A 70,910-nucleotide genomic window follows, 5' to 3' on the forward strand; every position below is an offset into this window, starting at 1 on the left:
TGGAAGAAAGGTGACAGAGTTGGGCTGCCAAGGAAAGCAAGGAGGCTGTGACCCCCGCCTTTCAATGTGAGGATGGGGGTGTGCTGTGCTGGAGGGAGGGATGGATGGATGGCCACGTCCCTGCCCCTTCCTGGCCCCCCTTCTCCCTTCCAATGCTTAACAAGGATCTCCTCTCAGTACCAAGCTGGGTGGGGAGTGTTTCTCAGGCCCCAAGGCAGAGGAAATGAAGTGATTCTCCCTCTCAGTGGACTTTGCCTTCAGTGGCTGAAGATATTTTTTTCCCAAAACTTCCCCAGCAAAACCGGAGGGCTTTGTAAATTCATTATGTCACTATGGAATCTGTTTAATCAGCTGCCTTTCCCTGGAGGCACTTTACACTTAATGAGAGACATGATGGATGGAATCAAAACTGGTTTACAAGAGTTTAGCCTCAAACCCCTCAGATGATGTGTTACTGACTGTGCTGTAATTTCGAGGAGCAAATGAAGATACTCAGTATCTCTCACCCTGTCTGAGAGGGATGGTGGCAGACGCAACACATGAAATCCTCAAACTCTGTATTACATCATTCCTTTCCTAGGTGTCATCACAATGAATAGCCAAAGTCTCCATGTTGCCAGGAGCCTGATCCATGCTCCTGGTACTACTTGGCAAGCATGCTTATTCCCCAGTTCACTGTGCCAGCTACATGATAAGGCATATCCTAATTTAGCTTATTTATATATGAAGATACTAATTCAAAATGCAGCCAAATGAGGAACATTGCAAATATATGAGAAGGAGCTTTGTAAACTAGACAATCAGTGGGACCACAGAGATGGAATATGGAATAATTTCAACTTCAGGTTCAAAACTCATTTTTCATGTAATCTTAACATGGAAACAAGAGGTACTTATTTGTTTTCTCTGCTTGTTTGCTTTCCCCAGTTGCAGAAGCTGTGTCTTGTCCTTTTAATTAACTTGTACCCTGCCTTCTTATTGTGATGGGATACAATGATGGACCGGCATCTTTCCCACTATAAAGTTATGTGAACACAGGTCCTCAGGAATTTTTGCTGTGAAGGACTCTCTGTGGACTTGCATATGGTGTTGTGCCCTTAGAAAAATGCCAAGTATTTTTTTCCTGTAAAATAATTCCCATACCAGTATTTCATTGGCCTTTACCTTCTAGCTTTTTAATTTTTTCTTCTGAGTAAAAACTAAAAAAAGACTAAATTATTTGGAACAGGATTTTCCTGCAGTGTAATTGTTCTAGCAGCAGCCGAGCATATTCCATAGATGAAGGGAGCAACACTCTCTGCCAGGAGGGAACAGTGATTTCATAGGATCATAGAATGGTTTGGGTTGCAAGGGACCTTTAAAGATAATCCAGTTCTAACCTCCTGCTGTGTGCAGGGCCACCTTTCACTAGACCAGGTTGCTCAGAGCCCCATCCAGCCTGGGATGGGGTGTCCACAATTTCTCTGGACAACATGTTCCAGTACTTCACCACCCTCATAGTAAAGAGTTTCTTCTTAATATCTGATCTAAACCTACCCTAAGCTATTCTCATTGTCTTGTTACTACATGTCCTTGCAAAAAGTCCCTCTCCAGCTGTTATGTAGCTCCCTTTAGATACTGGAAAGCTGCTGTAAGGTCTCCCCACAGCCTTCTCTTTCATCTCTAGGCTGAACTATCTCAGCTTTCTCACTCTGTTTTCACAGGAGAGATGCCCAGCTCTCTGATGACTGTCCTCTTGTGACCCTCCTCTGGACTTGCTCCAACAGGTCTCATGTCCTTCTTATCCTGGGGAGGCCCAGGTGACATCTCACCAGAGCAGAAGGGCAGAATTCCCTCCCTCACCCTGCTGGCCACACTGCTTTTGGTGCAGCCCAGGTCAAGATTGGCTTTCTGGGCTGCAAGTTCACTCTGCTGGGTCATATTGAACATCTCTGCCAACACCCCCAAGTCCTTCTCCTCCTGCTCTCAATCCATTCCCTGCCCAGTCTGTATCTGTTGGGATTGCCCTGACCCTGGTGCCTTCCACTTAGGCCTTGTTGAACTTCATGAGGTTCACACAGTCCCACCTCTCAAGCCTGCCCAGGTCCCTGTGGGTGCCATCCCTTCCCTCCCTGTGTCAACTGCACTGCACAGTTTGTGTCATCAGCAAACTCGCTGGGGGTGCACTTGACCCCACTGTCCATGTCACCCACAAAGTGTCACTCACACAGATGTTTGCTCAGTTCCATCAAGCAGGGGCTGCCAGAGCCAGTGCTCACTGCAGAGATGGGCTCCTCGTGATACCACCCTGGGAGCTGGGAAGGACCAGCACCCTTTGGCCCTCATGTACTTATTCAAAAGAGAGCCAAAAGTGAGAACTTTTGAACTGATTGGTTTTTTTCCCACTCTGGGTTCCAGTGGTCTTAATGTTGAGCTGCCCTAGATTGTAAACCTACCACCCAAAATCACACCCCAGAGACTCATCTTTATTGAAAGATGTGAAATTTATTGTGTATGAATCTATTTCCTTACCTGCCAAAACATGATAAATAGAATTACACTGAGAAAAGGCCTAAAACGAATGGGTTTTACTAATTTATATATAGTTTATAATACACTTTTTTGTAATTGTGCTTGTTTTGGATGTAAGTATTTAGATTTTGATATTGCTGAAGTGTAGAGTTTGTTTGTGATAACTTTATGAGGTATAGAGCTTGGAATAACAATACCATTTTCTCAAGATGAGATGTAATGCAGAGTAAAGTAGATGTACAGTCATGACATTTATTTTACTTTGAGCTGTTATAATTGATAGTCTATATAATGTACACATATGAGGTTTTTTAATATAAACATGGGTTTGTGAGAGTGCCACTTACCATCAGTCTGTAATAAATTATTTAGAGATTGTCTATGGGCTGTTGGTATCTTTCCCACTTTTTAAAATTTTTGTTTAAGTTTAAAAGTACTGAAGGTGTTGGTATCTTCCCCAGCTTTGTTTTGTTTTTCTAAATTAGTTTAAAAGGATCAAAGAAGAAAACAAAATTTAGCATGGAACTGATTTTTGCATCAGCTGGTTTTGCATCAAATAATAATACAGTATTAAAAATTTGCATTGTCATCTCCTCCTGTGAAGATGCATTATGTTCTGTACCCTTGGCTCACTTATTAATCCTTCACTAGCACGCACTTAATTGTTCAGCAAATGACACAACATGTGAAGAAATAATACCAACAATGTGATTTATATCTCTCCAGGCAAAACCACTGAGGACTGGATCATCTGCCTTCACTTATTATACTGCAATACAGGAACAGCTGATCTGAAAACTGTGGCCAGGTAGGACACACTGAAAATATGAACTCTGGAAACAAAAGGTATGTCTGCTATATGAGTCAAGCACAAGTCTGAACTGCTCTTTAAACACATGTGTGGTGGTCAGCACCTTTGAGGCTCTGAGCCAGTGTGTGCAGAGCAGAACAAGCACAGTGGGACCACCAAAGCCCAGCCTGGCTGCTGGACACTCACTGGAGGGAGCTGGGGGATGCAGCCAAAGAAATATGTCTGACTCCAGTGGGATATAGATACATCAAGCCAGCAGGACCTAGGGGGAGAGAGAAGGCTGGGTAGAGAAAAGATTATTATAGCTGGTGAGGTTTGCCACTGTGAGTCCACCTGGAGTAGTGAAGCCACTTTGCCAATACAGGCATCAGCTCACCAGTTTCTAGACAGTGACTGGAAATGGTGGAGAGCTGAAGTAGTGGAGAGCTAGTTTTGAGCAGCTAGCTTTGCCACAGCAGAAAGATTGCCTTCAGTCTAACCCCAAGCTTTGGCATGCCAGGCTTCAAATCTTCCAAACGCAGCATGTTTTAAAGATCAAGTAAAAACTCTGGCATGTGTAGATTGTGTGGTTCATTATGTTTACATCTCCTTGTGTCTTGCTCTGTACTTTGGAGGGTAAAGAGTGCAGATCTTCCAATGCAACCAGCTATGGATGAAGAACCAGTTCGGCCCATTTCTTCTCCTTCAGCCTACAGAAATATCCGAAGAGCAGAAACCTGGTGTCCACCATATTCTGTAAGTGCACAGTTCATTTTTTCCAGCTGGAATTAGCTTTTCCTCCAAATCCACTGCTCCCATTTCTCTTGCCTTTTCCCAACATAATTAATTTAAAAACAAATATGTTTTTGGCAAAAGGAAGTTAGAAAATCAATGTATAGAAAATAGAACTGTTTTCTTTCCTTATGAGTAAAGCAGGCTCCCATGTATGTCCTACACATTTCACAGGATCAAGGCTTCAGTGATATTGCATATTAGGATTTTGCATTGTGGCACTCTAACTTGCCCCATCTCTTGCATTTATTTGAATTTTTCCATGCTGTCATTTTTTCCTATTCACTTCTATTTCTGATCTTTTTGTTTTGTCAGACAGAAGACAAACACACTCTACAGGCCAAAAAGAAGCATCACTTAGATATTTCGTGGGTTGCATGAAACTGAAGAGCAGTAACTGAAAAGAGTTAAGGCAGTGGTAGCCCAGTTCAGGCACGTTGCTGAGGCAGAGTCCTCACACAGGTGTCTGTAGGGTCTCGAGTTGATTCCTGTTCAAACTCCGTGTGCCACCTGCACAGCTCAGGGCAGCTGCCCTGCGCAGCTGCAGGCAGTGCCCTGGAGATCTCTGAAGGGAGATCTGAAGGGAGCAGCCCAGGCACAGCTGCCAGCTCAGCGTGTGTCTGGGATTGTCTGGATCAGCCAGGCAGGGTCAGAACATATCTCAGAAGAACATTTCCCCCCCCCACCAGGAGAGGCAGCAAGGTCTGCTCTTCATCTGTTGAGTGTGGATGGCCCAAAGTACGCAGAAGATGCAGAGTGGAGTTGGAAGATGGTGGTATAGAAGGAAGGTAGGAGGGTGGGTCACAGAACTTGCTGTGCTTTTCACCTCATGGTGCTTTTGGATTTAATAGCACTTAAAAACTTTTCCAGGTTTCTTATTTAGTTTGAGAGAGTCTCCGAACCCTACTGAGAATCCCTTTTACTGCTGATTTTTTTTTTTTAATGGTTTTTTTTGGGGGGTTTTGTTTTGTTTTGTTTAATCTGCTCAGGTTCTAAATGTTTCCGTTCTAAATTTTCAAGCTACAAGGTTATGAAGAAGCAGTATAGTGAGGGTCTCTTGCTTATTGGGGCTCAGATCATAATTGCAGTTCTATAGGAATTAAAAGTGGAGAATCCTTTGCTTAGAAAATAGTGGAAGAACAGAAAATAAGAGCCATGAGGAAAGGTCTGTGAACTGTTGGCCATACAGTTCAGGAAGGAAAGCAAGCACAGGGTGTTATATGGTTGCTGTGATGGTCATCTGTTCTGCAAGCTACAAACACTGTGGACCATAAAGACATCTCTCTTGAGTTCTAAAACGCCTTAACTAGTCTGAGTCATTTGTACAGCTGAACAGACTCTAGGTCTCTGAAGTAAATTGGAAATACCTGTAATTCTGCAGAAAATTAGGGAAGAGTTATGTAGTCCCAAAGCAGAGGAAGAAATAAAAAAGAGTCATAAAACCTCTGGTCTCTGGGAAAGCTCTGGGTGAAGAGGACTTTCTAACAGAATTTTCTGAACTCTCCCAGTCTCACTTGGCTTCTGACATATGGAAAAATTTTTGAAAGGCCAAAGCAAAAGGGTTCCATTTCAGCATTAATTGCAGTGTTGGGTTTTCTTAACTCTCTCTCCTAGGAAATAACTCACCAATGCACCATTTGCAATAATTAAATAACAGGCCAATTCTTCCGACTAATGTGACCCAGAAGACATAGGTTAAAACAGCATCTAGAAAATGTCTGAGCAGCACACCTTATGGACAAGAACTCAACATACAACTTGAGGTTGACATTAATCAGAAAGCTGCTAGAGAGTCTTACAGGCCTGTTATTATAATTTGCTATTTTTAAAATTCTCTGAAGTAATCAGAAAATCAACCAGCTCAACACCCCTAAAGAGAGCTGCTTCCCACCCACCAGCAGTGACTGACTTCACTGTTGACACAAAAACCATGAAGATCTCAGTCTAGTATTCTGCCATGTAATTGTATCCTTAATTTTGGCCTTGTTGAAAGTCTGCTGGAAAACTGATCTTGTGTGTCCTCATTAGAAGCAATTCATATGTAAATCATTTAAGATTTTTTTTTTAACCTAAAGAAAGAAAACATTCCTGTGACTCAAACATTCTGCAGGCTCTGGCTCCTCTTGTGGCTCCTGTGGCTGTGACTCCTGGGAAATCTGTGCAAATCAGAGTGAGAAGGTTGCTGGCTAGGCTCTCACCTTCTCTTGCCTTAGCTGCTGGAGAAAGCACCTGTCAAGAGACTTTACCTTTTCCCAGCCTTGGGTCAGTCATGGAAGGGACGTGAGGTGAAGCTCTGCTATCTTCTACACTTCTGCCTGGCATACACCCACAGAAGGTGCTTCACTCCCTTCAGCCAATAGTAGCCATCTAATTACCAGCTTTTCTGCATACTGGAAGGCTTAATTTTTTGCTCTTTTATATGCAAAAATAAGTTGAAGTGGTAGTAGTGGAATGACATCCTAGTGTTAAAATGGAATGACATTGAAAAGACATTAAATAAACAAGTCAGATGAATTCTCTAGGCCTTTATCAATAAAACTGATGAAGCAGCATATGAGGTAACAGCCAAGTTCTTGTCTAAAAGTACAACTTTGATAAAGTTTGGGCACCTATTTCTTCTGAGTATTTCTGGAGTTGGAAATGGAAGTCATCATGAAAGTGTTGACAGCAATTTGAAGGTGTAAAGGAATACTGCATCTTTATCATGATTTCTATGTTTTTGAATTGGATGAGCTGAGTCCTTCACACTCTTAACTGTTCCTAAAATATAATGTCTGAGGTATTTGTCTCTAAGAAAGCTGAGTTTTTGTTGCTTAAGAATAAATTTTGAACTACTGCTGAAGGTGTTTGGAACTTCTCTTTGGCACCTTGTTATATTATAGGCACATAAAAATGTAGACGAGTGGGACTAGGTAGCAGATGATGAAATTTTAGTTGATTAAAATCTGTTTGTCAAAACCCTGTTTTTTCCCCTTGTATAAGGAATTCTACATTAAAAGGTAGGAAGGGAAAAATAAAGGTAGAGTTTGAGGTAGTTTGGGGTATCTTGTTCATGAATTGTCCAGTTCAATGCAAAAAAATCTTACAGCTGCTAGGAATCTGACCTGGTGCCCAGAAATGTGTAAAAGCACAGCTGGCCCTGTCTGGGCTGCAAATCAGCTTTAACACTAATGGCAACGACTTTATTTCAAGAGAGTATTTAGCTTCAAAAAATGAATAGGGGCTGCATGTTCCAAATGTCATCTGTCAATTTAACAAATGGCAACTATATACACATCTTAATGCCAGATTGCTGTTTCATTAGGCTCCTTGTGGGTTATTCCTTCTTGGTAGCTGGCATTGTTCTAGCTGGAGCAGCAGAAAGGCAGGAGGGAAGAAGCTCCTCACCACTGTGATGCAGAGCAGCTCCTGGCTGCTTTTTGGGGGGCAGCAGGAGAGAGACCAAGGCACAAAATTAAAATTTGCCAGAGGAGAACAACAGGGGCACCTTTTCTGTGGTTACAGCTGAGTTAAGCTCATTACAGGACCAGACACAGATATATCTTGGAGTTAGGTCCGGAATTGCAGCCTTGACACACAGGCAAGTGCTGATGGCTGCTGAGCAGCACTGCCTGAGGGTGGTCTGAGGGCTGAAATGAGCAGGCAGGTGGTTCCAAATGGGAGCACTCTGTAGCTCTGTCACAGAGTATAAAGGCAGATCAAAGGCTCACAGGAGCGAGCAGATAAACTCCCAGTTCAATGTGCTGAAGTGAGTGAGTGCTGAGGAAACAGCCATGGCACAGGGTGAAGGTAAAGATGGGTAAGAGTCTGAGCTGTCTCATTTTGCCCAGCTCCATCCAACCCACTGCAATGTAATTTCCTACCTGTCCTCTGTGGCACAGCAGCACTGCAAGGACTCTGCATCTATAGGTCAGTCCATAGGTTGACTCACCCCGAGCTGCAGTTGCCCACACCAAAGTTGTCAAATTCCCCGTGCAGTGGAAATGCTTCTGAAGTGTCCTACTTTGTAAGTAATGAAGGTTTTGTGGCTACCATGGCTGAGAGCCTTCAGCCCTCCCCCTTTTCACTGGTAGCTCAAGCATCCTTATGGACTACCCTGACAGGATAAACACATTAAAATACTTAAAAGTGCACTAAACAGGTACAGTTTTGAATGATTCATTCAAGCTGCTGCCAGTGCAAGCGCTGCACAGCATGACTGGAAAGAGGTTGCAGAGGGCAAGAAAATTAGTTTCTTTAGAAAGGACTTATTTTTTGTCTGCAGGGCCAGGTAATAACAGGCTGGTCAATACAAGAATACTGGGCTCCCTTGCTGAGCAGCTCTGAATGCACAGGTGAAGCAGACCACAGAAGGGCAGCCAGGTAACTTTGTTCAGAGGATAAACAGACTTCATTTGCTTGTACCACAGCATCCAGGGCAGTTAATGCTGGGATTCATAAACCACAGGTAATGTGAACGACTCTCCCCCTGTCCCACAGCATTCCTGCTAGGAACCTGCTTCTCCTCAGAAGCGTCTCACTTGCTCAAGGGTGAGGGGCTCAGTGAATGAGCTGCTGCAATCAGCACCTTGCTGAATGGGAAGGGAAAATTTGAGAAGGGAAAATTGCGTTGGATCCTCACAGAGCGCTGGCACAAGTGCTGACACATCTGTGCAGAGGCAGTGGAGGGTTCTGCTGGAGTGTTGGAAACGGAGTTTACCGTGAATCCAGTCTCCTAACAAACCTTTCCTGCTCAAAGTACCTGATAATCAAATTGTCCTATTTTTTTCTTTCAAGAAAAGCAGGTTTTACAGGGAGATGGAACACAGTTACTTGTCTTCATTTAACTCACTTTAAGTGTGTGGAAAAAGCTGGCAAGCTTTTGAACTCTGTGCCCCTATGGCTGGATGTTGAAAATCTTGGCTGTTTTCTTCTGACTGTCATTTGGCTTAATAAAAGATGTTGCCCCTCCCTACAAACCTTGTTTCTCTTGCGTAATGTGGCTGCACAGATAATGGCTGTTTATATCCTCCCAAACTAATGTGGCTGTGGATGGCTACCTCTAAGGCTCGAAAGGAGAAACTAGGAATCCAAGTCATGGGAGGTGTTAATTTTTATTGCACTGCCTCCTTGCATGCAGATAAAGAGAAATGGTTAGAAAAGTGCCATGGCAAACCTTCCCCCACAGGTAAATGTGAAATCCTGACACCAGACAAATCAGTGTCCCTCCAGAACACTACAATCTCAGTCATAATTTCAGAAGCTGTCCCTGCTTTATCCAGCAGGACAGCACACACAAGCACCACAGCAACTGAGGCTTGTGTGTGCCACTGTAGCTGAGGACAGTGTATCACTGCTCAGGCACAGATCAGAGATGTGCCTAAGTCTCTGTCCCTGGCACAGCCCTTCATTTTATTTTATCCCCCATCCCCCTCTACCCCCATGTTCCCTGTTTCTTTTTTTAAAATCACTTAGATTTTTAAAAGACAAAAGGAAGGCACCATGTGAAAACATCACTATGGAAACATCACAGGCTCACTTGTACTTGCCTGCCAAGCAACTACCTAACTGAAGTTTTACATCCTATTGGATCACTGTTGGCCATCTGCTCTCCTTCAAACTTCTCTGAATTCCATATTTTCCTGAAAAGTTCATTTTTAGAAAGGAGAGAGGAGGAGGAAAAGGGAGAATCCAGTATTCTTGGCTAGTGCAGAGCTATTGTGAAAAAGGAAGATAAACTCACTTAGGAACAGCCTCTTAAAAAGACAAAGATCCATGTTTTGTGAAGTAATTTCATAGAAAATACCTTGTTTCTCGATGCACTTTAATGATAAGAGTATCTATTGGCAGCCACAAGGCAAGACACACAAACAGCTGCTTCTAGTACTCTTGCACTAATTGTCATCCTCTCCTTTTCTCTCATTTAGCCTCAAATATATTTTCTTCTAAAATGTAACAGTTACTGCCTACACTGGAGTTGTTGGCTGCAGGCTCCACAGCCTTGCTCCAAATAAAACACAGAAATAGATTTCCTGCCAAGCACCGAGGAAGTTTGAAGACTTTAGTTTTTAAAAATACAATCTTTTTATCAGTGCCCTAAGCCTGCCAAAGGAAATTATGGGCCATGGCGCATTTACATTAATGCATAGGACCTACAGACATTTCAAAAGCTTAATGGAGAAACTCCATAAATGCATGTATCGAAAAACAAATTAATTAAATTAAACTGTCATGTAAAGATATCACTTAATTTTGCAGAGCGGAAGGCACTCTTAATGGGAATGGAATGGATCAGTGAGCATTTCAAAACCCAAAGCTATAATTTAAATTCAGGCTCTCCTCTAGTGTGCAAGTCACAAGACATATTTATTATAGCCTTGGATTGTCAATTGTAATCGGTTTAGCAGAGACAAAGCTGTGTTGTTTTGCTTCCTGCCCTCCTTGCTGGTTCAATATATTTTGATGTCAGACTATTGACAAGCAAACCAAAGGCTGAAATAAAATCATGTTTACCTGTGATGAACTGGCAAAAATGCAGTCCAAGGTAAATGTAACCCTGAAGCCCAAACGTTTATTTATCAAGCAGCAAGAGGAAAATGGTGAAGCATTTAAACTTCTTTAAATAAACCAGCTGAATATATTTACTGCTGCCCTTGAGGCCTGCTATGTGGCAACCTAGAAATAAATAGATAAAAATAAGTAAAGGCACTGTGAAAATGAAAAGCACCATTTATAAGCTGCTGCTCTTGAGTTTTCCAGATGTCAGTAACAATTAAAGTTGCTGCTCTTGACACTCCTCTAAAGCTAGAGCCAAAGCCTGAGACCAGGTCCCAGCAAACAGACAGCAATACTTCTTCCAGGATGTGCAGTTTGCTGCAGGATTTCACCTGGTAGCAGCAGTTACAAACCAGACCTATGCTTCTGTAGCCATAAGCAAGCATCTTCTCATTGAATAAGCTTCCAAGAATGCTTCAATCCTTTTCAAAACATTCTTTCTGTACTCTCCAATTCTCTTTCTTGCTAAGCTCATTTTCTGATGTAGAGCACTCAAACCAGACAGCTCATCAGGTTATAATTGTCATGGCTTCCTCTTGCCTTTTTCCAGTCCCTGCGCTGAGCTTAGTCATGGAGAGGTTTCTCTGAGTCTGAACCAGGAACCTTCTACCCAGGATCTCTGTAAATTCTTGTGGATCTCTCAAGTTTGCAAATCTGACTCTAAAACATGCTGACAAGCTCAGAACTCGTGGTTAGGAAGAGCTGTGGCACAGCAGACTGGGAAACCTGCTTGAGGCCCACCTCTGAGGACAATGGCACAGGACCAGCCTCCCAGGCTCCTGTTATTTGCTGGGATGGCCATTTGCAGGGAGGGAGGAGAGCACTGCCTGGGGGGAACCAGGAGGAGCCAGCTGCATGGCACTGAGGAGTGGCTTGTGTTCACACAGGAGTTGATTTGTTTTATAAAAATACCTGCATATCTGCATTTGTTCTTATTCGGGTACGTAGCAGGATTTTCAGATGAATGAGTTGCATTTTTGCTTCCAGTAAAATCTTTCAGCAGTTTGTTCCCCAAGGCAATTATTATGCTAAAAACCCCCAACCTCAACCAACCAACCAAAAGAGCCAAAACAAATCCCTCCCCCATCCAAATTTGCCTCAATGCTAGACCACTGTTCTTTTGGTTATATGTTACAGTAAACAGAAATAACTTTTATAACTTTCTGTAAAATGACAGTTTTTATCTTGCTACACTATTTTTCTTTCCATGCCTCTGTTCCAAGATGCACATTATTAGCCTTGATCACTCTCAACATAAATTTTTATTTTTCTCACCCTCTTCAGTCTCTTTTGGCTTTGCACAAGACTTGAACTGTTTATTAAGTGACAGGTCGCCACTGACAAAAAAATTCTGTTCCAATTTAAGGGTTGAAAAACTGGACAAAACTTTTAAAATGTGTTTTATCCTTCTACCAGTAATCTTTTTACTTATTTACATGGCTCCTTCCATCACACGTGTTCCAATAACAACATCCTTCTTTGAAAGAAGGCAATGGGAAAGTGTTCATAGCCCCTCTGAAGAAGGAAAGATGTTGAGAGATTTAGGTCCTGGTTCAAAATACTATGAAGGCTCTGATTCCTACTGTCACTGATTTCAGTGATAAGCCAGATGTCTGATGTTTTTAATTTGGACTTCAGTGATCTCTTCGAGGTATAAGAAAATTATGGTCCAGCTGAGATGTGAATGTATCTGTAGCAATAAATTGCCATCTTCTATCACCAGCCAAATACCATAACCACAGGCATGCCTGTTTCTTTCCAATAAAGCCATCCCTGTCATTAAAAATGGTCTTTTCCTAAACAGCTTTTCCAGCTTAGCTGACTGGTTCACAAGCCCTTGGAGCTCTGAAGCAGATTAAATCTACAAACAGAGTCATAACTTTTGTTTATGGAATTGGAAAGACTTAGAGAGGGTTCCAAGTAATGGTCAGGAGAATAGGATAGGCTACTGACATCAGTTAAAGGGCTTAAGTCAAAGAAATATAATTTCTGAACTCTGAAAATAGCTATTATGGTAAAAAAGCTTCTTTCCCATGTCACTTTGTAAACATTAAGTAAATGCATAAAATACAAATTCTAAGTTATTAAGAGCAATGATGACAAAATAATGCTTTTTATATTCTTTTTAAAAAGACTTTTGAAAGTATGTTTTTGAAATATCTTAGAAGTTTAATTGCTTTCAATTTTTACAGTCATAAAATTTTGAACACTGTTCGGCATAAAATAAAAAAAGCTACAGCATTTCTTAAATTTCTGAACAACAGCCAAATAAACTACAAACAATTTCACCCTTCATGAAGTATCCACTAAGAGGTATACAATCAAGATTGAACCGTACTTGTATTCTTAATTCATTAGTGGAACTTGAAGGCCCTCTTCTGGATTATAAATTACTGCATGGCCAAGCAAAGTACACAGAAATGACAAAGCCAACCAATGATTAAAAAAATAAATATCTTAAATATATTTTATTCATGTTATTACCAACTTCATTTCCTGGTTATCACTTGTATCTGCCCATTTTGGTTACTATAATTTAACTTCTTAGTGGATTCTTAAAAATAAAGTATTTCTTACACTGATATTCACGAGAGGAGTGGATAGTCTAAAGAGAGTTGTGAAGAGTTTCTCCACGACTTCGTACGAAGGTGCTGTACAAAAAAGTGATATTTGCTTATCCTTATTAAGCAACAGCACGCACAGACACGTGACTGTGTGTAGGTCGCTGTCCACACAGGTATGTAACTTTCAGGAATTACCTCTGAAAATCTGCCTTGTGATAAGGTAGAAAAAAATGAGGAAACATTTGCAATGGTCCTAAGTCTTCAAGGACTGTACAATTCCTTTATATGCCTTTTGAATACACACACAGACTGTAAAGAACGTAAAATATAGCCTTCCAAGAGTTATTTGCTTACCTAAGCAAACATTTGCTATTTAAAAGCAAGATGCTCCTCCACACACTGAAGGAAAAAAATATTCTAGAATGTGCTGTACAAAAGCACCATTTTAATGGATCTGTCTGTAAACAAGTGGACTTGAACCACCAATTTTGCTCTTTCTAAAAACAGCCATTTATTCTTTTGTTTTGTCATGATAACAAGAAGTCATAAATACAGAAATGCAAGAGCAGGTACTAAGTACCCAATTAGTAAAAAACTCTGTAGAGAAAATGAAACATAGTTTGATTGAACTGCACATTTTAAAAAAGCAGCATGCTGAAGAAACTTTCACATATAATTTTTTGGTAAGTTTCTGTGTCCCACCGGTGTAGAGCTACCGACGACGATCCTTTTTCCGTACTTTTGACTTTGGTGCTGCCAAGAAACAAAAGGAGAATCATCATCAGAAGAGAATTACAGTAATTCCAGTGCCAACATTCTTTTAAATTAGGTTGGCATCAAAATGGATGCATTAATGTAAAACCTACCATTGGGATTTTCTTGTCTGTAGAAAGCTTTTAACAATTCCACTGCTTCTTCAGCACGATAGCCAGAAGAGCACTGTTCAAATTAGAATGATGTTAGTGAGCACATCTGAGAATAACATATTCCATGCTTCACAATTATGCCTTGAGAACAGAATAATTTTAAACAACTGTACTGTCAACTTAGGGGTCAAAAAATCTCCTTTTCAGGTTTGGTACCTAATACATTTGAAAAACACTATGTTGAGGCTTAGTAGAGTAAGTAACTTCCCTAATAACTTAATATTAGGCAAAACAAACTTTCTTAGTAAATTATGTAAAATTTTTATGCAATCTACAATTTCTTTCTTATTAATGTGTTTCCAACCTCCCATACTCTTCAAGCACTTGGAAACACAAGAGACATACACCTAAGTATTTGCAGATAAGATTCCTGACAGAAAACACTCATCCACATATCTATCCTTTATTCATAACAGTCACCTTTCAGATCTTTTTGGTCCTTCTAAAATACTTTTCCAGGCCGTGAACACTAATGACAAAGCATTTAAATGTCATTCACACTAAATAAATTTCCACCCATGCTAGAAAGTAAGTAGTTACTCCTATACATTCCACTGCAGTTGTCTACAGAAACAAAGGATTCATAGTATCAAGAACCTTCTCCTTTCTGTCTTCTGAATACCACATGCCAATGTTAGCAAATGAACATTCTTACAGTACTGACTACACCAATTAATTCAGATGTTAGTCTCACTGACACACTGACAGAAAGATGCCTAATATGTTTACACTGGAGTGCCAAACAATATTGTCTTGCTGACTGAAATTCTTTGAGCCCTGAGCCTTTAATGCTTATTTACAATGCTGGAATACATTACTTGTTTTTTACATTCATTAAATCATTAATGTGAAATGTGGAAAAGAACTCTGGGAATCAGTATCACTGTATAAGGCAAGATCATGTACAACTGTGAATAATATAATAAAAAAATGCTATAAATACTCTCTACATGTATGGGTACATAGGTATTATCATGCTGTAAAGCATCTAGATTTATTTATCCTCCACCTCCACTGAATGCTTGTCCAGCCTTTCTCACATGACAAAGATGCCTAAATTACCCCAGACACTGTTCAGTCTTTCAGCATCCCTAAAATTCAGAAAGTTTCTTGATATCTAAACTGACTTTACTCTGCTACTGTTGCAGTTCAGATTTATTTTAGGATTTGAACTACATGAAGTAAGTCTAAGCTAATACATTTTACTCATAAACACAGACTGAAAACAAAAATACAATAATTTCCAGTGGCTCAACTAAAACCCAGTAATTTTGTAGGTTGCTGTTACTTGATCTTTATTGATTATGTCTTTGTACATTCTGCAGCTTAAAATAATTTTCCCTCATCTCTTCCTGCAGCATATACTTACTGTTCCAAGTATTATACATATTATAGATATATTTAATTCTTACCTTGTTCCACAAGCATAATTCTTTCCCTTACCCTTTGATATATCCTTTTAAATAATTTAAGACTGTCATCAGGGCTTTCCTAATTTTTCTTTTCTTTAAGGACCTAATTTTTTTTTTTTGTACATTATTTTCTTATTAAGCCAAGTTTACTTGACTTTGATCATCTTTCATCTATATCCTCTCAAAGTGATGTGTAACATTCTCAAAGCTTGGTAATGGAGCCAGACAAGTACTCTAGCTGGAAAGCAAAGGGAAACATTTTACAGCCTACTTCAAATGGGTCTCCTGAGTCCACCATATCATCAGATGAGATGCTCAAAACGGAGCCGCAGCCTCCAAATCGCTCATTTCGACAGCCATACACGACCCGTGGAATTTATGGGAATGAGTCAAGGTATTAAGTGAAAAACAAGCAGGAAGTACAGAAGCCTGATCTAGGAAGTCATCAAATTTCCTAAAATGTGCTTGTACTCTTCAAACTAAATTAGTTTGAGCTACAATTCCTCCCTTATAAAATTGGAACTTACTTTTTGAGTGATGTGAGATGTATTGCTGAAGATGCACATCCAGCCGTTCTCAGTAAAGTGGAAGCATGAATCCCCAAAGCAGGGGCATACAAAGACATGGTTTATTGATTGATACAAAATTCAAAACTGAACACTCAACAGCACTTGGCTCATTTTACATGCTAACAGACATCTCTAAAATGTATTTTTAATCTGTAAGAGCATATGTTTTTCATAACTGCACCATCTTTCTTTCATTCTTCAGTCTCTTGCTATTCACCGTGGAGGTGGGTGCAGACCCTCAAACCACCCCTCATGGCTTTCTTTCCATGACACTGTCAAGCCTTTTTTTGTGGGCTCATTGCCAAGGGAGTAATGGCTTGACACAGAGTTTCCCAGTCAGCATGAAAGGATACTCATCAAGCGCAGAGCAGCCGCACACATGATACAGGGCTCTACAGTTACATACAACACCAGCTGTGGAAACACTTCCCTGTAATCCCTCTGGTGTTGCTTGCACCAGTCAAGGACCTGGTCGATCGCCACCATTTCTGCATGTCGAGTAGCCTAGAAGAAGATAAAAATAGGTATTTTCTTAAAAGTTTGCATTTATTCACTTTTTTAATAGAAGTAATGTAATGCTCTTTGCTAGTTCAAGTTGTACAAGAAATTTCATACCACCCAGACTGCACAAAAAAAATACTCAACCCAAGAAAGAAAATATTCAACCCCAACCTCTTGTGTGTTACACACAAGATCTACAAGTGCCAGTTTTTTCTTCTACTTTTTCCTAGGCAGAGGAGCATGCTCAGAAGTTCTCTCTTAGTCAGGCCAGCACAGTGAGGCAAGACATGAAAACTCTACTTCAGGATTACAGGAACACAAAGCCACTGGCACAAGTGATGTAGACCATAGCCCACTCTACTTCCAAAAGCAAGAATACAGGCTGGATTACTTTCTCTGGAAATATTAACAAAGTGCTCCTCACTGGTACCTTTTCCTCCCTCTGATAATATTACTGTGCTCACAAGGAATGAATACATTGTGAACATGCAACAACTTCAGGATGTTTCTGCAACTGCCTGGTGTGCTCTGTACACACAACATTTTCAGTCTGCCTCAGGTTTAATGCTGCCTGGGGATACATACATGCACAGTAAGTCCCTCAAGTAATAGGCAGGGATTTCAGCATATGACTGATTACAGAAAGACAAAGGAATATTACATTCTCTTTTTTTTTTTATCCAAGAAAACTAAGTGATTAGTATCTCAATATCTATGGCACAAAAACCTGAAGTGTTGACTTTAATTGCAGAGAGACCAAAACAATCAGTAATGTCCCAGTACTGCTCTGAAATTTCTGCAGCACTGCGTTACACCAGTGAAACGTCACAGAAAAATTTCAGGAAGTACTAGTTTTGAAAGGACTCTTCAGTTAGAGCCTGATGCTTATTTGAATTAAGACTATTAGTATTTTCCTTATTTTTCTATCTATTCTGAAAAAAAGGATGTTTTTGACACAAGCATTAGATTAAGACTTAATCAATCCAGATTATACTTGTATTTTGTTTTGCATGTCCCTATATGACTCTTGATAGCTTCCTCTCAGAACATGAACTTGGGTTAATATTTTAGCACTGTGAAGATCTGTGGTGATACCACAGGTACATGGCAAAAGACTCATAACTTACTGCTATGTTTAATACTGTTCAAAAACATTTTAAAACTAGAAAGGCCATGCAGCTGCTGCAGGTGCTGCCAGCTTCTGCAGTAATAGAAGACAGCTACACAAATGAGATTACACTAATATAGAACATTACTACACACCATTGTACCCAGATCTTCACTGTTTTGGTCATCTCATGCCTTGAAGACACAGGAACATCAGAACAAATTCACCTCAGGGTGAGAAAAGATTATCCAAGTTACAGAACAGTCTCCATTTAGAGACTGATTAGACTGTGGCTCTTAACAGATACAGTCATTAGTTTTCCAAGTAAAGAGGACTACAGTAGAGATTTTTAAAATAATTAAGAAAAATGTAGAAAAATCACAGTTACAACTATGATTTATTATTTCTCATAACAAGTGAGCACCCAATGAAATTATCAGGCAGCAGATATAAAACAAACAAAAGGAAGTACTCTTTCACAAATCACATAATTATATTGTGAAACTCATTGCCACAGGATGCTATAGAAGCCAAAAACATAAATGAGTTCAAAAAAGGTTTAGACAAATTCACAGGATACATGCACCAGCAGCTATCAGAAACAAAGATCCAAATATAGTCTTGGACACTGGAAGTCCCTAAGTTATTCCCTTGCAGAAGTGGGAAGGTTGTGCAAGGGGAAGGTTTACACTACTCCTTTCTTGTTTCTTGAGCTCCCTCCTTACACATCTATTAAAGGTCCCTCTTAAAGACAAGATATAAGGGAAAAACTGATCTTCTAGGCCTGTCTTAAGATTTTGTTTTGTATTAAGCTATGACTAGATAGCCTTTTTTTGACTTGATGTGTATAAAATAACACAGAAGAGGGATTATTTTAATTTTGAATCACTGACTCAATTCATAAGCTTAATTTGCCAAGTATTACACACTATTTTAAAGCCAAAAAAGCAAAAAAAGTTTAAGAGTAGCAAGGGAAAATGAGAATTTTTTTACAGAATGGCAAACGTATCAAGGAAAAAACGCTGACTGTCAGGGTAAAAGCCTTTACAGTGCCCCAAACTGTGCCAAATGTTTCACAGACAAATAAAGATATCACCACTGCCCTAAAAAGCTAACTTTTTAAATTTTAGACCATAAATAACAAGTGAGAGTAAAGGAGGCCAAAGCTCAAAGTTCTGTGTTATCTTGTGGCTTCACTACACAAACAATACCTCATTTTCAATTATCACATACTGTGCCTGCAAGACACTTGCTACAATGACCCAACAGGACGGAACAAAGAGGAGACGTCTGTGTGTATCAAGAAAGGACCTAAGACAGACAGCATTTTACTGGGAAATGAATGGTTGCATCACATGTGGGAATAAAGATGTCGAAAAACCATTTCTAGCTGGGAAGGGTCACATATGCTGTAAGGGAGAAAATTTTCAGGTTGGTCTGAGGCAAGACTGTGAACAAGCAAGTGTGGGAGCTGCCAGAGGGAACACAGCACTGGCACAAGTTTGTGAATGAATCTCCAGGCTGTCTAAACCCAATGTCTTACACAGACATTTGCTGCACTGTTGCCCAATGAAGACAAGTAGTGTCATGTCTAACAATTTTGAAATGCTGATGCCACAGCCATGCTCCTAAAAAAACCCAAAAAACAACCAAACACAGCTGTATACAAACTGCCTTCTTCCCAAAGCAACTTCTCCCAGAAGAATGCAATGATCAGTAATTTTGCAAATAACTTCTCACAGAGTAAGCAGCAGTACTTCTGACATTAATGTGTTCTGCTGTGGACATGGCAGACAAAAAAAAAAAAAAGTTATGCAGGGTGACAGGACACAGCCTGAAAACACTGGAGTTTTTGGCAACTAAATCTTTTTGCCAAAATAAGCAGTTTAGGAACATAATGAAAGAGGGCATGAAGATGACACTACCTGCTCCTAACTTCAGCCTGTTACATCAGAGGATGCAGGGATCTGCTGAAGGAGAAGACAGAATTTATTTGACACAAGGCTCGGAGGCAAGATGATTCCTGACCAAAGGCAGAATTGCAGGGAAGGACTGAATTTCTAATTGGATAAATGATCACTTTTTCAAAATAGGAACAAAGTTTTCACAAAGTTAAAAAATCAGTATGTTATAAAGCTGCATTTTGGAGGCCAGAAAGCTGCCAGTCTCACAGCAATGTTTTGATGCCTCAAGGCAGTGCATTGCACGAGTGAAACCTCCAGAGCAAACAGTCACTGTAATAAAACCCAGGAAGGACAGGTGTCATACAATCCTGACACCCATAGGTCTAGGAGGGTCTCAATAGTAAAGCAGGCAAGATTACAAACCTTTGAAAGTAATGTTATAAAAACCAGTCCTTATAAAAGGTAGATTAATCACAAAACCATTAAGATAGCTGGCACTATAAGTTAAACTAGTAACTTTCCTTGTCAAACGTTTTTTCTAGGCAAGAGAAACATCAGTCTCTCTGGATATCTCCAGTGCATCTGGCACAGCACAACCTGTGAAATTATTGTGAGTGGAGAAAACAGCCTAATGCAAGAAATGTAAGGTGAGCAAGAAAAGAAGAAACGAATGAGGAATAAAAAACCAGCATAAAAGACCAAGGAAGCTCCAGAAAAGATGGGTGGGCTTTTTTTCCAGGGAGAATGTGAAGTATCATTGTTATCAAACAAAGCACAAGTCCATCTGGAATAGAATACAGAGTTCTGGTTAAGTGAATTCAAGAAAAGATGAATCAAAGCTGAAATGGCTATGTAAAAGAATTATTATAATGAACACAGAAAGCAAGCCTGTCTTCTGAGAGGAAATTAAACAGTTGGCTTGGGAAAAACAAAAGCTGAAGACATCCAAGCTATGGAAAATAATGGATGATGCTGGCACAAGAACAGGGAGATATAAACAGAACATAAAAAGTTTGAAACTGGAAATCAGCCATTTTTTAACCATCTGAAGAAAGATATTCTGGAGAAGTCAATATAAGGTGGGACAAGAAATTGGTTTTAAAAGAGACCTTGACATTTATGATGTCTGCTGGAACTGTCTCAATGGTTCAAGAGGATTGTTTTTTAACCCCAGGATGGTCCCTAAACTAATGCCAGAAATCATTAGGAGAAAACTGAAAACAATTTCCTACGTTCACATTTCATAACAAGTACTTCTTTCAAGCTTATGTATTTTTTTAGACTACATGGATCAATTATGTATCTGATTTAAAAATTTAGCACTAAGTACCCAGCATTTCCTATCTCTATAATATAAACAGTTATGAAAATTGAGCCACAAAAGAACTGAAACTTGAGCTAGGCAGCAATTCAGAAAAAACTTGGCTTTCAGAGATATTATCAGACTACTGTTTCCAAAATCCAGCTGATTTTATTAAAATCAGGCTACTTGCATTTTAGTATGTACCTTCAGACAGTCCTGACATCAAAAATGCCTGAAAGCTTCCTTGATATTTTTGATTTTGATTTTCTTATCAGTCTTGTCAGTTATGGTCTATTAATATATGTTCTATTGTGATTTTTACACAATATTAATATCTCTGGCATGATTTTCCCAAGTGTCTGCTTCCCCACAGTGTTTACAATGGTGTAACATGAGATTCCCAACTTCTCTGTCACCTGGCTTAATATCCTCTTAATACATTACAGATTGTCCTGCAGAACAAATTACTATAAAGACTCATCTTTACTGTTACGTTCTGGAGCTTAAAATACTCATTTTAACTTTCTACTATGTTTTCAGATGTGAGGCATCTAATATAAAGTACAGCCAATCTTGCAGTCAGATTAAGTTATACAAAACTTAAGTTTGTACAAAATCCCTGTTGGCATTCATGGGTCTCTCAGTGTCAGATCTTAGAGCTAATTTGATGGTTAAAGTTGTAACGGCTCTAAAATCCACAGGAAAGAGCTTTTCGTTCCGGCCTGCGGACAGGACTCCATGGGGAAAGGCGGCACAGCCATGTCTCACCCTGAGCCCCCGGGGACTTTGGGAGCCCCAAGTCTGACACCAGCCCCGGGACAGCGGCCGAGCCCCTCAACTCACGTTCTTCGTCTCGTTGACCTCGTTCCTGCCCCTGCCTATGACCTGGCCCTCGTAGACCAGCAGGCAGCCCACGGGAACCTCTCCTTTCTCCAGCGCCTCTTTAGCCTGCGGGACAGACAGACAGACAGACAGACAGACAGGGGCACAGGACAGCGTTACAGCGGCGGGAGGCGCTTCCCCCGGCCCCATTCCCCCCCCACCCGCTGCCCTGAGCGGCCCCGGGCTCCTCGAGGTTTCCCCCTTCCCCCCGCACTGACCACGGCGAGGGCCCGGTCCATCCAGGCCAGCAGGGCGGCCTCCCCCGCCCCCGCCATGCCGGGCCCGGCCGCGCCTTCCGGGGCAGCGCGGGCGGGGCCGCCGCCGCTCCGCCCCTTCCGCCGCCGCCGGGAGCCCAGGGGCGGCCGGGCCGCGCCGGGCTCGCAGGATGCTCCGGTCGCTCTGGAGTTTCCTTAAGCGGCACAAGAAGAAATGCCTGGCCCTCGGCACCTTCCTTGGCGGTGAGTGCCCGGGCGAGGGCCGGGGGCGATGGTGGGAGGGGAACGCGGAGCGCTCCGGGCTCCCTCCCCCGGGGAGGCCCCGAGGAGCCCCCAGGGCCCGGCGGGTCCTGCCCTGCCCGGGGAGGCTCCGTGCCCCGGGCCTGCCCCATGAGGGCACCGCAGTGCTCCCGCCCTCCGCCGGGAGAGCCCCGGGCCGGCAGGACTTTCCCCGGGGCAGGGAGGGGATCTGCGTGTGTCCCTTAAGCCCCAAAGGGCAGGAATTGGAGTGCCGGGTGCTCTTACGGAGGGCGATCGCGTTACTTTGAAAGAGCATTGGAGTGCGCGAAGTGTGGGTGACACGTGTGTTGTTTTTGGGATGGAGGCTGGAAACCTCCACTTCCATATGTAACTTGTGTCTTGAGGTGAAGTGTCAAACATCACAGAATCGATTGGGTTGGAAAAAAGATCACGGAGTCCAACCTGTTACCGAACACCCCCTTGTCAACCAGACCATGGCACTGAGTGCCACAGCCAGTCTTTCTTAAACACCTCCGGGGATGGCGATTCCACCACCTCCCTGGGCAGCCCATTCCAGTGTCTAATCACCCGTTTTGTGAAGAAATTCCTCCTAATGTCATACCTGAACCTCTTCTGGTGCACGTTATGACTGTGTGCTCTTGTTCTGTCACTTCTTACCTGGGAGAAGAGACCGACACCACCTACAAACTCCTTTCAGGTGTTTGTAGAGTGATGAGGTTCCCCCGAGTCTCCTTTTCTCTGGACTAAACACCCCCAGCTCCCCAGCCAGAGACCCTTTATAGGACATGTGCTCCAGACCTTTCAGCAGCTTTGTTGCCCTTCTCTGGACAAATATAGATTAGTTGCAGACACAAAACTTTCACAGAGAGGATTTGCATTAATTATTCAAGCACTTTCTCCCTTAAGGCTCTTGTTGAACCTGTCGGGTGGTTATAGTCTAGTAAGCTCCACCTTCCCTTGAAGTTTTTACTGGGTTGTTTTTAGTTGGAAATGGATTTAAAAGAGCACATTGGATCTGTCTCTCTGTTTAATTATGAAATGCATAGCTGTGCAGCTGGAGATTAGATACTCCTCAAAAGGCACAGCCGTGTCTTTGTGCACTCAGTCGTCAAATGTACTTATATCCAATGTAAATGACACAGAACTGGGACTTGCCTGAACAGTTGAATGTTCTGAAGGCTACAGGGTGCTTGTAGTATGTTTTGTCATATGTTCAGGTGAAGTCCCCTGTGAAGGTGAATTGTATTTACTTCAGGCTTGCCTTGGTTCTTGTGTTGTCTGCATTCTTTCATCATTAATTCCTTCAGTGGTTTTCCAAAGGGTGCCAATTAATCCATGATAACAGGCTGGATGATGGTTACTGCAGTGCTGGTCAGACTGCCCTTCCAGTTCTCCCCCTCACCTGCAGGTCTTGTGGCTCTGCAAGTGCAGCACTGTCACATTTACCACCACACTTGCAGCCCACTGTGTTATTATTTGAGCAGATACGTGGATCTGCACCTTTTCCGGGTTGAGTGAAGGTGGCTCGTCCACCTAAGTCACAATCGGTAATTCTGCACCAAATTAGACGGAACTAAGACGCAGTCATGAGCACGGCACGTGGAGTGTGGAGCGGAGAACACCACGGGAAGTCCACTGCAGTGTTGTTGTGTGCTGCCAGTGACATGGCCCTGTACAGACGACCCTGCCTGTGGAGGGGAGCACGGAGGGTGGGCTCCACTACCCCCACAGATCTGCACCACTCGACTCGACCCCCCTGGGCTGTGACCAGCGCGGAGCCCCCGCAGTGACAGGAGGCAGCACGGCCAGGCTCGCCCCCTCCCCGCTAGATGGAATGGCATCCGGCCACAACCAGGGCAGTTATCGGGGCTCACAGCCCTTCTGCAGTTACCTGAATTGATGCCTGTCCTCCTCCAAACACAGAGGTCAACCAGGCTGGCCCTGATAGGCCCTGTCACACTCACTCAAGGTGAGGGGTCCTGAGAGCCATGGCAGCGCTGTCCCCGAGTGCCGCCCGTGTTACCCAGCATCACCACCCCCTGGGCACAGGGACTGGCGGCCCATGGCACAGGACCTTGGCCCACAATCACACAGGATTTACCCTTGGCACAAGCTTTTGCATCAGAAAGGTACTACCCAGTGGGTGATGAAACCACTCAATAGGGTGGGAATGCCCGGTTCAGGGTGGTCACCCTGTGCAGGGTGACTGTGGGGAGGCACCACCTCTGCAGCTGAGCCCAGGCAGCAACACATCATCCAGTCTTAAGAAAGTCATAGTTACTTTTACACGCCAGGCTGTCATCTGGAAGACGTTCTCCTTCCCCTTCAACTCTCTGTGTGAGAGTGGTGGGTGGACAAATAGAAATAGTAAAAAAAATCACTTCTCCCAGCTTCAACGCGTAAACATGGATCAATTCCCAAACTGAGAGGCAGATACCTGGGAACTTGTGGCTCTCATATCCTGAAATCTTAAATTCCTCGTGTATTAAAAGCCTTCTGCTAGCCTGCAAACCAACCTAACATGACTGAGTTTGCAGTTTGTTCCTTGTGATTGGTGTTGTTTATATACAGCTCAGTGTCACTTTCACTACTGACTGGATGAAGTGTGCTTAAAATAGTAATTATAGATTAAAATAATGTCATTTAAAGAATTACAAAAAAAAAAACCAAACAACCAAAACAAAACAAAAAACCAAAAAAAACCCACCCACACACACACACACACAAAAAAAAAAAAAAAGCCTCCTCCCCCAAAAATAAAGCAACCCAAGATGCTCTTTTTCTAATAAGCATTTCAACTTCTGACTGAAAATATTAAACTATGCTATCATTTTCTGCAGCATGGATCAATCATCTATTCCTTTAGGCCATGTAGTAATTGAGGACTGTGGAGAATTGCTTTTTATGTATTTGAGACCGAAGTAAATCTGGGCTTCCACAAGCAGTAAACATCATTAGCTGCCACCAGCAGCAACTTTGCACCGTGGTATTTTAAGGGAGGCAGGGAGATGGACTGAATTACTGCAGAGTGCTGCTTTATAGCTGTTCAGCAGCTGAATCTTGAGTGCTTTTGTCGTCTACATAGTTATGGATCAGACCTTAGAAAAAACTCCACAAGCTATGGTGATGCCACCACCAGTGAATCAGAACTCTGAGATCTGTGGTAGATTCTCCAGAAAATACTGCCAGATCTTCAAAGATGGAATGCAACTTTACACACTGCTTTTAAATGAAGACAGAATATTTGGAAGTGGCTGGATGATTTAAGGAAAGCATCCAAATCTGCTGATTAAATAGCAGAGCCTGGACTCTACATTTGGTGTTTTTTTAAGAGCTGCAGGTACATTTTCCGGGAAAATGGGACATCACAAGATTTAATGATTTTAAGTCCTTAACTGGCATACAGTCAGAGATTAATGTGAATATTTAATGATTCATTAGACAGTCCAGAAGAGCCCCTACATTATTGCTGGTACTGTATTTTATCAGCGTCGTGTTACTGAATTACTGCACCAAAATCAGAGTTGGTTGGTAACTTTTCCATTCTTTACTGAAATGGATTCCATATGTGTTATCAGTGGCAATTTCTCTCAATCCCAACACTATAACAGATTTTACTGCTTATGAAGATACAAATCTCGCGAAATAAGAGCCCAAATTGAGGGAAAAAGCAACTGAAAAATACATGTAACTTCCCCTTAACCACAGAGCAGGCTTGAAAAGGCCTCACCTTTGCAAAGACTCTGTACAAACCCTTTCTTTAGAAGTTGTTTCTTTAACAATATAAAATACTCTGCATAATGAAAAGACGTAAATCTCTTCTAGCAAGCAAAATCTAGTGGTCTAGGATCAAACCCACTAGAAATGTGGAAAGTAGAGAGAGAGAGAGCATGATGGAGCTGCCAGGACACATCATGTTCACGTGTTTATGGGATAGTTTGATTAAAGTAGTTTTTATCTCAGTCCTCAGCATTCAAGGTAGATTTCAGTAGATATTACAAAATGATTCACCATTGAAATTCTGTTGCTGCAGTGGAAGAACAAGCTCAGGGTGTGTCTGCAATGTATGGTTCTGATTTCAGTGGTGCATTAATTATTGCTGAATTTCATCTGTTGCAACCTTTGGCTTGCAGAAAAAGCATTTCAGTTCAGAAATCTCTGTGCTTAGCAGAGAAAGTTGGCTTGGTTTGTGAGTAAGCCAACCCCCTGGCTGGCAGCTCCTTGAAACGTCTCACAAGCCAGAGACTTGCAGAGGCTCCAGTGCTGTTCTCAGGAATGAGTGCAGTGGGCAGAAGTTCATTGTCACAGCTGAGACTTGATGTTCCCAAGTGAAGTTCTGTGTCCTCCACGGGACTTGAGACAAGCCATGCAGTTGGTAACAGAGAGAGTCTGCTGCTGGCAGCCAGACCTCGAGCTTACTGTTGTTTGCTGGGTTTGCTTAAGGTGGGCAGGTGAGTGGCTCAGCTTTTACTTTGGTTAACTTCTAATGCTTCACATTCTAAAGAGGATAATCCTGGATTAAGCAACATCTGTTAATAGTGGGTCAAAGTTCTACCTTAGTTCAGGGAAGGGAGGGAGAAACTTAGTAGCTGGTGTTGCATTGATATAGACAAGTGTTTTTGTCTGGAGACTCCTTGTTAAACCTGGATGACAGCTACTGCAACTTTGTACCCTCACAGGCCACAGCAGCTCTTAGTACAGAGTAGGCACACAGCCTTAACAAGCAGGTGTTGAGCAATTAGCTGTCTCAGTCTCAAAGCTGCTGCTCCTGTACATCACTCCAGGGCATACACATGATTCTTCTTGAGCTGTTTGTGTGTCTGTTATGACCTGTCTGCATTCAGGAAGGGTCTTTTTTTATATTTATGACTTTTCTGCAACAATACCTGGAGTTAACAGGATTTATTTTGGGGTGTAGGGAAAGTAAACAAAAGTATATGTTAATGCAATGTGAAAAATGTAGTGGGTTAAAATGATTGGAAGAATCTTGTGTTCAAGAATTGATCACTAATGCTAAAAAGAATGTTTCTATTTCAGTATGTTATCTGAAGAAGAAACAGTAACCTGATAGTTGTATTCTAAATAGATATTCTTGGCAGGAATTGGTAACATTGTAGATGAAAATAATGTTGATTGTGAAGTCTCATTTTTGTTGACAGTTTAATGGTGGAATCACATTTTTGTACATGGACCCATAATATTAAAGTTTGCATCTAATGAAGTAAATATTCCTTGTGGCAAATGGGTAGTCTGCCTAAAGGCTGATGTGAGGGACTTACCCATTTCTATTTTATGATGCTTTTGGGAAATGGAAGTGAATGGTTGTTCCAGACTGGTCTGGCTTGTAGTTGCCTGTGAGCAAACATAATGCTGGTATGAATAGCCAGATTTTTTTTATGCAACTATGGACATTGGAGCACAAAGTTGACAAGGCTTTTCAAACATTGATGGCAGTTTTGGGGAATAAATTGGAAGGTTTTAATACCTAAAAATGTAGCTGAATTCAAAAACTTGGGAAGTTTGGGTTTGTTTATGGGGTTTGTGTGTTTGTTTGGTTTTTGTTGGGTTTTTGTTTGTTTGGGATTTTCTGTTGTTGTTTTCGTGGATTTGGTTAATAAAATTAATTTTGAAACTTTCAGCTTTCAGCAACTGTTAATTGCCTCTTTTGCTCCAATATTGGCTTCTAAATGTGAAAATTGAACTTTGAAGAAAATTTTGTGTTTACAACTTTAGAAAGTACTTTGAGGAAAAAAAATAAAATTCTTGATTTGTTATTCAGATTTCTGCTGTGCGCTGTTATTGACCTAACAGATTTGGAGCTGGCTCTCCACAGAGAACCTTCAGTAGTTATAATATTAGTCCACACAGACAGAAGATGATTAACTTGTACAATAGTCTTTTCTTGCATGGGCTTATTCCTCCCTTATCTCTGTGCCCCCTCCAAATGTTTCATGAGAGAACGCGGGAAGCGCGGGTTACACACCTAAGTAGGAAAGTGCTGCTGCCAGTGCATACAGGAGGCAGCAGATGGACCTGACACACAGGAGGTGCTATAAGAAGGCCTGGCTGAAGGGGGAGAAATTAATGGAAAGCAGCCTACAGTGGGCAAAGGTGCTGAGGATAAGCTGAGGAGGTGTAGTGGTATCTGGAGGAATGGCTTAGAAAAGGGGGCAGAGATGAGGAAAGATGGGAAGAAGGCTGTGGGCAGCCTGGATAAATATCTGAACTCCCGGAGATATGGAACAAGCAGTTGGGGGAAACTTCAGAGGGATGCATATTGGAAAGGTGAAAATGCAAAGCAAAGATTTTTGGCGTGTCTTTATGGAAATGAAGATTCATAGTGAGACCGATGGGGGATGGTCAGACCCTCAAGAGAAGAGTGTGGCTGGAAAGTAGGAACCAGGTGTGGTAAAAAAAGAGCCCCATTGAAACTGAGTCAAGCCCCATTGAAACGAAAGTTCTTTCTATAGAGGTTTCAGGACCAAATGAAGGAAATGTTGATCTATAACATTTTTTCTCATATATGATCTTTAGTACTTAACTTCTACTAATTTAAGAAATGCATCTTTTAAAAATTTTAATTTTTTATCAATCTCTAGACCTAGATATTTCTCTATTTGTTTTCTCTGTCCTTTGTTTTTCTTGCCCTACATTGCTTCTCTTTTTTGTTTCTGTCTCTTCAGTACTAGTTGTTCACATTGCAGTAGTACCAAAAAAGTCTTCTGTGAATGGCAAGAGACCTCTTCCCAGGAAAGTTTCTTCTACTGATTCAAGTTATAAGCCTTGACATTTTAATTAATTTTGAAAACATTCTTTCTGAGTATTGCTTTGCCAATAATTATTAAAATACTCAAGACCTTATATTAAAAAAAACCCAAACAAATCAACAAACCAGCAACGCTATGCACCCTTAAGCTTTAAAATAAAGGGTTTAAGGGCTCTTTCTCACTTTTTAAAATCACCTTCTAATATAGCTATTTCTCTATAGGAGTCTATTTACTGGGAAAATATGGGCAGAAGAAAATCAGAGAAATCCAGGAGCGGGAGGCAGCTGAGTACATTGCCCAAGCACGAAGGCAGTACCACTTTGAGAGTAATCAGAGGACGTGCAATATGACAGGTAAGATAAGGAAATATCTACTCTTTTAGATAAAGGGGAGGTGTTTGGGGATTTATGCTACACATTGTCAGGATAGAAGAGGAATAAGAAATGTAAGTAAATTCAAAATCTTGATTAAATACTGGTGCATAAGTAGAGTTGTTCTGCAAATAAAGAGGGTCTGAACAGTAGAAGATTAAAGGGATTTTAGGGAACATCTGAACCCGTATCATCAATAAATGTGCAAGTATACATGCAGGTTACAATTTTTTGTCACTTCAGGACCCTTTTGCCTTAAACTGCATTTGGTATTGAGGTGTGAAACAGCATTTAGATTCAAACAATACTAAATTTGCAGCAGGATTATTTTATTCATTATAGCACATTGTTAGTAAGCTATGTGGAGAGCTTGGTGGGTAAGCTTCTTTTTAATACCAAGCACATCAACCCATCAGTTTCCTACACAGGTAGAAGGTACCTGACTAGCTGGGAGAGCAAAAAGTGAAAGTACTTTTTCTTACAGCACCAGTCTTAGGATTTTTGGAAAGGAGATCACAGAGAAGAATTTTAACAAATTCTTTGCCATTGTAAATACAGGCCATTCAAAACTATTTTTATTGAACAAATTAGGCAGTATTTTCTCCTCTGTTGAAATTTGTAATGGCTTCTTGTGTGGCTGTAAGTCCATCCTGTTTACCCTGACCAATTAGTATTTAATTTTCATCTTTTTCATTTTGTACTGCTGGGAGTGATCTTGCTGCGAGGACTAGGTTTTTCTTTGCCCTTCTTTGTACAAAGTATCTTATATTTGGCAGCATGCATTCCTGACAAGATTTTTCATGCTTTGTTCTTAGTATTTATCATGTTTTTCATTTCCTGTTCCTGTCATATAACAGCACATCAGACATTGTTCTGAGAGTAAAAGATTTTTTCACCACTAGCTTTCTCTCATTTATAATATACCTTTCTCGGGTTCTCTTGCTGGAAAAAACAAACCTCAGATCTTTTTTCCTTCTCACTGGGAGAAATGCAGCAGTGTAGGTTTTTGCCAGGTTTTCTTCTGGGGAGTTGGAGGCATGTGATGTGAATACACATCTGCAGCTGGAGCCAGTAAAACCACACGGTCACATAAGGGCAGCATTGTGCCCCAGCTCCTGAGAGGCACACAGGTTATTGCCCTTCTGAGTACTCCCTGGGTTTCCTATTTTGCTTGTCTTCCCAATTTTGCCTGTTGAGCAATGGGGTGTACATCCTATAGGAGCTACTGTGTGTGAGCTGAGGATGGGTTTGTAATGAGGTTTGGTTTTTTTCGTTGATGTTGACAGGATTTGTTGTTTGTTTGTTTGTTTTCTTTTAATAACAGTATTGTCAATGCTTCCAACATTGAGGGATGCCTTAATGCATCAGTTAAATTCTGAGAGTCTCACATCTCTTCTTAAAAATAGGTAAGACTGTCTTAAATGTGTTGAGCTCCACTTGTTTTGATGACAAGTTTTTTTCAAATTATATAATGTAGAGAGAATGCAGAATTTTGGTTTAGTGTCCCATTGAATCATTAGTCCTAAGGTATTTTGAAATCTTAATGTAAATATTTTGTCATGTTAGATGTATTTTGATAGGTATGGCTGGCATTTTCCAAAAATTATAGGAAATAATACTTCCTTTAAGCTGCTGCAGTGAGAGCCATGATTTTTGTTGAAATGGTTATGGGATGGGTAGATAAAAGTACTTGGAGAATCTAGTCCTCTCTTAAACAGAATATTTTGACTGAGTTGTTGGTGTTGTGTTTGTAAAAGTGTTTATGTGATTTTACCAAGTTCAGACATGAGTAGTAGTGGAAAGTATCCAAGATGAGATTGCAAATGCGTGTAAGCGATGAAAAGTAATTTTTAAAATTTTATTTTTGAAGTAGAATGAATAGGGACATGTCATACATTAACAGAAATGCTTTCCTGTCAGAAAACACTTTGGAATTCCTTACAACTGCAGGAACAAATAGCCTGTTTTTGAATGCATAAAGTGCATAATAGCATACCTTAAATGTAAATTGCTTGGCATATGGCACAGAGTAAAAGTGCTACGTAGGCAATTAACACAGGATTTCTGACTCCCTCTAGACTGTCTTTCTAGTCTACCTCCCACTAGTTTATTTATACAGCTATAAGTTCAGCTGTCCAGCATTTGATAAAAATTATCACGACAGAGCAGCCTGATTTAAAGGGGAAACTGCAGCCTGAATGATGTTTTTATTATAAATTCTCTGAGTATTTGCAACTGTTGTTGAAAATTATTTACCCCAAACAATAAGAAACTGGGAAAGGTTAATTTTAATGGAATAAATTTATTTATCATAAAGAAGTCTTATACAATGAATAAATTAAACTGAATGAACAAAAGTGCTTGTGAATCACCAGATACGTCATCTGAACTGTGCAACAAATAGTCTGCAACAATATGTAATCCTTTTTTCACTGGTGAAGACATATAATACCTTAGACTGCTCTCTGTAGCAAGCATTCTTTTATCAAGATACACCTGCTGTCTCTAAATTGTTTGACCAGTTGAAATACTGTGGGGGTACATTGATGCACCTCTGAGTTCCAACAATCCTAGTGAAAATAGAGATTAGGCTTTTTTGTTGTTATTGGTATGCACTTATGAAAACAAAAATTTTTTTTAACACTGGCTACATGCAACATTCTGTAAGCATAGATGGCCATTTAAAGTGTACCTTACAGTGGAATTTGTGTCTTAATTCTTCTTATTTTACCTACACTGAGGAAGTTTTAACTGGATGCTTGAAAGTTTTGAACTGAAATGTAGGGAAGGGGTTGTGAAAGCACAGATAATGGAATCAGACATCAAAGCTCACTCCACTTTGAAGTGATTCTTTGAAGAATCTCTGCTATGCATAGAGGTATCGATTTCCTCGCTTTCCACTTCCATTTGAGAAGATCAATCAAATGGCTTCAGACCCTTGAGTGCTGTTGTTGAATATACAAAAGAGCAGATGTGGAGATTTACCTTACTTTATATCCTTGAAGATGTATTATTTTTCTCACATAATCTGTGCTGTGGCTTAACATGTTATGGATCTATGTTATCGTTTGTTACAGATCATACTATGCCTTAGGTGATCTCCTTTAACTTAAAATCCACTCACATCCTTAAATATGGGGTGGCCAGTGGTCCGCTGGGGGTGTAAGGAGGCTGAAATCTTCAGACCTCCATAGAAAATTTTGAAGAGGGAACAGCATCCAAGACCACAGATGTTCTTGCTTGATCTGTCCTCCACTTTCTAAAGCCCAGTGATTGGATAAGATAAAGTGAAGTCCCTCCTTCTGCAGCCTTGCAGATGTTGCACATCTCCCACCTCTTCAGCACTTAGCTTTATTCCAAACCTCTGCTTTCTGTTTGCATTGCCCTTTGCTTCCAAAGTGAGAACAGCCTTCCAAATAAATAAATGTGAAGTAAAAGTTAAGTTTTGGGTAGCAACTGAGTCTCAGTTAGTTGCAGGATGTCACCTTGATCTTTTTCAGCCTTCTAATGTTTGCATTTTTGTAGTGGAGTTTCTCACAGATTTTCATGCAAACAAAGTGATGTTATTGTAAACTGTCCTTCTTGTTTATCATTCTTCTCTTGAGGAGGGACAATTGATGGACTTCTAGTTTGACCAGTGTGGTTGGAGAGGTGACAACCTCATCCTCCAATCCATGGTCATTGTCCAAAATCTATATAAACCGAAGTAGAAAAATAAACTTCCCTCTTTTTGCCCTGACGACTTGAATGTGTGTATGTCATTTGTTTTGTGTCCTGTAGCAACAGCAGAAGATGAAGACTGAAAAATTAATTTCCACTGTTAGGCTTAATACTTGTAGGCTTTAACTGTTGTCTGGCTGCTGCCTCGCATTGTAAGGAGAAGCTCTGTAAGCATGAGCTCTAGAAAAATGTTTTGTTGTAATACATACAAGTATAGTTGGCTGATGAGGTATGGCTTCTCTATATGTCTTCATTCTGCATGAAGAACTTACCCCTGATAAATAACAACTGTAAGTCCTGTTATATGTTTTATGTAGAAATATTACAGTGGTTTTTTTTTTTTTACAAAGTCCTTCCTTTGTTTGGTTTTAGCAAAGCTTTAAAAACTTGCATAGAGTAGCTTGCAAAAGGTGTGTGGATTGGTCCTATGTTTGCCATGGATTTGTGTATCTCTTTCAGCTATTGTTTATTTGATCTGTCTCATTAGTTTTCAGAGTTGTAGACTTAATAGTTTATTGAATCAGTTTACTTGCATTATTTGATAGTGGTGAAAATATTTTTTTTTTGTTTATGTAAGTGATAGAGTGTTCAAACTAACACCAAAGTGCACGTTGTGCCTGTAAAGAGAAATGATCTCTGGTGAGAAATGCTGGTGTTTTGGGTGAGCTTTTTTTTAATAAACCAGGTTACTGTAAAGTATATGTTAATTTGAACTCTTGGCTGTACGTGTTAATTCTGATCCTAAGAAATTACCAGATTTTCCCAAAGTGACTTTTACAATATCTATCTTCCAAAATAGACATACAGTAGCCATTTTTACTGACACCGCTTAACAGGTGAGAATGGCTGGTGAAAATTTTGGATGGTTAGCTTGCTCTTATTCCTGCTGCTGCTGCTGTATTGCTAAGATTACCTCTGGATATTAGTTATAAATGTGCAATGTACTTCAGGCAGTTCAGGTGTATCTATGCAATCTACAGTCTTGCTTTGTTGACTGCAGAATATAAACTTCTAGAAATTGGTCAGGTCAAAAGAGTGAACACATTTCAACAAAAAAGGTCAACATGTATTGATGTGAATGGTGCAAGACTTTCTTTCCACAGATGGTTGTGATCACTTTGGTTTCTGATGATCAAATATGAACTTTAAACACATCAGGCAATGTAAATCTTGCAAGAACGTAGGACAAGGAAAATCTGATCCTGCATTTATTACACACGAGAGATCCTGCTGAATTGAGTCGACATTAAATATAGAGTCAAGGCCCCAGAAAAGGCCACTTTATACCATCAGTGGCTTTATCTGACTGCATACTGTAGTCAAAACTGATCATGTAAGTGTGTAATTGACATCACTAAATGCTACATTTATACATTAAAGTTGGAATATCTTTTCTCTGCCTTTATAATGTGTTGTTTATATACTGCTTTCTTAAATGAGGCCTTTCTTGAATGAGAGATAGACCTGGGTATGATTTGAAAAATTATCATAGCTAAATAAATTTGCCTTGGAGCACTGCTATGTCACTTAACATACTTGTTAATTTCCAAGTCAAGTATAATTCTTAATATTTCCATTTATTTTTCCCACAGGCCAGCAAACAAGTTAGAAATATGGGAGGATTTAAAGATTATAAGTAAGTGGAAATGAAAGATTATATCTGCATAATTAGTGTAGATTTAAAATGTCTTTAACGCCATTTAAAACAAACTTTACTCTGGGTTGTTTGATTAGATATGAAGATAGCATAACACACATGGCAAACCTCCTCCCTACCCCTGCACCCCCAAAACTTTTCATAAAGGAACTTTCCTTAGCCCCATGGGAACTTAGGAGACCAAGGTGAAGAATTTTATTGGCCTTCCTGCTACTCTATTCAGTAAAACTTAGTGAGACCTTTCTGTGCCATTGCAATAAAATGAAACTAGTTTCAGAAATTCTATGCTGGATATAATGGAAATTCAATCAGAAATGTTGGTCAGCCCTTACATGGCCAGCAGTTCCCTCTTTTTGACCCTGTTGGACAGAACCACTATAGCAGAGGTCATGAAGCCTTTGGATCATCTTCTTATTTTTTGGCTGCTGGAAGCAGTGGAACAGAAGAAAAAAGTAAACTCAGATAATTTTGCAGTGAAATTCTGCTGTTCTGTCTTTGCTTCCTTTTGTTTTTTTTCTCCTTTTCATAACACCTTTACAGATCCTACTTTTGATCTGACTCCTTTCTTCCCTTCTGTATCTATTCATGATGCTTCTTCGACACACCCTCATTGCCTACTGGCTGGTAGCTGATGCTCATTTTAATTTTCCTTCTTTAGATCTTAGCTGCTTCTGTCTTAGGTAACATTTTTGACAAGCTGCAATTTTGTCTGAATTGCATGATGAGGGCTAACATGGACTGCATTTCCTGGCATAATGAAGAAAGATTATTTGACACTAAACATTTTCCTTCTGCGACAACTTGTACGATTTTTGTTTTCTCAAAATAACTTGTGTAATGTGCAAAATGATATTAATATAGGACTTTAAATGAGACACTTTAGATGTAGATCCATCACATCAGACTCATGACCATGTTGGGTATGTGTTGTGAAAACATGTTATGACAACCAGCGAGAGAAATGTGACTGCATATTTAAAAGTAATCAGCACTTCTGAGTCTTGGAGAGCTCTCCCTCCCCTTGACTCATCCTTATTTCCCTGGCTTTGCAGTGACTGTGTTTTGTGTCCCCAAGGTTTCACACGCAGCATTGTGGCTGTGTACAGCACCTGTATGCTGGTGGTTCTCCTGCGCGTGCAGCTGAACATCATTGGCGGTTACATCTACCTGGATAACGCCGCGCTCGGCAAGAACGGCACCGTAAGTGTTTGCTTTGTGTCAAACGTGGCACTTGCACTTCCTTGGAAGGGAAAGGATTATTTGGTGAGATGAAAAGGGCATGGCTTATGATTATTGGAATGAAACCAAAGGTCCTTACAAGAGTGGAGTACATGGAAGCATTACTGGCACTACAATACATTGATGTCCTTTAATAACATCTAAATTTGGACGATGTGATGATACTGTTGCTTACCTGAATACCAGCAGTATTGGAGAATGCCTTTTGTCTGCATTTGTCTTGCTTAAAGAAGGCTGCTTTCTATCTAAACACCAACATGAAATAATTTCTTTGCTTTGATTTTTTGTGAAATGGTAATACCATGTGAATGATTTGAGATATGTAAGCAAAGGTATATATATTATTAGGTCATAATACATACATTAATTCCTCCAGTTAAATTTTTCTGAGGTTAAAGAAGAAAAATGTTGTCTTTGAAATTTTGACTATTTGGTTTAACTCCAAAAGGCCACCTACCTAAATGTCTATTGGTAAGGACAAGCAAGGTCTTTTGTTGATATAGTGTATAAAAATAAAATAAATAAAAATAGATCTCTCCCCAGTAAGCAAGTACCCATTTGTAGAGAGTGGGGCCTGCAAATTGCTGGATGGCTCATCTAAAAAAAAAAATGCAAACGAGCTGATTAGTTCTCATCTGCCCCCCTGTGATAGCTCCTGGTGAGCATCAAGGAACAGCATGTCAAGGCAGGATGCAGAAAAGCTTTCAGTAGGAAGGCCAGAGTTGACTGAGGTAGTACTTCATTTTATAAAACCTGTAAAAGCTGTTTTAGAAGGGCAAGATGAGTTTGAACTAGAAACATGTTTCCTTTCTGTTAGTTTTGCAATAGAGAAATGGGTTGACAGGGCCAACTGTGAGGCATTCCATCGGGACAAACTGGAATCCTGTCTTGGGTTTCTGAAAGCTTTTCTGTCAGATAAGCTTTTATTAGGTTTCAGCATAAATAACTTACTCCACTAGGTTTAATTTCTGGGGTAGTGGAGAGTCTAGTTTAACCTGCAATGCAGGTTTTTAAGAGACTTTCCTTTAAGTGAATGAAAAGTGAAAGATTTTTTTCTGTGCCACTGAGGATGGAAGAGGGATCTGTATAGGTTTGAAGAAAAGAATGCCAAAAGACTTATGACAAATCCAGGGGTTGTTGGGCAGGAAGAGTCATTACAAAGTTGAAGAGAGTGTGGTAATCTGTTTGCTGAAGAGTAATAAAAGATTAAGGAAATAATTTTTGAAACTATTTCTGCATTGTTCTCTACCGTTGACATGTTACAGAACTGTTGGGTTTTTTCCCCCACAGACACCACTGGCTCCCCCTGAAGTCCAGCAGCAATATTTATCAAGCATTCAGCACCTTTTAGGAGATGGTATGGTGCTTATTATGAGCTAATTACCCTTATAAAATTCTACTTTTTTTGAGACTTGAACAGTTCATTAGAATATTTTTTACTTTCTTCCTTTTAGGATTGACTGAGTTAATAACTATTGTCAAACAAGCTGTCCATAAAGTTTTTGGAAGGTAAGAGCCTGTACTTCTCTGTGGTTAGCTTTAAAGTTTTATTGTGATGGCTGTTCCCAAAATAAAGAGTCCTATAAGAATTGGGGGGGAAAAAAAAGCAGGCATATTGACTTTTTCAAAATGATGCTTTTATTATAGCAGGTTGTGTCTGCCAGTGCAAACCCACATAGCTGATTTGAGTCTTGTTACTTGTAAATATGGTATTGGTAGAAAGAGAAAGCAGCATTACTCATTTTGCAATCAACACTTTTTCCTTTCCAGTATTTCCCTTAAGCAGACCCTGTCTCTTCTGGAGCTGGAACAGAAACTTAAAGATATCAGGGAAGTAGTGGAACATAAAGATTCAGATCAGATTGCATCTTACTCTCCTTTATGTCATTATCTAATGCCAGATGAAGAAAACCCTTTGGCTAGCCAGGTACTTGATTCAGTTCCTTTCGCCTACCTTTTTTCATTCTGCTTTTTTTTCTTTGGTTGGGTTTTTTTTTTGTGTTTTTTTTTTTTTTTTTTTTTTTTTTTTTTTTTTTTTTTTTTTTTTTTTTTTTTTTTTTTTTTTTTTTTGTTGGTTTGGTTTGGTTTGGTTTGGTTTTTGTTTTGGGTTTTTTTGGGTTTGTGTTTTTTGTTTTTTTGTTTTGTTTTGTTTGTTTGTTTTTTGGTGTTGTGTTGTTTGTTTTGTTTTGTTTTGTTTTGTTTTGTTTTGTTTTTTGAGAAGGCAGGGTGCATAACAGTCCTCTAGTGTACCATGGCATCTGTGTCTTTAATAAATTGCAGAGCCTCTTCCATCATAAATCATGTCCTTATCCCTTCAATCTAGGCACAGTTGTATTTTCTTCAGATTTGATAGAAAACAAGTGTCACCCTCAGAATGTCAGCTTTGTGCTCAGAAATGCAGCCCAGTTACTGCCTTTAGCCTGTGAAAGAAGCTGTGACACAGCACAGCTTAACTCAGCGCTAAGATAAATTGTGTTGTCTGCACTTGTGTACTCGCAATATTCATGGAACGTTGGAGCATCTTGGCTGGTGCACAAGAAAATGGTGTGCTGAAGTCTTTTGGTGCTTTGGGCTAAAAAATGAGCAGGAGTCAAGAGAAAAGTGTATCTAATCTCAGTTGCAACATTAATTTCTTAAATTTTGTGAAGATGTTTGTCTCCATCCACACCACAGGCTGGAGAAAACTCATTCTTCACTTGTTGTTGCACTGGTGTAATGAGGAAACCTGGGCTTCAGTATGTGACTACATGCACTTACTGGTTTATCTGATATGCTGGGTTGATTTCAGTATTGAAGGTCAGACTTGGAAAAATGACTCCCTCAAATAGTCTGGTATTTCCTGCTAGTATTGTTTTTAGTTAAAAATCCTACACTGACCATTTAAAACACAAATTATAAAGAATCTGATTCACAACAATATTTTCTTTTGTATTTGACTTGTACATCTTGACTTAATTCCATGATACTCAACACTTCTAGTTCTACTCTTATTCTTATGGTTGCTGATGTCACTTACTAATAGTGTGTGTCTTTGGTTTTTCTAGGCCTGTGGACTCACAGAAAGAGACATTGCTACAATTAAATTACTGAATGAAACTAGAGATATGCTAGAAAGGTATAGAGAAATATGCTGTATTCACATTAAATCCTCCTTAAAACTTACTGTTTATGTAAGACAATTACTTTCATACAAAAAGCTGACAACTTTTCATTTGAGAAACGTGACGGTTCTGCATTAAATTTTTATATTTATCAGGTGTAGGCTGGAATTTTCAAAATTTGTGAGCTCTGAATCTTTTAAAGAAATAATGCTGCTTTAATGAGATACCCAAGATGTCCTTGGCAATCAGACCTATTATCTCTTCCTCACCCCTCTCTAGTTATGTAGGAACAGAGGAGTACTTCTCTTCTGCTAAAGCAGGGTAAATTGAGAGTAATTTTATTGGATTTATTTGCTTTGATAAAGTGAACACTGGTTTTGGCTTATTGGAATTTATTTTTAATGCATATTTTTGAGGGTGGTTGTATGTGTCCTTTTACCAGAGAGCTGGTAAAAGTGGGGCTGCTCTAATAAACATAGGATAGGAGGGAATTGAGACAAATGTCAAACTATTCTTACAGTTTACCTGCTAGGGATGTGGGGCACTTTAAGGTTAAGTCCCTTCTATGTTATTACTTAGTAAGAAAGAGAAGTGAGGAACGCTTCAGGTTTATCCGGATTTTAGTAATCTTAGGGTAGAGTTCAGGTTGTTGAGGGAGCTGGTGTTCCATGAGGTGGCAATGCTAGTGGCATTTGTCTGGCTCACACATTACCCGTGAGGGGAGGCACACCTGTAGCACTGAATACTTGCAGGGCTTTTTAGTTTGAAAAAGATTAAACCCAGGAATGAAACCTGTTTGTTTGTTTTTTTCTATTATTCTTTCTTTTCAGTCCAGACTTCAGTACAGTTTTGAGCACATGTTTAAATAGAGGGTTCAGTCGACTGCTGGACAATATGGCAGAATTTTTTAGACCTACTGAAAAGGACCTTTCTCAAAACAGCTCTGTAAATAGGTAAATATTTTCTTTTGTTGTGGTTCTCATGTCAGTAATGCTTTGAGTTCATAGTGAATTCCAAAAAGGCTTTTGATTTTCCTTCCTTCTTGGAGTTCTTGTGCTGGAAATATTCTTCTGCTTCTTGCTCTTCAAGGATCACTGCATTCTCCTCACTTTGGCCAAATAGGCAGCTAGAAGAATTCATGTTTCCTCCCACCCATAAAAACACTAGAATTAGGTGAGGTTCTTCCCCACCATTATTTGCAGACCTAGAAGTAGAGATCAGATGACCTGTACCTTCCATTTGCCTGGGTGCAGGCAGAGGGCCTTTTGGGCTGGCAGAGGTGCTCAGTGAGGCTGAGAGAAGGTGAGCCCTCCCCTGCAGCCCTTGAGCCCCAAGTGCCCCAGCCTCCATCAGTTACTGTGCCTTTCAAGGAAGGGGCACAGTCCTGATCTTCCAGTGACAGGGAGCCAAAGCAGCCCTTGGAGCTTTAGGTTTCACTGGTATGCAGATAAAATGCAGTAACATTCAGGATTTTCTACATTCTCCTAGAAGAATATTGAAAAATAACTTTTATTTTGAAATTAACTTTGGTTTTAAGCAGTGTGGTGAGAGCATTACAAATCCAAAAGCTGAGTTCAAATCCTTAAAATATTATTTCTCAATAATAATAATATTCAAATAATAAAATTAAAGCCTGTAATAATAACTGGGTTTATGCATGTTTATTTTAGTAACTATTGGCTTTCAGAGAGCATGTTTTAATTTAAATATATACTATTTACATCACTTAAAATACCCCAAAGTCTGTAGTTTGGCTATCTGCCTAAGCCTGGTTTAGTTTGAAATAGCATGAAATTGTAGACAGGCACTTCTTTGACCTGTCTACTTACACACACATGTAAAGACTCTGACTAAACCATATTTCTCTTGCATGAGAAGCAAGTGTGAAACTGTGCAATAGGAACATGAACTGGAATTGAATTGGTACTTCTCTATATTAAAGAAAAGCCTGGATGTGGAGAAAAAAACCCTTCATCCATACATTTTAGTTTGCAGTCTTCCAATTCTTACTTTTAAAGTGGTAATTACTTAGAACTCCATAATCACGATTTAGTGGCTTCATCTGTGTCAGAGCAGGTCAATATTTTTTCTTCTTTTGTAGTCTTTCCAGTGTCAGTCTTCCTTTAGCCAAGATAATTCCAATAATAAACGGACAGATCCATTCAGTATGCAGTGAAACACCCAGTCACTTTGTTCAGGTAAGAATCTGCCTTATTTACAATATCTCAAGTAAAATCTTTTGGTTTTGAAATTAATGTTGTATATTTCTTTCTAATATTTTGTTTAATTTCAGTGTTTTTAAATAATAAATTATTAAAATAATTGCCATAAACTTTTGGTCAATTTGTATTTTCCAAAAATACACTGTTTTTCTAGAACTTCTGTCTTCTGCTGAACGATGCAGAAGCACAGACTTCTTGTCTTGCCTTGGTTCTACTTGCAGGTCTGCTCCTAAACCTTTCTAAAGCAAGAAGTTTGAGTTGTGCCTGGGGGAATGCCAGGTGCTTTTCTTAGGAATTCTGTACTACAGCACCGGCAGAATAGTGGGGAATGTGTTTGATTAAGGAAGTTTATTTTATACGTTTCTTCCAGGACCTGCTGATGATGGAACAAGTGAAAGATTTTGCTGCTAATGTTTATGAAGCTTTTAGTACCCCTCAGCAACTAGAGAAATGACCTGCACATTTTTACAAATGGAAGGTGTATTTATAACAAATCCCTGGTGACTACTGATGAGACTCGGGTTAATTTTATAATGGTGTAGGAGTGGCAGAGCAGCAGAAAGAGCACTCTGAGGAAAGTGGGAGCGAGCCCATATTGTCTTCTAACCAAATTATGTTTCACCCATTAAAATATTCTTGTTGAAAGAAACATCATAAGTGAAGACTCTTCTGTTAAAAAAAATGATTAAACTCTCCTATAATTCCTTGGGTTGTTTTTATTGCATCTAAAAAGCATCTGGTGGCAGTATTACAGCACATTACTAAAAAAGCCTTGGGTTTTTTTGCCTGGGGTGTCTAAGTTCTTCTTTTGGGAAGAACTAATGATAGTGATCTAAGAATAGCTCAGAGCAGCAGAATGAAGTAATGATTTTTTCTTCTTCCCCCAGCTTTTTACTTCTATAAAGTAAATCTTTTTCCCCTTAACTTTGCAAATCTTGTTCCAAAATGTCTCATTCTTCAGAAAGCCTTTGCCAATGGATGCACATTCCCCTTGAAGAAGCTGGGGGTCTGCTCTCTCTGTTACTTAATACTAAAGGAATGTGTTTTTTTAGACATTCTCATGTTTATGCTGTTCAAACAGCTACACTGTACACATTACCTTGTAAATATTTTATCTTAATTTGTATTAATTTTGAGCCCAATTGTCTGTATTGTAATAAAATAATTTAATGTATCATTTGTGTGTGCAGTAACATTACTAGCAGGGAAGAGAAGAACGTGACCTGGCCAATCACTCAAAATCCTGAGAGTTGAAAGAGTAAATTTAACTTATACAGTACTAATTTTGCACTCACCAACATTACTCAGGGAAAAATAAACCTTTAGTCTCTACCCTGAAACAGAAATAATTCATGCTTTTTGTTGTCCTTTATCTCCTCCTCTTTGCAAGTTCCACCTTGTGTGTCTATCCCTACAAATCATGACACATGATGAGTTTGGAAAATTTTCATGCTGGATGCAGTCTAGTCTCTGCTTAAAATATTGTCTCTTTGCCAAAGTTGAAGATCCCTAGCAACTCCTGATTACTTCTCTTTTTTCAAGAGTTAGTCACTCAAGTAAGTGTTTTGTTTAATACTCCACAGAAGGCACCCTGGTAACTATGTATAAACAAAGGCTGTAAACAAGAGGTGAGTTTTACCTATGTAAAATGATACAAAATATAAAACCCAAACCCTCTCCCCGTTTACCTGTTACTCAAGAATAGAAATGTAAATGTAAAATTAATTACTTCCAGGAGGAGAAATTATGATGTATAAATGCATACAGGCAATGCATATGTGATGAATTCCTAATCGTTACAGGCCTGTTCTTGCAGGCATTACCCTCCTCAGCTGAAAATGCCAGCTACCACTAGTTAAACACACCTGGGGAAAGTATATTCTTTCTCTAAAAGAGAAAACTTTTACTGTGCAGTTTTGTGGAAGGTAACTTTCTTGCACTAAAGAGGGTGTAACTGACTTATGTGCACTTGAACATGAGCTTGAGCTTTATTCTTTCTTCTGTCTAGAGCCTGTTTCCCACCCACCTCATTCTTCACATAATTTGGCCGGAAACTGACTAAACCAAGTGTCGAGGTCAAGGTAGCTGCTTAGCATTTCACACATTCAAAGAAGCAAACTGCGTGCAGAGGATCAATTATCTAGTGCTAGACGTTGTGAGGTTTGTTCCATTCCATCCTTTTATAACAACCCACTTCTCATAGAAAAAGTGAATTTATTGGTCATTCTCAAACAAGTTAGTTTAAAACAATAAGAAAGAGCAAAAGATCATCATTCCCTTCTAGCCAGGGCTCCAGCAGAGTATGGCTCAGTTTACATCAGTCAGTTGTAAGGTCCAGCCCCACTGACATGGCAATTGCTGAGGAGTCAATTGAGGTAGAGCAATAACCATTCCCTTTTCTCCCAGGGCAACCCACTTCAGCAGATCCTTGTACCCAGCCAGCTTCACCTGAAATAGAAACACTCACTATAGTTACAACAGCACCTTTTCAAAGTACACACAAGTGCAATATTGACAAAATAAATATTGATCCATAGCTACCTTACCAAGTATCCTTAAACACCACTTACCAGCCAAATGAGTAATAATTATTAAAGGTAATAGGAAAACATTTTCAAGTAGATATGCAAGTAAAAAAGCTACTCATGTTGGGTCTTGAGAAGTACTTAGGGCTGTAGAAGGTACATAAACACCTTTTGCAAACATTTGGGGTGGGATTTAGGTCTAAGCAGGAATCTGGGAGCCACAATACAGTGCTTTGCATCCTGTTTCCAAGCTGCCTGCTTCCCATGGTGAAACTTGTCATCTTGAATGAGCATGGCTGTTTCTTACAGAGTGCAGCCAGGTATCTCAGAGAAAGCTGAACTGAAGAACTAAAAACCACAAATAGGTTGATGATGTCACACCAGCTGGTGAGCTGCTGGACCAGCTGCAGACCAGTCTCTGCTGCTGAGGAACAGTACTTTCTAGTGCACATAGAGTCTAGCTGCACCCCCAAAATTCCAGAGGCATCTTCATCATTGCTGAAATGACTCCTCTCCTATCATGGAGCTGTCTTGGCACCAGTCAGACTACTTTCATATGGAACTAGACCAGCAGGGGCAGTCCAGAAACACTCCTAATGCATTTTGGCAGCTAATGAACATGCAGTGCAGACCAGAGCAGAGCTAAGCCAAAGTGAATCTTCCCTTAAATGCACAAAGTTGATACAAACTTCTGCTTCCATCAGGTTACTGGTAGGTGCCACACCTACCAGTGTAGGTGTGACATTGTCCTCAACCTCTACCCTCCACTTGGTATAAGATGCACATCCAGGGTCACACTGATTGCTCTGCAGCCTCTCTGGGCAACAAAAACCTCTCTGTACGTTCCCCTCCTGCAATGTTTTGACTTCAAACAACTGCACCACTACAGCAACTCCAGTATCACTGAAGTCATGAGGACAGCTACTTCTAAAGAAAAGTCATGCTGAGTTAAGAGTTACATAGGGAACAGGAGGGGTAGTACAGTTTTTCTCCCCTGCTCCTTGGCCTCTTTGTGATTCTTAGTTTGCGAGCTAAAACACATGCCAACAACATCTCAGTCTAACTTTGTTGGAGAACATCCCACTGGGAGGACTGTGACAAGGAGGTCTCAGAAAGAAAACATTTTGCTGGGTCTCTTCCAAAGTACTCTGTCCTAAGACCTATGCATTCCCAAAGATACCAGAAACTTAAGTAAAACAAGATGGAACATGACATCCTGGAAGGAGGGGAGGGCTCTGTGTGTGTGCACTGCCTTTTACCTGTGTTTCTCCAATCTTAGCCTGTGGTTCACCAAGTTCCAGAATTCCAGAGACTGGCCAGTTGAGGAAGATAACATTGACTTTTCCTTCTTTAGGGCTGGAAGTGTACCTGGTTAGAAATGGAGACCAAAAAGGCGTGTCAGATTTTCCTTGGAGATTTTTAGAAGTGATACATAAGAGTGCTTTCAAGACTGAAAAAATAGGTTAGAAAAATCAGTATTGATTACATTTTCACACACATAACCACCTTGTCAGATGAATTATGCCCTTTAATAATGTGCTGTGCCTTGAAAATTTGTTTCAACAAACTAAAGGTAATGAAAAGTATCAAAGAACAGAATTCAGAGGTAAACCTCTGTAGTAACTTTAGCACAGTGTAACAACTCAGCCCTATAGGAAGGAGATACTTGCAGGACAAGGAATCATTAACAGGTAAGTGTAGGTTATATTCAGAAAAACATGGTAATTCCCATCTATACACTAACATGCAGACTAAAAGAATTTAAAAATAGTATGAGTGACAATTTCCACCTTGCATAGCTAGTTTTAAAAAATACTATTTTCATGACTATGCCATTGGAAATCTTGCAGCATACACCTGAAACATTCCTCCCTCCTTCCTTCGTTTAGTTACATTTTTTTATTGCTCTTGAAAGGGATTTTACCAAACAGTCAACAGTTCAGCATCTCCAGGCTAAAGCCAGATGGCCTTACTGGGAATGGGAGTAAAGACACCCACTGAGACAAACAGGTCAAGACCAAAACTCTGATGAGACACAAGGGTGTTAGAGAAGCTACAAGTAACAAGGACAGAGCAGAGGCCAGAGACTGGCTGTATTTAGCAACCAAATAATTGCTGTTTTCTTCCCATGAAGTGACAAAGTATTCCTTTGTTCAGATAAAACAATTCATAGCAATCTTGTATTTCCAGTTGTTTTTTTTTTTAATTTCTGTTACCCACTAGAAGCAAAGAGTATTACCTAACAGATTAGCCTACACCAAGAAGCAAAATATCGCCGAAGAAATGCTTGCAGCTTTCCTTTCAGCCTCAGCATCAACCCAAAACTGGTCTCTACCTACAGCTTTATACACATTTTAGATGCAGTTACTTACAGTAACAATGGCATTAATTTCTTCACCACATACAAAGTAAGATGGCGATTTCTGCAGCACAAAGTCATTAGGCATTTCAAAGCTTCATGTACCATTGGTGCTACTTTCCAGAGCCTGCATTGTGGTTCAGTAGACTCACCAGACTCCAGGTGTGACCGTGTCATTCTGGGCTCTCCATGGCTTGGTTCCATAGATGGCCTCTCCGTTCACCTCCAGCCAGGCGCCCATCTGCCTCAGGCGCTCCTCAAACACCACCGCGATGCGACCGTCGTGGGTGGGCCCAATATTCATCAGGAGATTTCCTCCACAGGACACTGTCTCTGCAAGTTCCTGAAATGGTTTTAAACACACAGAGCATATGGTTATGAGTCATGAAATCACATATCTGAAATACTTTCTGAAGTCTGCTGTACTGCTTCAGAATGATGAACCAAATGAGTTATGCTACTGCTGCATGCTGACTTTGGGGTTCATCCCAAAAGTCAATACAAAATTTAAGCTCCCATAAAACAAAGCTCTGCTGTCAATTTTTATATCCAAAAACAGCCCCAAATACCTTCTTGCACCAATATGTCTGCCTGAATCTACATTAGAATCAGATCCTCCAACTCTTTATCATTTCAACTTCTGCAAGAATGTAATGAGTGTTTTACCAATTGGACACGTGATTTCTTAGCACCAGAGTAGAATTAGGCAAATAGTTGCTACTTAATCTTTTCTGAATCTTAGAAAAGGAACTTCCTCCTTTCCTCCTGTTTGATGTTTTTCCTGTTTTACAGAAATACCTGTAAAACACAAGGAAGCCTCATACAAAGCCTATAAAATTTGTGTTCATATCTACACTGCCCTCCAGAGATCATGGACTGAGATGCATGAGTCTGAGAAACAGACAGGTGGAGACAAGCTGAATTTGAACTAATTCAACCTTCTGGCTCTAAAAAAAGGTTACTTCAATTTGAAATTGTCTTTTGCAAGAACAGCAGTAGAAACAGATTTAGATTAAGCAACAATAATAATCAATCTTTCCCTCACTAGCTGAATTTTGCAATTAAATGCATTATTCTGAAAGACTGATTAGTCTTCCTTTCATTCAGGTTTCCTAAGCTTCAAATCTTTTTTAATACCTCAGACTAGTAAGGGAATCAATGTTCTAACAACACCAGCTGTCTGCTTCTGGCAGTGTTTACCAGTATGTCTGCAAGGAAAGTTTCTCGCTGCAAAGTAAAACTACTGTTGAGTCATAAACTGTTTCTATCCGTAAAGGGGAAAAGATGTAGTTCCTAAACAAGAATTGTTTGCTTCTCATCAGCTTTCATATGCTGTTACCAGAGAAACTTAGTCCAAAAGGTAATGATGAAACTTGCCCAGATCAGTCTTTGGCCAATCACTCACAGTGAAAATGGCTTCTAAGAAACTGACTGAATTTTTACTAGGAATTCATTCTATAGAAAAGACTAAGACAAAGATTAGGAATTACATAGATATTCCATCCTGCCGCCATTAGGCTGGAAATTAACAAAATTATTTATTATTTCACAGATTCGCTACTGAATTAAAATCATCTTATTCATAAGAACAGATACATAATGGAACTGTTAAACAGCAGAGTATAACCATCAGGAGAGAGACCGGGGAGCGGCAGCGGCCCCTGTGGCCACGGTACCTTGACCAGGTCCTCGATGGCGAGGTAGTCCCGCAGCGGCGCGTCCCTGCGGTAGCCCCAGGAGTGGCGGTCGATGGTCATGCAGTTCTCCCACTTGCGCGGCAGGAGGTGCCCGGGGTTGTAGCGGTCCCTGCACGTGTAGAAGCCGCCGTGGGTGCACATGGTGCCGGTTCCCCAGCGGTCGTTGGTCACTACTGTGTCCCGGACAGGGCTGGGAAAGGGGGGAATTTTATTAATTTTATGCTACAGCAGTCACAGCCAGCATAATCCCTTCCCACACTGACCCCTCCCAGGAACTAACAATTTGGATGACTTCTGTACTATTAATTTATTACAATAAGATTAAGTACAATGTCAGGATTTGTACCCTCATGCTTTGCTAATAAAAGGTCCAGATCAGAATTTCTTAGGGAAATAAGCTCCAGACTTTTACAGGAGCTCTGCCAGAAATCACTCTGCACTTCATAGCCACTGCCAGACGTTCAGCCTGCAATGACAAAAATGTATCCATATTCTCAAATGTCCTGCTATCCTGTGTTTCTGTGCAACAGCAAATACTTAGGGAAGACTATGATTAAACAGAAAAGCCTATAGCACCTTAAATGACTAATATGCAAATATGTTTAAAAAACACAAAATAGTGTTTTTCTAAAGCCAGCTTTGATAGTTCTAGGAAAGATCTGGATTCTGTGTTTCAGGAGAATTAATATTTTGTTAAGTCCTCTTAAGCAGAAGTAGCAGGTTCCACAAAACAAACAGAAAATGAAACAAATTAGACACAGAACAGAATTTCAGAAGAGGAGCTAAACCAGCATCATTATGTACCTGTCATTATACAGCCAAGCCAAGAAACCAGTGCTGTTCCAGTAAGTATCTGGAGCATCTCCATCCCCATCAGACCAAATTATTTCTGGCTGGTACTTGGTCACAATTTCATAGAGTTCTGGTAATGATTTGCTGGTTGGAAACTTTCTTGTCTTAAAGGCACTGGTGGCATCCTCACGGAAGAGGGGATTGAACCATTCAAACAGGGAATGGTATAACCCAAAATGCAAGTCAGTCCTGTTTCTAACAGATGCTGCTAGTTCAGCAACAAGATCTCGTTTTGGTCCCACATCAACAGCATTCCAATTCCAAGAGTATTTGGACCCCCACAAAGTAAAGCCTAAAAAGAGAAAAATCAGAGGATAAGAAAGAGAAGAGAGGAAGTTACAGTTCTTTCTGGAAAGTGGTTGGAAATGTTGCAAAATATAAAATAATATAAATGATACATGCAATTACACTGTTGTCATGGTATAAAGTGTGCCTATAACCCATTTATGCACAATGATATTGGTTTTAACATCAGAACATCATGTATTTTTTATAGATACACATTTATATTCTCCAGTTCTGTACTGCTTAGGATAATTATTCATTCTCTTCAATTATTCAGTCTATTCGTATGTCCCAATTAAATTAACTAGATTACTTTTAAGGCTCCTTCCAACAAGGCATTCTCTAACTCTATGACTGTGAAATTAACCAAAAATACAGCAGATTTTGAGGCATCTACATTGAATGTGAACTGTAAATACACAATCAGCAACTGGAAGATAGAATTCTTTCACAGCTGCAGAAAGCCCAAGCTATCATCTGCATTCAAAGACTGTTCTCATCTCTTCTGTTTCCATCTCATGCAAATGTTCACTTTTGTTTGCCTTGATATTTATAACAGCTCAATCAACTACTTTGTACATGTATAAGGAGAGGGCAAAACCTCCTGAAACAGCTTTTAAAACATCAAGATTAAATATCAGGAGGGATGTGACCTTTCAGACATCCACTAGTCCAGCACAAGCACTTTCAAATACTACTGCACTGCAGACTCAGACCACTGCCAGAGGAGCTCCACTCTCACCTTCTTATTCCTTTATACTCACTGCCTAATAAATCTTGTGCTACTTTTGTGAACTGGATACATGCAATTGTACTGACTAAATAACCTAAAAATTCATGCACAAGGATATTGGACAAATGAAATGAATCCTAGTTCTTTTGAAGTCACTGGGAATTTCACCACAAGCATCACCAACATCAAGATTCATGTGTGTCAGAGCTGAGATTAAAACTGACACATCACAAGTTGCCAGCCCTGAATCCACATCTCACAAAGACCAACAACATTCATTAGATGTATTGTAGTATACTTTAATATATTATACTTTCTTTGCTACTGTATTTCCCTTCTAGAAGCTTTCTTTTTTTACTTTTCTCTGCAAAGCATCTTACAATTACAGTGCTAAAAACCCCAATTGTGCCTGTAAAGCTACAGGTCTGATTCAAGGTTTTGGCTTCTGTGTACTACATCAGGAAGAGCTATACCTTCCTAAATCTGAAGTTGACTCCTGGAATATGCTCCTAAATTCCTTGGAGAAAACAAGGGAATTTGTTAACTGCCTGCACACAGCAGCTCTCCACATGTTAAACAGTGCAGAATTCACTTTTATGGTTCCTTCAGCAATAAACTGCACGGAAATAAAAAATAAACTCGGCCACTGTAGGAAGCTCAGCTGCCCCCACCACTTCAGGCTGTCTTACCTATGGCAAGAGAACAGTGGCACAATCTATTGCTCCTCTATACAAACTCCACAGCCACAGCTTTTGTGTAAGAGTCAGAAAAATACCTGCACATATTTCTTGGGTGGTTTTTGTTTTCTCTTTGGCTGTGGTGGGGCAGGTAAGCCTGCCTGGTTTTCTCTATATCTCTTAGAAAGCAGGAAAGTCACCTGCTTTTTTCATCTGTTGACAGAAATGCAGCAATTACCACCATTCACAAAACTTCCACTTACCCTCATGATGTTTTGAAGTTAAGACAACATATCTTGCACCTGAAGCCTTCAGAATATCTGCCCACTGGTTGGCATCAAAGAATTCTGCTGTAAACAGAGGACCAAAGTCTTCATAGCTGAAGCCAGGTGGGTAATTTGTGTCCATAAATTTCACATAGGGTTCTCTCTTTTCCTTCTGCCAGTACCACCTACAAAATACAGAACAAAACATGTCTGCTGATATATTTTCAGACAAAGAAAAGAGAATTGAAACCATCATCTCCTATTTAACACTGAGAGGTAGAAACATTGGAGGTGTATGACACTGGCAATAAGAGAAAAGGAAATCTTTGATAATCAATACTCTTCTGGAGCAATTTTTTCTATCTTATTTGTCCACGTTCTACATCTTTGAAGCACTCCACTTTGGAAAGGTATCAGGATTTCATTTGAAGCAATGGAAAAAAGGAGCTATACTTTAAGAATGGAAAAGTGGCAGTCTTGGTCAATACCCAAATCTCAAAACTGTACTAGAGACCACAGAGAGCTGGTGGAAGCAGCTCAGGTGCCATGAGAAATGCTTGTTTTCCTGGCTCTGTGCCCACATTGCAACCCCTGCCACCCACAAACATGGGGACCATCAGCTTTACCTTCCTGACAGTCCTGAGTCCTCTACACAACTGCAGCTGAGTGTCCACAGCCCAGGGCCGGAGACAGCTGTGACCAGGTCACTGCAGACTCTGCACACCTGAGGCTTGCAAAAAAAGCCCCCCTGCTAGAAGGCATGTCCTCTAACCGAAACCTGTCCCTGCAAGAACACCACACACCTCGGACACCTTTCTATGAATGAAACCAAGCAGCACACAGGATGGGTGACGATAGTTTATGACCTTCCATTTGAAGCTGTTAATGCAGGACCTCAGTCACCACACAGGACCAGGCTGTCAGAAGGCCCTGAAGCAGTTCTATACTCACACCTGCCATGGGATAGGAGATTACAGGAATATAAAAAGCAATTAGAGTTTTGGGGTCAAAACCCAAATGCTCAATCCTGAGTCTGTACACCACTATCAGAGTAAAGCACTCTAAGTGAGGCTTGAACCCAAACCTAGTTCTGTCTCACCCCTCTAAAAGTAAATGGAGTCTGCATTAAAAACCTCCTGAAACGCTTGAACTTAAATCTGAAAAAAACAGGTGTCAGGAAACACTGGTTTGATTAGATACATGTTGGCTTGTTTTGCAAATATTCTAATTAAGGTTCACCATAGCTCTGCCACAAAGCTACCCTTATCTTCATATTGTAAATAATAACATGTCTCACAGGAAGCATTTGGTACAGCATGGAAAGGTGACAGCAGACAGGCTTACAGCCAAAGGGCCTGAACCAGTGAATGCTCACAGGACAAAGATTTCACTGAGCTGCTGAACAAAAGTTACATGAAGGATCAGAGCTTTAGGTTCTTTTAAGTGCAAAGCACTCTTGAATAATAGTAATAATGGTTAAAAAAAAAAAAAAAAAAAAAAAAAAAAAAAAAACAAAAAAAAAAAAAAAAAAAAAAAAAACAAAACAAAAAACACCCAAAAACCAGCAGCACAAAATGTGCACAAGAAAACAGCAAGGCTGTTTGCCCAGTGAGGGTAGCGATGGTCTCCTGTGCTCCCCAGAGGCTGGGAGATCCCAAAGGGGGAGAACCCCTTCATCCATCCCTTCACGGTGGTCCTGCCAGGGGTCTCTTTTGGCCACCCCACCAACCACCTCTCTCACACTGTTGTGCTGCAAAGCACTTGTCTCAGCTCCACCAGCTCTCTGCGTAATTCAGTCACTTCAGCCCAGGAACTCAGGAGTTTTGGGCTCGGCAGACAGAAGTACTTTAAACTCCACTTCCTCTGCCAACGGCGCCGTGGAGCCCGTGGTCTCGGGTGAGCACAGAGCTCCTGGCACACAGCCGAGCTCCCCGGCCAGCCTGCAGAGGGGCTCCAACCCCAACCAGGGCTGTTCTGGGGACCCCACACCGTCCCCGCCCGCCCGAGCGCCGCTCTCCCTCTCAGCGGGGCCCCGGGGCCGCCGGATCGCTCCGGCTGCCGCTCACCAGAACCACTCGCTGCCGAAGCTGGGCACCGAGAACACGCCCCAGTGGATGAAGACGCCGAACTTGGCCTCGTCAAACCAGGCGGGCAGCGGGCGGGCGTCCAGCGAGCCCCATGTGGGCTGGTAGCGGGGGCGGGCCCGCAGCGGCCCCGGCAGCAGCAGCAGCAGCGCCAGCGCAGCGCGGCCTCCCGCGCCCCACATGGCGGCGGCTCCGCGGGCCGGGGCGGGCAGCACCGCTCGGCCGGGACGGGCCGGGCTGGACTGGGAAAAGGAGAACAACAGGAACAGGGGCAGGAGCGGGGCGGGCTCGGGCTGTCCCCGCCCCGCCGAGGCCGCCGGCAGCAGGGGGGTGCTGGGCTCCGGCCCTGCCCCTGGCAGCACCCGGCCGGCACCGCCGCCCCACTGCACCCTCTGCACCCCCCGCAGCCTTCCCGCCGCCCGGGGGCCCGTCCGCATCCCTGCCGCTCCATCTGCCTGCTCAACCACTCACTGCCCCCCGGCTTTTAAGGATTTAAAGATAATGAGGTAATTGGCCGACACCCCGCCCCGCCGGCTCCTCCCCGGCCGCCCTGTCCCTCCGCCCGAGCGCGGCCTGGCGGGGCCTGCAGGATCCGGCCTGGGGTGTGCGGGCTGCGCTCCAGAGGCGGCCTCGGCAGCCTGCTGGCTTTGTGCTCCCCGCCTGCTTCTGACCACAGGCTCAGCTTCCCTCCCCTCCCAGGAAGGGCAGGGTGTAACATCGCTCTGCAGCCCCTTCCAGCCTGTTGTCCGTGGGGGCTTCCCGGGCAGGGGGGTGGCCCAAGGCCTGTCAAGGAGACATTTCTCTCTCCGATCACTAGAAGGGCCTGTGCGGACGCTGCCTCAATTCAGTAGATGGCACTTGGCGTTTGTGCTGTGGATCACCGGTGGCAGGCACATACTTTAAAAGACAGATCTTCCAGCAATTTGTTGCCCGAGCTGGTGCTTCTCCAGTCTTTCCTGATGCCCGAATTTTGTGGTTTTGCTTCAGGCTCCAGCTGCCATGGGACAGCCTTTGTGACCCAAATTATAATTCGGTTTAATCAGCAAATACTAATTTTCCATAATCATCACCACAAATGGAAATTTCTTTGGCAATCCCACAGTCGAAAATGAATGAGCAGGCAACTGAATTAATCTCTCTCTGACTGAGAAGGATGTATATTTTACTGCTGTTCTATGGAAATAGAGCTTCAGTTTCCAGAGCTATTAACCACAGTTTTTACATCTAATTCAAAAGATATTTAAAGGGCTGTGAACACAAGATGTATATGATTTTGTATTATTTTCATTTATATACCTTGATTAATATAATAAATTACAGGCAGATAAAAACCATTGTGATTTCCAGCATATTATTCTTTATGACTGACTGTTGACATAACTCCAATTTACAAAAGCACTTTGGTATTACAACAGGAACCTCCTCATATCTCTTTTACATTCACTGGTGACCTACTTTATGTCTTCTTTTTCCTTCACCCCTTTAGGTGTCACTTTGCTTCTCAAAAGGAATCTTTAGATGCCTTTGACCTCTTGCTATGGTACCCTTTCTAGTTTATCTTTCGATTTCTTCATGTTCTTCTTTTTGATCACACCAAAGGATTGCAGACACTGTGTCCTTAATGTGGGAATTTTGAAGCATACATTCTGTACAGCACAACAAAGTTACAATTGCTCTGTAGCTCAAAATGTTTGGAAGAAAAAATAGTTTTAAAAGAAGTCAGGGGCTGACCCAAAGCTTAGTGACCTGCCATAAACTTTGGTGAGGTTTGGAGCAGCGACTGAGTATTTCAATAACAAACTTGATCACACCTCTTCAATAAAATAAAATAAAATGGAATGGAAAAGTGGCAAACATTTCAGTAAATAGCAATGATGAATACACTTCTGATTAAGGCATAAACAGGTCTAGAAAATGTCATCAGCCCACACACGCCCAGGTAGTGAAATCCCTGGTGGGTGAAAAGGTCCTTGGTGTACAATCACATTTGTAATGATGCAAGCTGCAAAGGGTAAATAATAAAAATAGCACATTGTCAGATTTTGTGAATAACACAGGACTGGTGTGTGCAGCTGCAAAAAGCTCTCTAATCATGGGTACAACGTTGCTGCCTGTGTGACCATGGAGCCTCTGGGCCCGTGAGAGGGGCTGTAAGCATGGAGCTCACTGCGTGCCCTGCCAGAAGCCCCTGCCCTCTCCCACAGCACAGTCCCGCTGGGAGAGCTCTGCGGCTGGGGAAGGAGCAGGCTGGTCTGTCAGCAGAGGGGAGAAGAAATAATGAAAGCAATTCCCTGAGAGAAGCTGAGCAGAAAAGACCTTTTGACCTGACTAATGGCTGACATACGAGCGTTCTGTACTGGATCAACTGCTTGGACAAATGCAGAGGGTGACTGCTGGGAAGATCACAAAAGCCCAGTGCCTGGGGAGCACTGAGACGAAGGCACTTGCTTGCCTGGGTGGAAGCAGAAACCAGAAACTGAATTTCGCATGGACAAATTTCAGAACTGAAAACTTTTGATTCAGACCTGGAGAGTGGTGGTTGTTAAAATGCAGCCTGAATGCAACTTTCACATTGGATAACTAAATAATGCAACTCTGGATACATTAAAAATATATGGTGCAGTCTTTTCTGTCTTTGTCACTGTGGCTGCATAGCAGAGAGGGTTTTATTCGTGGTAGAATGTAATATGACTTGCCTGTAAGAAGCACTATGAACTTTAAATTTCTTTTTAAAGATGCATCTTGTAAAAGGGTTTCTTTAAAACACCAGGAAACGAAACCATGAAGCTTGATGTTGCTTCTGCCTGAGTGTCTGTGACTGATCTGAAAGGCAGAAGAGTACCTTCCTGCCGAAGTTAGTTAAGTCTCTTACATGCAACTCAATCCTCAAGAAAGATGGGAGGGAGGTTATGGCGGGGGGAGGATATTTGACCCGTCTCCTTCGCAGGGATGCGTTGCCTTGTGCAACTTTCCGGCTCTGTGGGGGGGAGGACACCCTGTTACACAAAGCAGAAGTGCTGGTGTGGGTTACTCGGCTCTTTTTAACGGATTTTTTTTTTTTCTTTTTTTTTTTTTTTTTTTTTTTTTTTTCCCCGAGAGAGGGCAATGGCGGGAGCATGAAGTCACCCCGGGGGATGGGTGCATCTGCGCACCCAACCACCCAACTCCCCACTTTGCTTCGCTTCTGTGCAAACATAAAATTTATGTTCCCAGAGACCCAAAATCGCCGCCGGCGTCCCGGCGGGGCGGTCAGAGGAGAGGGGCGGCTCTTCCTCTGCAAACTTTCCCTGTCCCCTCCCTCGCCGCCTCTCTCCCTGCCCTTCTCTCCTCCCTGCCCTTCTCGGCTCCACAACAACGATGGCTGAGAGGCCGGGGAGCAGCGGGACAGCGCCGCTGCCCATCTGGTCCTTGCCCGGTCCCCGCGGCCGCTCCCAAAGCGACATCTCCTCCTTCTCCTCCTCCCGCAGGACCTGCCTGCTGCGGTCCAACGTGGGCGGCTCAGGTAAGGGGGTGGAGGGAAGGGTCCTTGTGTCCGACACCTCGGAGCCGAGCTGAATTTGGGAAAAGGCATCCTCGCCGATGCCCTGTCCTGCGTAGGACTTGTCTTGTTTCGGTGGCCAGTGGTGTGGATTTCTGCGGTACGTGGTGCTTGATCTCCTCCTTGATAAGCTCTTTGGAGAGTTCCAGGCTTTTTATACCCGTGTTCACACGAATGAATGAATCCTGGTAGCATCGAGGATACACACCCATTTGCCAAAACGTCTCTGACTGCAAGGGCAGAACAGTCCCAGGAAAGCTTCAGGGTGTATTGCCGGGACATCAAAACTCCTCACCTTGCTGGTTCACACATTACACTTCGACTGCATGTCAGAATTTTACCTCGTGCCCTTGTATCTGCTTCAGGATTTTAATAGGTGGGAAAAACCAATGTGTAAGTCAGAATCTCACTATCTTCCTTGAGGAGTCAATCCCTGGAAGTGCACACAGGATGGTTGGGAGTGGAAGCTGTCCCTTTGGGACAGAGTAGGCTTCCTGCAGGATTTGGAGAAGCTTTGCTGTATAAAATGAGAGGACATGATGGTCCTAAATTACAGTGCAGATTCTTGAAAGTCACCAAAGTGGCTGGGCTGTGCTTTACTCAGCCTGTTTCCTGAGGTAGGACACTAAGGAAAATGAAATTCTGGTCTCTGTAGGGCTGAGCACATTTTGAAAATGTGTGCTTGCCCAGATGCAAATCATCCCTGCTCTGTTGACTGGAAGTCTGTAGGCACATACACCCTGGCTATGTCAGTATTTTGGATGCATTCACACACCACTGCACAGAGGTACCCTTGAAACAACATCAGGGAAGCTTCAGAGTGCATTGAGGGACCTCCTCTGCTGCAGCACGAGAGTGCAGTGAGTGGTTGGGTCTGTGATGGACCACAATGTTCTCTTATGTTTGTTCCTCAGGGACTCATAAGATGAAGCAGAACATTTGCTTGGGGAAGATAAAGTATACAGCTACGCCTGCCTGATGAGGAGAGAGGGAATGAAAATTTTCTTAGTCACATAGGAGCAAGTAGATTCAGCTCATGGGGCCAGAGGCTGCTAGCAAAAACAAATATAATTTTCTGTTCTACCTTTTTCTGTGTCTACTTAAAAGTTATGGTGAAGGACATTTGGGAAAGGGAGAAGGGAGGAGGGTCTAGAGTTTCAGAAAGGACTGCTTTTAGGTGCAAGGTGTATTTCAGCACCACCTGGAGAGTGCTGCATGAACAATGCCCTGTGACTGGATGTGTGCACACCTGGATCCAGAGGGATCCCCACAGAGGGATCCCCACAGAGGGATCGCCACAAAGACTGACAAGATTGACAGCATATCAGTGTGTGGATTGGTGGTTTAGGTACAAAGACTACTGACAACGAGATGGGTTCATTATGAGAGACTGGCAAATCTAGTGGAGGTAAAATGACATTTTTTTTCAAAGATGTGTTGTTATTTGTAGTTTCTTACACACAACATTTTAACATCCTTGTTGCTTGTCTTGATTTTTTATTTTAATTTTGAGGATATGCTTCCTGCCAGTAAGGAAGAAGTGTTGCTTTCTATTATTATTTTTTTGGTCATATTTTCTTTAAATCTGTATTTCCTCCCTTGCTGCTTCCTGTATCTTTTTTCCAGCTGCTCATTGGACACAACAAAAACACTTACATATGGCCACATAACTGTTGATTCTGTCTTCAAAAAGGAAAGTATGCATAAAAGATGCAAAGCTGTTTAATTTTTAATATGATTGCTAGAGTATTGGTTTTATACTGGGGTGCCATTAAAATAACCCGCTTTTTCATTCCCCTATTAACCTGGAGAACAACTGTAATGGGGACAGAAATGTGAAGAAACAATATGAGTCATTATTTTTGCTTCTACCTTTTTCTCTAGCCATACCATTTGGTTAAAGTAGGTGACTCATTTACATCAGATGTTACCTGGGCTCCAACAGCTGCATGTAGAGAGGAATAATTTGCATTTTAAATAACCTGCAAATGTTTGCTTTATGCCTGTTCAGAGACTGAGTCATTTGCGACTGTTGGCAGCTTCTGTTGCATGTTTGTTTCCACTTTCTAGAACCTGACATGAGTTGTGCTGAGATCTTGTCTCCTCACACTCCTTCAGTGATGTGTTGGTATCCTGTAGAAGTTTGCGCTGTCATTTATTTTACCACCTCCTGATCCACTGTTCTCAATGCAGGATCTATTAAAAGGCAATAATTTTAGGGACCCTTCTAGCTAGGGGGAATATAACAGCTTTTTAAAAAGTAGCTTTGGCAGTGGTTCATAAAATGCATCTGTTTGTTATTCTAGGTCAGTACTGTATGTATCTTGACAGTGCAGTGAGGCTGATAGGGTGGTCCCCAGGTTTATACTGTCTGTGCTTTCTTACCCCACTCCTGCTGCTCTTACACGCTGACAGAAGCAACTTCCTGGTATCACTTTACAGCATCTCACTTCATTAGCTGCCATCCAGTATGTGAGGACAATATATTTTCAGGATTTTCTTCTCAAAGCTGGCCTTTTCTTTTTAGTACTAGTGGTAGAAGATAACTTCATTTCTCTTTCTGAGCTATCACCTCATCCACTGTTTTGTCAGGCCTTTTTATTTGTGGGAAGCCCCTAGGAGGACTAAAGTGATACTTATCACAAGTATGGGTGGCATGATCTAGAATTTTGATTTAGACCCTGAAAAAGTGTAATGTTAACAAAGTTCAAAGCCTCTGTGGCAGGCATAGCCTGTGCATCACTTTAACCTTGTGGTATGCCTCAGCTGACAATGGATAGTTTGTCAGAGCATCTCAAGGAGATGAGTGAAGAAAAACATACTCTTCTAAAATTTCAGGCCAACACCAGAGTCACTTGCAGAAAGTTGCTTGAATTACATACCTTTAAGCAGTCTTCCATGTTTAGTGACTAGATTTAAACCTGCCTTAAAGGTGGATCAAGTTAGTCAAGTTTTTTAATGTGTGCAACACAGATGGGGACTGAACTGCAATTGAAAAAAAAGACCCTGTTCAAATGCTTTCCCAGAACTCCTCCAAAACCTAGATTTGGTGGTTGTGGGGCAGAAGGTAGCACTCAGCATGAGCTGAGGGTGTGGGTCCTGGGTTGCAGGGTGGAAGAGGTGCCATTTCACATCACATCCGATGGTGAAGCAGTGGCAGTGGCTCTCTCTGTGCAAAGAGCAGGCACCAATCTCCACCGCTGCGGTGCCCGCTCTTTATCTGCATGTCCGTGCAGACAGTTCTCAGTTCGTTCTCTTTTTAGTGTTGTGGGTTTAGTTGTGCAGCCTTGCACTTTGTTCCGAAGGCGATGAGGTCTGTGGTGAGGTACATCTTGGTGAAAAGGGAACCTTACTGCTCAGATCAGAAGTCAGAAAACCACCCATCTCTCTGCTCTGGGATTGAGGCTCTCGTATTGTTGCAGTTCCTCTTGAGGTCTCGCTCTTTGGCAGCAAGAAGTTTCAGATAATTTGTTCCATTAGTAAGAAATGCACCTTTCAGGTGGAGAGGTGAACTTCTCATGCATCTTTCCATTCCCTTCATTCTGTGAGCCCTTCTGACGACAGACAAAAAAAACCCTACCTAAGAATACAGGCAGGAATTCATCAGTATCTCAGACTATAGCCCAGATGTTGGGTTGCAGAGGAGGATAAAAGCCTGAGTGCAAATGGTGCTCCTGTCTCAAAACTTGTACATCCCAGGATGATTTTTGGTATTTTTTGTGGGTTAATTTCTTCAAAATGATAATGAGTGGCATCTATGATGCCATCTGCTGCTGACTCCAAAGTAGGATGGGTGAAAAGATTGCTTAAATCCCCCAGTTAAGTGAAGAACTGTGGAAACTTTCATGTAGTGATTAGAGCATCAAAGTGGCTGATGCTATATGAAAAGAAAATTGAAGATTTTTGAACTTATTTAAGCTTTTTATGATTAGAGTACCCCACTTTGCAAACTTAACAAACATCAGATTCTCTTTTTATTGTACAAATTCTCTGGTTGATGCAAAGGACACATTTTTGTCAGCTGAAGGTATTTGGGAATCTAGAAGGGGTGAAACCCCGAATATGCTGTAGATATTGACCTGATTATCTGGGAGCATGGAATCTAGGGGGAAAGGTAAATTTTGGATGGGTAGATTAGGTAGCTGTTAACGTGTGCCTGTATTTCCTTTTGCACTTGTATTTCCCCAAATATTCCAGATTCCAGTTTTCATATACACAAAACAAGTGTCCTACCAAGCTCTCTGGGAGTTACAAAAATGTTGTTTTTCAGTCCTAAGATAGGATTGATGAGGAAGAATATTCATGCTGTGGAAGAACACCATAAATAAAGCAGCTGGTTTTGGTACATATTATGAAAATATGGGAGTTATGGGAAAACATAATTCTCCATCTTATTAAGCAGGACTTGTTTACAACATAAATTGAAGTACAGAATTTTGCAAGAAACCCAAGGCAGACAATTTTTGGTAGAAAACTATAGTAGAAGTTAAGACAAATAATAATTTGGGGGGATTTAGAAACTCAACTTAGCGTGACTAGGTCATTTCCAAGAGTTAGTGCATCCTCTCCCAAATTCACGTTAATATTTTCACATCAATTTTAACATTTAACCTATCAGGAAGAGGCAGCAAGCATAACCAAATGAAATTTGACTTACGCTTATAGAATTGAAGTAGCTACTTTGTAATAATCTATTTAGGCCATCATCTCAAAATGTTAAAGCCCATCCTGGTCAACTATACATGTAACTTGTAGTTTCAGAATGATGCTGAGGAAAAATTTAGGAGTCATTTGTATTGCATACACTGACAAAGTTTAAGTCTGCTTGAAAAACAGTTCAGTTTATAAAATAGATGGGTATATAGAGAAGAAGTATGTGCCAGAATATAGTCAGCTATTTCTAATGTGAGTTTATACCAAAATATACACAAAATAAGAACCTACTTGTTTAATACTGGACTAAAATACATTATTCCCCACCAACTCTTGTAGAATAACTGGAGCAAGTTCTTGTTATTAGCCCAGGCTGATTAAACATGAAAGGGGAAACCTGGGAATACCATCGTTTACAAATATAAACCATGTGTTCTACATGTCATTTACACATGACATAGTTTCTGAGACAAAAGCTTTACAATAATATATTCAGACTTGGACTCAAGCTTAAAAAAAATTTACATGTGATGATAATCTTGATGGTTGGCTAAGTATAAATTTTACTCCAAACAACTGCAGCATAATATTTAATGCATATTTTGCAGCAGCTAGACCAGTAGCTGATGGTGAGATCTGCTCAGTGGTTTGCTGCTGAGTGTGTTTTAGTTTCTCAAGGCCTGTTGGCATTTAGCACTTCCTGCTGCTCTGTGGCTCCCAGCAAGTAACCATTTAATATCAGACCACATATCAAGTTTGAGGGTTGAAGAAGTGATTCAAAGAGTAGCTGAAGAAAAAATTTTCTTCTCTTACTGAATGCAAGCAATTTGTTCAAAAGAAGCTTTTGTTTTGGTTTTAAAACCTAAATTTTTCATTAGCCAAATCCATTATTAGGATAAATAATTTATCTTTCTTCCCCACCCCAATCCTGCATGTCCTTCTCCTTTTGCCATTGTTTCCTCAAAAAGCAGACGCAACTTATGGTCAAAAGGCTGGAGAAAATTAGCAAGTTTTTTAAAGTTTCATGAAGAGTTTACATTTATTTGTTTAGGCTTTTTGAAATCAGGGTCTTTTCAGTGCCAGAAATCCTGTAAGATTTCAGCTTTCAATAACACCAGTATTATGTCTCTCAATTTTTACTCTCATTGAATATGCTTTTTCATAAAGCAAATATATTTTTAGTGGTAATATTTTCCTTTTCTTCCTTTTCCCCTAGCATTTTATCTAGCATGTTGCTACTTTTAACAAATGCAGGAATTAGTTTTTCTCAGGTACAAACCGACTGGCACAAAAGGGACAATATCCAGAGGAAAATAGAAAAGCCTGATTTCAGTGTTCTGAGTTCATTCACTTCTCATTTTATGTTTGAAAATGTCGGTCTTAAACCCATCACAACAAGGGGTACCCTTGCTCTGCATTCATGTGGAAAGCACTGTGATTTTCCTGAAATGCAAGCAGAGTTTGTAGGCAGTTTATACTCCCCTTGGTGCTGACCTGGGAAAACTTGCTCCCCATCATGAGGTTTTGATGCAGAACTGGACTTGTAAGATGGCGTGTTGTATAAATTCTATTAGTGCCTTTGATGTTGTCCCGATTTTTGAGTTTTGAAACAGTGCAATATTAGTAAATTTTATCAGTATCAAGTATTTAGTACAATGGGCTCAGAAGTGTTGGCCCTGCTTTAATCCAGCCTGAAGCTGCAGAGCCGCTGTGCTTTGTGTGTCAGCCGCGCTCTCAGGTGGAGGGAGAGCTCCAAAGAGGAGCTAAAGAGCAGCTTAAACCACTTCATCCTTTGGTGGTGAGACACTTTTCTATCCTCTCCCATTTATCTCATGTTTCTTACATGTTTCTGACACATCCTGCTTTGCCCTTCCCATTTCTCATGCTTGGCTCTATTCAGAGAAGTACAGGACCTCTCAGTGCGAGGCTGGGAGGGAAATGTGGAAGAGGAAGCGTTCAACCACAGGTGGCGGCGTGGTGACACTTCACACCAGATAAAAGATCAAAAAATTATTTCCAAAATAATGATAATATTTTTATTCTTCTTTTTCAGACAATGTAACATTTAACAGTTATTTTGAATTAAATATGTGCTTTGTACCTTGGCCCATATTTTCTAATGTTTGCACAATTTACAGTATCTAGAAGAAAATTTGTTTAGACAGAACAGACTCCATTAAAAGCAGCTGCTTTTGTTTCCCTTCGACTCCAGGCATGACTTCAGTCTCACACACAAATATCAGTAGCTCTGTTTTAGCATCTTTACCAGGTTGTTCCTATCCAAACTATACTGGAAATAAGAGTCTTTCTTCCTCTCTTCCTCTCTTCCTTTTACCTCTTTCTTCCTTTCATCTTCTGCCCAGTCTTTCACTCCCCTCCTCCCTACTAACTTCTTTTCTGCATTCTCCATAGCTTCCAGTTAATGTCATTTATATTGTGTTGATAGCCTACACAACACTTTTGGTGATCCTCTCTAGAGGTCTGGTTAGGTATACGTGAGGTTGTTGTATCCTGTCCATTTCAGTCTAATGCACTGGGATGTGAAGGGACTAGGAACCTCCGATTAATGGCATCAAATTTATAAAATAATAATGGAGTTGCCTGCAATTAATATCATCAAGTAAATAAACAGTAACTTTATTTTCTGTCTGTCACAGAGAGATAAAGGTCAAAATTTGTACAGGCCAAGCAGAGATTCCTTCAGTCTTGAGAATTCATTGGGAAAGGTTAAAAGATTTCCTTAAAATTCTAAAAGAAAGGGTGGCTGAGTATTATGAATGAAAGAAAAGTGCTTCAGAGCCTTTCTAAGATGAAGCTTGGCACACTGTGAAGGATGAGGAAACATGAACTCTGGCATCATACTTACTTTATTTAAAGTTATTAAGTTAGCTTCAGTTTCTTTGAATACAGTTTTTTCCTGATAAAAAAGAGTTTTGTGAAAATAAACTTTTTTCTTTTTTCTGTAGAAATGATCCTGATCTCAGGCATATTTCTTAATTTTCAGGAGAAATAGCTGATAAAAATTTGAAAATGGTAAATTGTCACTTCAAAAAATTAACTGAGGTTTCTATAACTGTTCATCATACAGATATTTGGTGTAGGGTTCTTTTTCTTCTAGTTTGGGGGTCAGGAAGAGGAATCAAAGCAGCCAGAATTTCCACAGATATTATCCTAAGCGATCCTGTCCATCAAGTGTACACCCTATATAAGGCAAGGGTAACCACTGCCAGACTCCTTTACAAATTATTGGATATCGAAAGGTGCAAATGCCTTCTTGACAGAATAAGGATGTTGAATATATCATAGAACCAGACTGTGAAGAGCATATTGAGCAAAGCTCTCCCTTTAGAGCATGTGTGTTTGCTTTTCTTGTTTTGGGGAGTAGAATTACAGCTTTTAAGATTATCTGTGACTAATAGACACATTACTGAAGAAAATTACAGCCACTAAGTAGAATTGGTATTGAGGTGTTGTTTTGCATCATCTACAAGCACGGTAAAGAGGGACTGTGGTGCATTTGCAATTGAATGTGCCCTAATTGCAGGCTTTCTTTGTGTTCAAACACAGGCAGCTATATTTGAACTTTATGAGTGAAAGGATAATTTGCAGTCATCTGCTTGCCACTTTTTAATTTAATTCCTCTCTTGCCCAGTGCCAGGGCTGCCAGTAAATGTTAGTGGTTTAAACCACCAATGAAACTGTGACTTTTTTATCTGAAAAAAGGTGAGTCATACCAAGGCATAGCACAAAAAGGCAGAGTGTGCAAGACATAATTCTGATTTTTATTCTGATTTAAAGAAGTTTGGGCAAGATCAGAAGGGTTGGATTTGAAATGTGCTGTTTTGCTTACAGAGCCAGAGCCAGGGTAATTGATCAAGGATAAGTGGACGTATCAAATCATGATAAGAACTGCTCCAGCCCCAAGTATGAAGCATGGCAAAGCTGCCTTTGTTACTTAGGTTTATAGTAACCCCTCTGCCTTTGTTTCTGAGTAGACTCTCGATTCTATATCCTTAGGAGTGAGCCAAGAGAGAAAATTACAACCTCCCCAGGGACATGATGGCATCTTTCTTCCAGCTGTCTGACTTTTGAGCCCTTAATATTTCTTAAAAAACATAGTGCCTTCCTGTTATGCCTTCCTGCAAACAAAACTGAATGGCAAATTCCACATCATGTTTATTTTAGTGAATAGCAAATAATAATAGAAAAAAGTCTGCCACCCAGCTATTTAAGTATTTGGAGACACATCTGCTATGAATTTTGCTTTTCTTTGGAAGTTGAGATAAACAATGGCTTTTGATCTACAAATAGCAAAAAACATTTTGGGGAAAGATTTCCAAAAAATTGATGCCGTAATTTTCAGAGCTTTTTCATATTTAGCTGATCATCTTGGGATTTGTCTAATGGGGTCTTTCTATGGCAAACTGGTGAATGTGTGTGTAATTTTGTAGGCGATTTCAGCTCGCCAGCCACAAGCTGCTCTGTGGTGCAGATATTTATCACTGGACACATGGTAAGTGAGAGCACTGTACACACCCTTGCATTTAGTGGTCTACCTAAAACAAGCTCTGAAAGCTACACCCTTGCAGTGCAGCGCTTGCCAGACCTGGAGGGAATGAGCAGGGTGAATAACTTCCTTTCAGCTACAGGGGCGAAAGACTTCAGGACTTCAGATGTGCTGCCTGCCCCTTTTTTGGCTCAGTATCAAATAGCTATCCTGATGATCACCAGGCTCTGAAAGAAAGTTTCCCTCTTTGCAATTTCCATGGGGAATTTTCTTTTTGATTTTTTTGCCTTTCACTCAGTGCCTGCCATGGAGGCAGTGCCAGGCAGCTCCACAGGTTTGCCTATCCTTGGGTGAGGCATGATGGCACACTGTCTCAAATAGCAAGGTAATTAATTGCCTAACAGCAGCTAAGGCATTTCTTTGAAATTACTTTTAATTCAAGTTGGGTTAAGTAAAATGCAACCAAAGCACTTCTTTTTGTAATTTCAAAAATAACTCAGTTGCTGGTCTTTTGAAATGAGAAGGAACACTCACAGACAGTGAGTGCTGGCAAGATATCCATAACCAGTCTGCTGAGTTCAAGGGGAAGGAAAACCCTCCAGACTTTACCTTGGTGTCAACAGTTTAAAGATTTTCCATGCTTCTTTTCCTACATCTTCTAGGAAGTTTGTAATAATATTATCTGTTTTGGATGGCTTTGCATTTCAGTAGAAATCTTGTAATTTTTTGATATTTGAAATTATGTCTTGCTGGCAACACAGAAGTCGTTATCCCATAAATTTCTGGTGAGAGGAAGTAAATCAGTGGAGCACACAGCTTTTGCAACTTTATTGCATTATTATATAAACTCTGTGGGGAGAAAAGATATTTCTTCCAGTCATGATAGGCCAAGATTGGAGAAGTGTTGTAAGCACAGGAGGGGATGTGTATAAGAGATTTCTTGGGAGTGAGATTTATTGGGCTGGGGAATGGCCTCCCAGGAGGAACACTGAAAGTTGCTCTTCTTTAAATGCTGGAACTACTTAAAACCAGAGCTGGAAACACACTAAAAAGTATGTGAAAATAAACTTTTTTCAGCAACAATGAGCAGGGTCTTTTGCAGTTGTGTGTGTTTTGTTTGGTTTTTTTGGGGGTTGTTTTTTTTTTGTTTTGTTTTGTTTTGGTTTGGTTTGGTTTGGTTTGGTTTGGTTTGTTTTTTTATTGCTGTGTTTAGGCCAAGTCAGGAATGACAGCAGAGGGACAGAGGACTGAGTATACAAGCCATCCATCTGCCAGACTCACTGGGCAAAGCAAATGAAGATGGATCTTGTTTTGTTAGTGGATGAAAGAGCCACATCCACGATCCACCCTCAGTGGCATGGTGTCCTCTCTGCCTCCTTTTAAAGCCGACAGAAGTGAAAGAGATGGAAAGGAATTCTCCCAAGCAGCAAACAAATAACTGACAATTAGATAAGCAAAATGAAAGGGCAAAGCCAAATTCACCCTTAGTATTTTGATTAGGAGTTTTGTTACACACAGTTTTATCCTAAGCTTAAGATAAATATGTATTTTGATGGTTTGGGGTAAATATTTAGGTGAATTCTGGGTAATGAGCTTTTGACAGTAGAGAATTATTTTAAATAAACAAGTTTAGTCTGCTTTCTAAGACAATCACCTTCTCTAAAGAAATGATATCAGAGATTTTGATTCAGGCATTAATTAATGAAGTGAATTCTAATATTTATTAGAACTCCATACTTCTGCTTCAATGAACTAGTTTCAGTTATATATGCCCCATAGAGAAAATAAATCCCAGAAAACTAAACTTCATGCATATCAGGTATGAAGTAAATGATATTTGATCCAAAATATTTTTACCAAATATTGATTATATAATAATAGGAGGCGGGGGGGCGGGAAATCCAGAAAAAACTCTGCAGATGGAAATATGCATCTCTCTCAGACCCGGAATGAGATGCTTATAAGAAGGACTGGATTTTTAAAAATGCATTAAAATTATTTCTGATTCTAATAATTCTACATGTCAATAAAAGCTACCAAAATATGTGCACTTTGCAGTAGTTCTAAACTCCATTTGTTAATGTGAGCTTAATCTGTAGAAGCAGACTTGTGAGAGTGACTTTTTTGCAGCAATTTGGCCAGTGCAATAATTGTACCAAAGAAAAATCAGAAGCCGAATTCAATGGCATTTGGTAGATGCCAGATATCTGTGGGATTCACTCTGATGTTGAAGAATCCTGTGGGATAAAGACTGGTATGGTTCAGGGAACCAAAATTCCTTGTTTGTCTTTTAGTGAAATATTTCCCCTCTGTGCTGGTATGAGGGATGGAACGTCCCTAAGCAGATTTTTTCTGAGCGCTGGAATTTCTATAATAGCACTGAACATTGGCTGAGTCATGCGGATAGCAGGCACTGAAATAAATGCTGCCACAGAGCTGCAGACAGTTTTTATTAGGGCTGCATATATTTTTTCTGTAAATTGCAGTACAGATTGTTCTGCTGGGAATTCATGGCACATGAAGAAGAAAAGCATGTCAAGGGTGCCCTGTACATGAGCACTGAAGAGCTCTTGGGTATGATAACGTGTATATATAAAAAAAATAGCTACCCAGCTTTAGTTCAGTCCAGTTCATTTAAGTGACATTTTTCTAAACCACTGAAATATAAACATCAGACTGGTGGGGACCTTACTTTCTCTGCTAGAAAATACAGGTACACAGGCACAGGGCAGGAAGGAACTGCGCAGTAGTGATCAAGTATCTCCAAGAGAAACGCTGAAGACTGGCTACATGGACCCTGCTCTGAGCAGGGAAACAGGCTTCAGTCACTGCACTTGGAGATTGCCATGGAAGGACGAGGAGCTGGGCACTCCTTTCCTTTCCCTCTCGAGTCTATGCTGTCATTTTCCCCTCCCATTTCTATGATTTGAGGTAGTGTAAGTAGATAATACAGACATTTTGATCTCCCAGCAAATGCACTGGCTTTGACAACAGGGAGGAGATGCAGCAATTCCAGCAGACCAAGCATCCTTCAGTGGAGGGTGCCACCCAGGCTAAGCCAGAGAGGTCCAGCCAAGCTCCATCACACCCAAGCTTCACCCTCAGGTGCTGTGCAACCCCCTTTGAAATGCAGAAGGGCACTGCCAGTGAAGGCTACTGCCATGTCTCTGGCCTTGTGACTTCATTGTGACTTTCCAGTGCTTAACATTGTTTTGGTTTGGTTCTTAAATTCTCAGTTGTGGGTTTTTTTTCCCTCCAGTGGCTGCTAGACTTCCTTGGTGTTGAAAATTTCTGAAAACACAATTCTCCCATGCCCAGGCATTCAGAAGTCAGGAGAAAGAGGCAGAAAACCTGTTCATTATTATTATTATTATTATTCCAAGAGAAGTTATGTTTTCTACAGCATCCACAGGTTCCTGGAGGCTTAATTCATGATGTTGGCATGCTTGTGGTTGGCAGTGCTGTTACTGACTTCAAAGAGTCAAAGCAAATGCTTGGGCTGGAATAGATTGCTGCAGCTTTTATCCTAGGAAGGATTCTTTACAACACTTTACAAAGATGGGGTGACCTGAAGTTAAATATCACGGTCCGGTAGAAGGCAAAAGTCCCTTTTGGAGCAGACTGGCTTTTTTGAGTTCCAGCCTCTTAAGAAAATCCTGACGTAAGCAGGGATGAGATGCATTAACAGGGATGAGATGCATTAACAGGTTTTGTGATTGGCCAGGGTCAATAAAGATCAAAATAAATGTGAGATTGTTTTCCAAAGGAAATTAAACAAAGAGCAAGTACAAAGCATCCACAGCAATTCCATAGTAGGTAAAAATACACAGCTTCTACCTCTATCCTGTGAAAGCCCTATGAAGGTCCCCTTGATGATGTGGGAATCTGCAGGCAGCCAAGCTTCAGAGAAGAGGATCTCCTCATGGGAGGAGAGCCCTGCTTTGGCTCCTTGTTACTCAGGTAAGGACAGAAAGAGGATGAGATTGTCCATGATTATTTGTGGCTCAATTCCTCTGCTGCATGTGAGTGGGAGAGAGGGGTGTATTAGTTGCTCTTCTCTGGTGTGAGCATTGTTGTCTCCTTTCACACAGCTGGGCCTTTTATTATAGTACCAAGAGGAGTAGGAAGGGCCAGGAAAAAAGATAAAAAAGTACTGACTCAGATAGCAAAGGAAAATTGAAATGTTCTAAAATGTAAAAGATCCCCATCAGAAACAAAAGAAATTAATTCATTGAAATTTTTGATACCTTTTTTTTAAATGTTAGTCTACCATTCCACAATCAGAGCAAATGATTTCTTTATCTAGAAAAACCCATTGATTCAGCTCTGCTTCTTTCACTTTATCTCCAACAAACTACCTTTTGGCTCAGCATTTCTGATTCCTGTTCAGTGGAAAATCTTTATTCTCCAGGTCTTTTGTACTATGATGCCCACCAAGTGTGGGAAAAGTAGGGATGCTCTCCATCTAGGAACAGTTACTGTAGGACTCCATCTGCCTGTGGTGGCCAGCAGGGATGACGTGCTGGACCCTTACCAGCTCCAGCTCTTCTCTGCTATAAATACAGGGAGAATTGTCCATAGACTGAGATTTTCCAGCACGTCTGTGGAGGAGTCTGAAAATATTGACAGAAAACAGCAAATTGCTAAGTTGGTGGCTTTAAACAATTTGTTTGCATTGTAGTAATTTCCTGAAGAAAGCATCACTTACATGAGCAATCTTTTTTATTTTTTCCCTGTGTAATGGAGGTATAAGATAATGGAGCTTTCTTCTGCTATTGTTTGTGCTATTTCCTGTCCTATAAGGCCCAACAGCTTCAGTGACCCTCCTGCAGGAGGAGGGAAATGGGAAAAATTTGGAAAAGCCAAGCTTTTTGAGTTTTGTGAGTATGCTTATGTTCATCAATGTATGGTGAAAGCAGAATATATTTCCCAGCAATAAGGCAGAATTAACCCTTATGCCTCCTGTTTTGTTACATATTCCTTACTCTAATAATTTTTGATAGGACTTCAGGGCTAAGAGCACTCTTAATGTAATTATTGCAGCATCTTGCTTTGTCACCACCCAAAGAGCTTCTCCTGAGCCCAGCCACACACACACACAATGCCTCACACCGTGTGCTCCCAAATTCCCCCTCTGCCTTCAGACCCATGTGCTGTGCCTCCCGTTATCTCTCACCTCCACAGCTTGGTGTTAGGTGCCTTAACCTGCCTGTCAAGGGCTGCTGGGGAAAACTATCCCGGAGAGAGGTTCTGGGTCTCAGGGAGATGCTGCTGTATGAGGCTGATACACTAGATGGAGTGGTTGTGATGCTGATCTGCAAAACCTGCCTCTCTGCGCTGGATTTTTGCCTGAATCAGACACCTGCCCGCAGACAGGATCTGAAA

At 41.0% G+C, this 70,910-nt stretch overlaps 3 protein-coding genes and 1 long non-coding RNA gene across 4 annotated transcripts in view; 2 read left to right on the forward strand and 2 right to left on the reverse strand.

The window, feature by feature from the left end:
- The window catches only part of LOC310907538, a 6,143-nt gene extending 2,107 nt beyond the window's left edge, over window positions 1–4,036 (forward strand). Inside the window, exons 2-3 of the long non-coding RNA XR_014589645.1 lie at window positions 3,238–3,319; window positions 3,937–4,036. This is a non-coding gene — a long non-coding RNA (uncharacterized lncRNA). The remainder of the gene's footprint in view (window positions 1–3,237; window positions 3,320–3,936) is intronic.
- Window positions 4,037–12,779: 8,743 nt separating this feature from the next.
- On the reverse strand, window positions 12,780–22,089 carry ADAT2 (adenosine deaminase tRNA specific 2). Its single transcript, XM_083858107.1, has 6 exons — window positions 22,015–22,089; window positions 21,758–21,862; window positions 16,452–16,602; window positions 15,801–15,907; window positions 14,058–14,130; window positions 12,780–13,944 (listed from the first exon to the last, which is right to left on the reverse strand). Exons 1-6 carry the CDS (start codon window positions 22,069–22,071, stop codon window positions 13,904–13,906), a joined length of 534 nt encoding a protein of 177 aa, XP_083714233.1. The 5' UTR covers window positions 22,072–22,089; the 3' UTR covers window positions 12,780–13,903.
- Window positions 22,090–22,133: 44 nt separating this feature from the next.
- PEX3 (peroxisomal biogenesis factor 3) lies at window positions 22,134–41,998 on the forward strand. The gene is made up of 12 exons (XM_083856277.1): window positions 22,134–22,254; window positions 29,261–29,392; window positions 30,735–30,816; window positions 34,723–34,766; window positions 35,863–35,987; window positions 37,317–37,383; window positions 37,481–37,535; window positions 37,797–37,953; window positions 39,071–39,141; window positions 39,958–40,080; window positions 41,229–41,325; window positions 41,720–41,998. Exons 1-12 carry the CDS (start codon window positions 22,182–22,184, stop codon window positions 41,801–41,803), a joined length of 1,110 nt encoding a protein of 369 aa, XP_083712403.1. The 5' UTR covers window positions 22,134–22,181; the 3' UTR covers window positions 41,804–41,998.
- A 1,057-nt stretch (window positions 41,999–43,055) lies between these two features.
- On the reverse strand, window positions 43,056–53,327 carry FUCA2 (alpha-L-fucosidase 2). The gene is made up of 7 exons (XM_083856276.1): window positions 52,810–53,327; window positions 50,741–50,928; window positions 48,735–49,074; window positions 47,910–48,120; window positions 46,386–46,576; window positions 45,134–45,242; window positions 43,056–43,797 (listed from the first exon to the last, which is right to left on the reverse strand). Exons 1-7 carry the CDS (start codon window positions 53,262–53,264, stop codon window positions 43,657–43,659), a joined length of 1,635 nt encoding a protein of 544 aa, XP_083712402.1. The 5' UTR covers window positions 53,265–53,327; the 3' UTR covers window positions 43,056–43,656.
- Between the last annotated feature and the right edge of the window lie 17,583 nt (window positions 53,328–70,910).

This window comes from Zosterops lateralis (genome assembly GCF_965231275.1).
Source record: "Zosterops lateralis genome assembly, chromosome: 3".
Classification (NCBI taxonomy): Eukaryota; Metazoa; Chordata; class Aves; order Passeriformes; family Zosteropidae; genus Zosterops; species Zosterops lateralis.

What these genes read in the sequence shown, in the direction of transcription:
- ADAT2 (XM_083858107.1), bottom strand. Translation starts at nt 22,071, where the DNA reads ATGGCGGGGGCGGGGGAGGCCGCCCTGCTGGCCTGGATGGACCGGGCC. An exon ending in TGGACCGGGCCCTCGCCGTG is followed by an intron (nt 21,863 to 22,014) that starts GTCAGTGCGGGG and finishes TCTGTCCCGCAG; the next exon opens with GCTAAAGAGGCGCTGGAGAA. An exon ending in GGCTGCTCTGCGCTTGATGA is followed by an intron (nt 15,908 to 16,451) that starts GTATCCTTTCAT and finishes ACTCATTCCCAT; the next exon opens with AAATTCCACGGGTCGTGTAT.
- PEX3 (XM_083856277.1), top strand. Translation starts at nt 22,182, where the DNA reads ATGCTCCGGTCGCTCTGGAGTTTCCTTAAGCGGCACAAGAAGAAATGC. An exon ending in GAGGACGTGCAATATGACAG is followed by an intron (nt 29,393 to 30,734) that starts GTAAGATAAGGA and finishes TTTTAATAACAG; the next exon opens with TATTGTCAATGCTTCCAACA. An exon ending in CACCCAGTCACTTTGTTCAG is followed by an intron (nt 41,326 to 41,719) that starts GTAAGAATCTGC and finishes CGTTTCTTCCAG; the next exon opens with GACCTGCTGATGATGGAACA.
- FUCA2 (XM_083856276.1), bottom strand. Translation starts at nt 53,264, where the DNA reads ATGCGGACGGGCCCCCGGGCGGCGGGAAGGCTGCGGGGGGTGCAGAGG. An exon ending in TTCGGCAGCGAGTGGTTCTG is followed by an intron (nt 50,929 to 52,809) that starts GTGAGCGGCAGC and finishes TGTATTTTGTAG; the next exon opens with GTGGTACTGGCAGAAGGAAA. An exon ending in CTAAGATTGGAGAAACACAG is followed by an intron (nt 43,798 to 45,133) that starts GTAAAAGGCAGT and finishes TTTCTATTTCAG; the next exon opens with GTGAAGCTGGCTGGGTACAA.